Source organism: Schistocerca gregaria, chromosome 3 (genome assembly GCF_023897955.1).
Source record: "Schistocerca gregaria isolate iqSchGreg1 chromosome 3, iqSchGreg1.2, whole genome shotgun sequence".
In the NCBI taxonomy this organism is placed as follows: domain Eukaryota; kingdom Metazoa; phylum Arthropoda; class Insecta; order Orthoptera; family Acrididae; genus Schistocerca; species Schistocerca gregaria.
The window spans coordinates 31,244,899-31,316,987 of record NC_064922.1 but is presented as its reverse complement, the minus strand read 5'-3'; positions in this window follow the sequence as shown (position 1 = coordinate 31,316,987).

The following is a 72,089-nucleotide window of genomic DNA, read 5'->3' as shown; positions in this document are numbered from 1 at the left end:
TTGATCGTTCCAGGAAGACCAGTAGTAGTTTCCGATGCACATCTGGAGACAATCTGCAAATCTGTGGACTATCAGAGTGTTGATGAAACAAAGAAATTGCATTGGGATTGCATACAACTGTACACATGCACACTTTCCTCAGTGGCAGTAATATCTCAAACAGTCTACGCTTTGATCGTTCCCAGAACCCAGTAGTAGTTTCCGATGCACATCTGGAGGCATTCTGTAATCTGTGGACTATCAGAGTGTTGATGAAACACAGAAATTGCATCGGGATTGAATACAACAGTCACCATGCGCACTTTCCTCCATTGGAGTAATGTCTGAAACAGTCTACGGTTTGATCGTTCCCTGGAAGACCAGTAGTAGTTTCCGATGCACATCTGGAGGCAATCTGTAATCTGTGGACCTTCAAAGTGTTGATGAAACACAGAAATTGCATCAGGAGTGAATACAACAGTCACCATCCGCACTTTCTTCCATGGGAGTAATGTCTGAAACAGTCTACGGTTTGATCGTTCCCAGAAAGACCTGTAGTAGTTTCCGATGCACATCTGGAGACAATCTGTAATCAGTGGACTATCAGAGTGTTGATGAAATACAGAAATTGCATCGGGATTGAATACAACAGTCACCATCCACATGTTCCTCCATGGGAGTAACGTCTGAAACAGTCTACGCTTTGTTCGTTCCCTGGAAGACCAGTAGTAGTTTCCGATGCACATCTGGAGACAATCTGTAATCTGTGGACTATCGGAGTGTTGATGAACCACAGATATTGCATTGGGATTGAATACAACAGTCACCATCCGCACTTTCCTCCATAGGAGTAATGTCTCAAACAGTCTACGCTTTGATCGTTCCCTGGAAGACCAGTAGTAGCTTCCAATACACATCTGGGGGCAATCTGTAATCTGTGGACTATCAGAGTGTTGATGAAACACAGAAATTGCATCGGGATTGAATACAACATTCAGCATCCGCACTTTTCTCCATGAGAGTAATCTCTGAAACTGTCTACGCTTTGATCGTTCCCTGGAAGACCAGTAGTAGTTTCCGATGCACATCTGGAGGCATTCTGTAATCTGTGGACTATCAGAGTGTTGATGAAACACAGAAATTGCATCGGGATTCAATATAACAGTCACCATGCGCACTTTCCTCCATGGGAGTAATGTCTCAAACAGTATACGCTTTGATCGTTCCCTGGAAGACCAGTAGTAGTTTCCGATGCACATCTGGAGACAATCTGTAATCTGTGGACTATCAGAGTGTTGATGAAACACAGAAATTGCATCGGGATTGAATACAACAGTCAGCATCTGCACTTTCCTACATGGGAATAATGTCTGAAACAGTCTACGGTTTGATCGTTCCAGGAAGACCAGTAGTAGTTTCCGATGCACATCTGGAGACAATCTGCAAATCTGTGGACTATCAGAGTGTTGATGAAACACAGAAGTTGCATCGGGATTGAATACAACAGTCACCATTAGCACTTTCCTCCATGGGAGTAATGTCTGAAACAGTCCACGCTTTGATCGTTCCCTGGAAGACCAGTAGTAGCTTCCGATGCACATCTGGAGGCCATCTGTAATGTGTGGACTGTCAGAGTGTAGATGAAACACAGAAATTGCATCGGGATTGAATACAACAGTCACCATGCGCACTTTCCTCCATAGGAGTAATGTCTGAAACCGTCTACGCTTTGATCGTTCCCTGGAAGACCAGTAGTAGTTTCCGATGCACATCAGGAGACAATCTGCAAATCTATGGACTATCAATGTGTTGATGAAACACAGAAATTGCATCGGGATTGAATACAACAGTCACCATGCGCAATTTCCTCCATGGGAGTAATGTCTCAAACAGCATACGCTTTGGTCGTTCCCTGGAAGAACAGTAGTAGTTTCTGATGCACATCTGGAAGCATTCTGTAATCTGTGGACTATCAGAGTGTTGATGAAACACAGAAATTGCATCGGGATTGAATACAACAGTCAGCATCCGCACTTTCCTCCATGAGAGTAATTTCTGAAACTGTCTACGCTTTGATCGTTCCCTGGAAGACCAGTAGTAGTTTCCGATGCACATCTGGAGGCAATCTGTAACCTGTGGACCTGCAAAGAGTTGATGAAACACAGAAATTGCTTCAGGAGGTAATAACACAGTCAGCATCCGCACTTCCTACATGGGAATAATGTCTGAAACAGTCTACGGTTTGATCGTTCCAATAAGACCAGTAGTATTTCCGATGCACATTTGGATACAATCTGCAAATCTGTGGACTATCAGAGTGTTGATGAAACACAGAAATTGCATCGGGATTGAATACAACAGTACACATGCACACATTCCTCAATGGCAGTAATATCTCAAACAGTCTACGCTTTGATCGTTTGAGGGAAGACCAGTAGTAGTTTCCGATGCACATCTGGAGGCATTCTGTAATCTTTGGACTATCAGAGTGTTGATGAAACACAGAAATTGCATCGGGATTCAATACAACAGTCACCATGCGCACTTTCCTCCATGGGAGTAATGTCTCAAATTGTCTACGCTTTGATCGTTCCCTGGAAGACAAGTAGTAGATTCCCATGCACATCTGGAGACAATCTGTAATCTGTGGACTATCAGAGCGTTGATGAAACACAGATATTGCATTGGGATTGAGTACAACAGTCACCATTCGCACTTTCCTCCATAGGAGTAATGTCTCAAACAGTCTACGCTTTGATTGTTCCCAGGAAGACCAGTAGTAGCTTCCGATGCACATCTGGAGGCAATCTGTAACCTGTGGACTATCAGAGTGTTGATGAAACACAGATATTGCATTGGGTTAGAATACAACAGTCACCATCCGCACTTTCCTCCATAGGAGTAATGTCTCAAATAGTCTACGCTTTGATCGTTCCTTGGAAGACCAGTAGTAGTTTCCGATGCACATCTGGAGACAATCTGCAAATCTGTGGACTATCAGATTGTTGATGAAACACAGACATTGCATCGGGATTGAATACAACAGTACACATGCACACATTCCTCAATGGCAGTAATATCTCAAACAGTCTACGCTTTGATCGTTCCAGGGAAGACCAGTAGTAGTTTCCGATGCACATCTGGAGGCATTCTGTAATCTGTGGACTATCAGAGCGTTGATGAAACACAGAAATTGCATCGGGAAACAATACAACAGTCACAATGCGCACTTTCCTCCATGGGAGTAATGTCTCAAAGAGTCTACGCTTTGATAGTTCCCTGGAAGACAAGTAGTAGTTTCCCATGCACATCTGGAGACAATCTGTAATCTGTGGACTATCAGAGTGTTGATGAAACACAGATATTGCACTGGGATTGTGTACAACAGTCACCATTCGCACTTTCTTCCATAGGAGTAATGTCTCAAACAGTCTACGCTTTGATCGTTCCCTGGAAGACCAGTAGTAGCTTCCGATGCACATCTGGAGGCAATCTGTAACCTGTGGACTATCAGAGTGTTGATGAAACACAGATATTGCATTGGGATTGAATACAACAGTCACCAACCGCACTTTCCTCCATAGGAGTAATGTCTCAAATAGTCTACGCTTTGATCGTTCCTTGGAAGACCAGTAGTAGTTTCCGATGCACATCTGGGGACAATCTGAAAATCTGTGGACTATCAGAGTGTTGACGAAACACAGAAATTGCATCGGGATTGAAAAAACAGTACACATGCACACATTCCTCAATGGCAGTAATATCTCAAACAGTCTACGCTTTGATCGTTCCAGGGAAGACCAGTAGTAGTTTCCGATGCACATCTGGAGGCATTCTGTAATCTGTGGACTGTCAGAGTGTTGATGTAACACAGAAATTGCATCGGGATTCAATACAACAGTCACCATGCGCACTTTCCTCCATGGGAGTAATGTCTCAAACAGTCTACGCTTTGATCGTTCCCTGGAAGACAAGTAGTAGTTTCCCATGCACATCTGGAGACAATCTGTAATCTGTGGACTATCAGAGTGCTGATGAAACACAGATATTGCATTGGGATTGTGTACAACAGTCACCATCCGCACTTTCCTCCATAGGAGTAATGTCTCAAACAGTCTACGCTTTGATCGTTCCCTGGAAGACCAGTAGTAGCTTCCGATGCACATCTGGAGGCAATCTGTAACCTGTGGACTATCAGAGTGTTGATGAAACACAGATATTGCATTGGGATTGAATACAACAGTCACCATCCGCTCTTTCCTCCATAGGAGTAATGTCTCAAATAGTCTACGCTTTGATCGTTCCCTGGAAGACCAGTAGTAGTTTCCGATGCACATCTGGAGACAATCTGCAAATCTGTGGACTATCAGAGTGTTGATGAAACACAGAAATTGCATCGGGATTGAATACAACAGTACAAATGCACACATTCCTCAATGGCCATAATATCTCAAACAGTCGACGCTTTGATCGTTCCAGGGAAGACCAGTAGTAGTTTCCGATGCACATCTGGAGGCATTCTGTAATCTGTGGACTATCAGAGTGTTGATGAAACACAGAAATTGCATCGGGATTGAATACAACAGTCACCATGCGCACTTTCCTCCATTGAAGTAGTGTCTGAAACAGTCTACGCTTTGATCGTTCCCTGGAAGACCAGTAGTAGTTTCCGATGCACATCTGGAGACAATCTGTAATCTGTGGACTATCAGAGTGTTGATGAAACACAGAAATTTCATCGGGATAGAATACAACAGTCACCATGCGCACTTTCCTCCATTGGAGTAATGTCTGAAACAGTCTACGCTTTGATCGTTCCCTGGAAGACCTGTAGTATTTTCCGATGCACTTCTGGAGACAATTTTAATTTGTGGACTATCAGAGTGTTGATGAATCACAGATATTGCATTGGGATTGAATACAACAGTCACCATCCGCACTTTCCTCCATAGGAGTAATGTCTCAAATAGTCTACGCTTTGATCGTTCCCTGGAGGACCAGTAGTAGTTTCCGATGCACATCTGGAGGCATTCTGTAATCTGTGGACTATCAGAGTGTTGATGAAACACAGAAATTGCATCGGGATTGAATACAACATTCACCATGTGCACTTTCCTCCATGGGAGTAACTCTCAAAGAGTCTACGCTTTGATCGTTCCAGGGAAGAACAGTAGTAGTTTCCGATGCACATCTGGAGGCAATCTGTAATCTGTGGACCTTCAAAGTGTTGATGAAACACAGAAATTGCAACAGGAGTGAATACAACTGTCACCATCCGCACTTTCCTCCATGGGAGTAATGTCTGAAACAGTCTACGGTTTGATCGTTCCCAGGAAGACCAGTAGTAGTTTCCGATACACATCTGGAGACAATCTGTAATCAGTGGACTATCAGAGTGTTGATGAAATACAGAAATTTCATCGGGATTGAATACATCAGTCACCATCCACATATACCTCCATGGGAGTAACGTCTGAAACAGTATACGCTTTGATAGTTCCCTATAAGACCATTAGTAGTTTTATATGCACATCTGGAGGCATTCTGTAATCTTTGGACCTTCAAATTGTTGATGAAATACAGAAATTGCATCGGGATTGATTACAACAGTCACCATGCTTACTTTCCTCCATGGGAGTAATGTCTAAATCAGTCTACGCTTTGATCGTTCCCTGGTACACCAGTAGTAGTTTCCCATGCACATCTGGAGGCATTCTGTAATCTGTGGACTATCAGACTGTTGATGAAACACAGAAATTGCATCGTGCTCGAATACAACAGTCAATATTCGCACTTTCCTCCATGGGAGTAATGTCTCAAACAGTCTACGCTTTGATCGTTCCCTGGGAGACCAGTAGTAGTTTCCGATGCACATCTGGAGGCAATCTGTAATCTGTAGGCCTTAAAAGGGTTGATGAAACACAGAAATTGCATCAGGAGTGAATACAACAGTCAGCATCCGCACTTTCCTTCATGGGAATAATGTCTGAAACAGTCTAGGGTTTGATCGTACCAGGAAGACCAGTAGTAGTTTCCGATGCACATCTGGAGACAATCTGCAAATCTGTGGACTATCAGAGTGTTGATGAAACACAGAAATTACATCGGGATTGAATACAACAGTAAACATGCGCACTTTCCTCAATGGCAGTAATATCTCAAACAGTCTACGCTTTGCTCGTTCCCAGGAAGACCAGTAGTAGTTTCCGATGCACATGTGGAGGATTTCTGTAATCTGTGGACTATCAGAGTGTTGATGAAACACAGAAATTGCATCGGGATTCATACAACAGTCACCATGCGCACTTTCCTCCATGGGAGTAATGTCTCAAACAGTCTACGCTTTGATCGTTCCCTGGAAGACCAGTAGTAGTTTCCCATGCACATTTGGAGGCATTCTGTAATCTGTGGACTATCAGATGTTGATGAAACACAGAAATTGCATTGGGATTGAATACAACAGTCAATTTTCGCTCTTTCCTCCATGGGAGTAATGTCTCAAACAGCATACGCTTTGATCGTTCCCTGGAAGAACAGTAGTAGTTTCTGATGCACATCTGGAAGCATTTTGTAATCTGTGGACTATCAGAGTGTTGATTAAACACAGAAATTGCATCGGGATTGAATACAACTGTCACCATGCGCACTTTCCTCCATGGGAGTAATTCTCAAAGAGTCTACGCTTTGATCGTTCCCTGGAAGACCAATAGTAGTTTCCGATGCACATCTGGTGGAATTCTGTAATCTGTGGACTATAAGAGTGTTGATGAAACACAGAAATGGCATGGGGATTGATAATAACAGACACCATGCGCACTTTAATCCACGGGAGTAATGTCTCAAACGGTCTACGCTTTGATTGTTCCCTGGAAGACCAGTAGTAGTTTCCGATGCACATCTGGAGGCATTCTGTAATCTGTGGACTACCAGAGTGTTGATGAAACACAGAAATTGCATCGGGATTGAATACAACAGTCACCATGCGCACTTTCCTCCATTGGAGTAATGTCTGAAACAGTCTACGCTTTGATCGTTCCCTGGAAGACCAGTAGTAGTTTCCGATGCACATCTGGAGACAATCTGTAATTTGTGGGATATCAGAGTGTTGATGAAACACAGATATTGCAATGGGATTGAATACAACAGTCACCATCCGCACTATCCTACATAGGAGTAATGTCTCAAACAGTCTACGCTTTGATCGTTCCCTGGAAGACCAGTAGTAGCTTCCGATGCACATCTGGAGGCAATCTGTAACCTGTGGACTATCAGAGTGTTGATGAAACACAGATATTGCATTGGGGTTGAATACAACACTCACCATCCGCACTTTCCTCCATAGGAGTAATGTCTCTAATAGTCTACGCTTTGATCGTTCCCTGGAAGACCAGTAGTAGATTCCGATGCACATCTGGAGACAATCTGCAAATCTGTGGACTATCAGAGTGTTGATGAAACACAGAAATTGCATCGGGATTGAATACAACAGTACACATGCACACATTCCTCAAGGGCAGTAATATCTCAAACAGTCGACGCTTTGATTGTTCCAGGGAAGACCAGTAGTAGTTTCCGATGCACATCTGGAGGCATTCTGTAATCTGTGGACTATCAGTGTGTTGATGAAACACAGAAATTGCATCGGGATTGAATACAACAGTCACCATGCGCACATTCCTCCATTGGAGTAATGTCTGAAACAGTCTACGCTTTGATCGTTCCCTGGAAGACCAGTACTAGTTTCCGATGCACATCTGGAGACAATCTGTAATTTGTGGACTATCAGACTGTTGATGAAACACAGATATTGCATTGGGATTGAATACATCAGTCACCATCCGCACTTTCCTACGTAGGAGTAATGTCTCAAACAGTCTACGCTTTGATCGTTCCCTGGAAGACCAGTAGTAGTTTCCGATGCACATCTGGAGGCAATCTGTAATCTGTGGACCTTAAAAGTGTTGATGAAACACGGAAATTGCTTCAGGAGTGAATAAAACAGCCAGCATCTGCACTTTCCTACATGGGAATAATGTCTGAAACAGTCTACGCTTTGATCGTTCCCAGGAAGACCAGTAGTAGTTTCCGATGCACATCTGGAGACAATCTGCAAATCTGTGGACTATCAGAGTGTTGATGAAACACAGACATTGCATCGGGATTGAATACAACAGTACACATGCCCACATTCCTCAATGGCAGTAATATCTCAAACAGTCTACGCTTTGATCGTTCCAGGGAAGACCAGTAGTAGTTTCCGACGCACATCTGGAGGCATTTTGTAATCTTTGGACTATCAGAGTGTTGATGAAATACAGAAATTTCATCGGGATTGAATACAACAGTCACCATCCACATATTCCTCCATGGGAGTAACGTCTGAAACAGTCTACGCTTTGATAGTTCCCTATAAGACCTGTAGTAGTTTTATATGCACATCTGGAGGCATTGTGTAATCTGTTAACCTTCAAAGTGTTGATGAAATACAGAAATTGCATCGGGATTGAATACAACAGTCATCATGCGTACTTTCCTCCATGGGAGTAATGTCTAAATCAGTCTACGCTTTGATCGTTCCCTGGAACACCAGTAGTAGTTTCCCATGCACATCTGGAGGCATTCTGTAATCTGTGGACTATCAGACTGTTGATGAAACACAGAAATTGCATCGTGCTCGAATTCAACAGTCAATATTCGCACTTTCCTCCATGGGAGTAATGTCTCAAACAGTCTACGCTTTGATCGTTCCCTGGGAGACCAGTAGTAGTTACCGATGCACATCTGGAGGCAATCTGTAATCTGTAGACCTTAAAAGGGTTGATGAAACACAGAAATTGCATCAGGAGTGAATACAACAGTCAGCATCCGCACTTTCCTACATGGGAATAATGTCTGAAACAGTCTACGGTTTGATCGTTCCAGGAAGACCAGTAGTAGTTTCTGATGCACATCTGGAGACAATCTGCAAATCTGTGGACTATCAGAGTGTTGATGAAACACAGAAATTAAATCGGGATTGAGTACAACAGTAAACATGCGCACTTTCCTCAATGGCAGTAATATCTCAAACAGCATACGCTTTGATCGTTCCCTGGAAGAACAGTAGTAGTTTCTGACGCACATCTGGAATCATTTTGTAATCTGTGGACTATCAGAGTGTTGATTAAACACAGAAATTGCATCGGGATTGAATACAACAGTCACCATGCGCACTTTCCTCCATGGAAGTAATTCTCAAAGAGTCTACGCTTTGATCGTTCCCTGGAAGACCAGTAGTAGTGTCCGATGCACATCTGGAGGCATTCTGTAATCTGTGGACCATCAGAGTGTTGATGAAACACAGAAATTGCATCGGGATTGAATACAACAGTCACCATGCGCACTTTCCTCCATTGGAGTAATGTCTGAAACAGTCTACGCTTTGATCGTTCCCTGGAAGACTAGTAGTAGTTTCCGATGCACATCTGGAGACAATCTGTAATTTGTGGGATATCAGAGTGTTGATGAAACACAGATATTGCATTGGGATTGAATACAACAGTCACCATCCGCACTTTCCTACATAGGAGTAATGTCTCAAACAGTCTACGCTTTGATCGTTCCCTGGAAGACCAGTAGTAGCTTCCGATGCACATCTGGAGGCAATCTGTAACGTGTGGAGAATCAGAGTGTTGATGAAACACAGATATTGCATTGGGAGTGAATAAAACAGTCAGCATCTGCACTTTCCTACATGGGAATAATGTCTGAAACAGTCTACGCTTTGATCGTTCCCAGGAAGACCAGTAGTAGTTTCTGATGCACATCTGGAGACAATCTGCAAATCTGTGGACTATCAGAGTGTTGATGAAACACAGACATTGCATCGGGATTGAAAACAACAGTACACATGCCCACATTCCTCAATGGCAGTAATATCTCAAACAGTCTACGTTTTGATCGTTCCAGGGAAGACCAGTTGTAGTTTCCGACGCACATCTGGAGGCATTCTGTAATCTTTGGACTATCAGAGTGTTGATGAAACACAGAAATTGCATCGGTATTCAATACAACAGTCACCATGCGCACTTTCCTCCATTGGAGTAATGTCTCAAACAGTCTACGCTTTGATCGTTCCCTGGGAGACCAGTAGTAGTTTCCCATGCACATCTGGAGGCATTCTGTAATCTGTTGACTATCAGACTGTTGATGAAACACAGAAATTGCATCGTGCTCGAATACAACAGTCAATATTCGCACTTTCCTCCATGGGAGTAATGTCTCAAACAGTCTACGCTTTGATCGTTCCCTGGGAGACCAGTAGTAGTTTCCGATACACATCTGGAGGCAATCTGTAATCTGTAGACCTTAAAAGGGTTGATGAAACACAGAAATTGCATCAGGAGTGAATACAACAGTCAGCATCCGCACTTTCCTACATGGGAATAATGTCTGAAACACTCTACGGTTTGATCGTTCCAGGAAGACCAGTAGTAGTTTCCGATGCACATCTGGAGACAATCTGCAAATCTGTGGACTATCAGAGTGTTGATGAAACACAGAAATTAAATCGGGATTGAGTACAACAGTAAACATGCGCACTTTCCTCAATGGCAGTAATATCTCAAACAGTCTACGCTTTGCTCGTTCCCAGGAAGACCAGTAGTAGTTTCCGATGCACATGTGGAGGCATTCTGTAATCTGTGGACTATCAGAGTGTTGATGAAACACAGAAATTGCATCGGCATTCATACAACAGTCACCATGCGCACATTCCTCCATGGGAGTAATGTCTCAAACAGTCTACGCTTTGATCGTTCCCTGGAAGACCAGTAGTAGTTTCCCATGCACATTTGGAGGCATTCTGTAATCTGTGGACTATCAGATGTTGATGAAACACAAAAATTGCATCGGGATTGAATACAACAGTCAATTTTCGCTCTTTCCTCCATGGGAGTAATGTCTCAAACAGCATACGCTTTGATCGTTCCCTGGAAGAACAGTAGTAGTTTCTGATGCACATCTGGAATCATTTTGTAATCTGTGGACTATCAGAGTGTTGATTAAACACAGAAATTGCATCGGGATTGAATACAACAGTCACCATGCGCACTTTCCTCCATGGGAGTAATTCTCAAAGAGTGTACGCTTTGATCGTTCCCTGGAAGACCAATAGTAGTTTCCGATGCACATTTGGTGGAATTCTGTAATCTGTGGACTATCAGAGTGTTGATGAAACACAGAAATGGCATGGGGATTGATAATAACAGACACCATGCGCACTGTCCTCCACGGGAGTAATGTCTCAAACGGTCTACGCTTTGATCGTTCCCTGGAAGACCAGTAGTAGTGTCCGATGCACATCTGGAGGCATTCTGTAATCTGTGGACTATCAGAGTGTTGATGAAACACAGAAATTGCATCGGGATTGAATACAACAGTCACCATGCGCACTTTCCTCCATTGGAGTAATGTCTGAAACAGTCTACGCTTTGATCGTTCCCTGGAAGACCAGTAGTAGTTTCCGATGCACATCTGGAGACAATCTGTAATTTGTGGGATATCAGAGTGTTGATGAAACACAGTTATTGCATCGGGATTGAATACAACAGTCACCATCCGCACTTTCCTACATAGGAGTAATGTCTCAAACAGTCTACGCTTTGGTCGTTCCCTGGAAGACCAGTAGTAGCTTCCGATGCACATCTGGAGGCAATCTGTAACGTGTGGAGAATCAGAGTGTTGATAAAACACAGATATTGCATTGGGATTGAATACAACAGTCACCATCCGCACTTTCCTCCATGGGAGTAATGTCTCAAATGGTCTACGCTTTGATCGTTCCCTGGATGACCAGTAGTAGTTTCCGATGCACATCTGGAGACAATCTGCAAATCTGTGGACTATCAGAGTGTTGATGAAACACAGAAATTGCATCGGGATTGAATTCAACAGTACACATGCACACATTCCTCAATGGCAGTAATATCTCAAACAGTCGACGCTTTGATCGTTCCAGGGAAGACCAGTAGTAGTTTCCGATGCACATCTGGAGGCATTCTGTAATCTGTGGACTATCAGAGTGTTGATGAAACACAGAAATTGCATCGGGATTGAATACAACAGTCACCATGCGCACTTTCCTCCATTGGAGTAATGTCTGAAACAGTCTATGCTTTGATCGTTCCCTGGATGACCAGTAGTAGTTTCCGATGCACATCTGGAGGCAATCTGTAATCTGTGGACTATCAGAGTGTTGATGAAACACAGAAATTGCATCGGGATTGAATACAACTGTCAGCATCCGCACTTTCCTCCATGAGAGTAATCTCTGAAACTGTGTACGCTTTGATCGTTCCCTGGAAGACCAGTAGTAGATTCCGATGCACATCTGGAGGCAGTCTGTAATCTGTGGACCTTAAAAGTGTTGATGAAACACGGAAATTGCTTCAGGAGTGAATACAACAGTCAGCATCTGCACTTTCCTACATGGGAATAATGTCTGAAACAGTCTAGGGTTTGATCGTTCCAAGAAGACCAGTAGTAGTTTCCGATGCACATCTGGAGACAATCTGCAAATCTGTGGACTATCAGAGTGTTGATGAAACACAGAAATTGCATCGGGATTGAATACAACAGTACACATGCCCACATTCCTCAATGGCAGTAATATCTCAAACAGTCTACGCTTTGATCGTTCCAGGGAAGACCAGTAGTACTTTCCGACGCACACCTGGAGGCATTCTGTAATCTGTGGACTATCAGAGTGTTGATGAAACACAGAAATTGCATCGGGATTCAATACAACAGTCACCATGCGCATTTTCCTCCATGGGAGTAATTCTCAAACAGTCAACGCTTTGATCGTTCCCTGGAAGGCCAGTAGTCGTTTCCCATGCACATTTAGAGGCATTCTGTAATCTGTGGACTATCAGACTGTTGATGGAACACAGAAATTACATCGGGATTGAATACAACAGTCACCATCCGCACTTTCCTCCATGGGAGTAATGTCTCAAACAGTCTACGCTTTGATCGTTCCCTGGGAGACCAGTAGTAGTTTCCGATGCACATCTGGAGGCAATCTGTAATCTGTAGACCTTAAAAGGGTTGATGAAACACAGAAATTGCATCAGGAGTGAATACAACAGTCAGCATCCGCACTTTCCTACATGGGAATAATGTCTGAAACAGTCTACGGTTTGATCGTTCCAGGAAGACCAGTAGTAGTTTCTGATGCACATCTGGAGACAATCTGCAAATCTGTGGACTATCAGAGTGTTGATGAAACACAGAAATTAAATCGGGATTGAGTACAACAGTAAACATGCGCACTTTCCTCAATGGCAGTAATATCTCAAACAGTCTACGCTTTGCTCGTTCCCAGGAAGACCAGTAGTAGTTTCCGATGCACATGTGCAGGCATTCTGTAATCTGTGGACTATAAGAGTGTTGATGAAACACAGAAATTGCATCGGGATTCATACAACAGTCACCATGCGCACATTCCTCCATGGGAGTAATGTCTCAAACAGTCTACGTTTTGATCGTTCCCTGGAAGACCAGTAGTAGTTTCCCATGCACATTTGGAGGCATTCTGTAATCTGTGGACTATCAGATGTTGATGAAACACAGAAATTGCATCGGGATTGAATACAACAGTCAGCATCTGCACATTCCTACATGGGAATAATGTCTGAAACAGTCTAGGGTTTGATCGTTCCAGGAAGACCAGTAGTAGTTTCCGATGCACATCTGGAGACAATCTGCAAATCTGTGGACTATCAGAGTGTTGATGAAACACAGAAATTGCATCGGGATTGAATACAACAGTACACATGCCCACATTCCTCAATGGCAGTAATATCTCAAACAGTCTACGCTTTGATCGTTCCAGGGAAGACCAGTAGTACTTTCCGACGCACACCTGGAGGCATTCTGTAATCTGTGGACTATCAGAGTGTTGATGAAACACAGAAATTGCATCGGGATTCAATACAACAGTCACCATGCGCATTTTCCTCCATGGGAGTAATTCTCAAACAGTCAACGCTTTGATCGTTCCCTGGAAGGCCAGTAGTCGTTTCCCATGCACATTTAGAGGCATTCTGTAATCTGTGGACTATCAGACTGTTGATGAAACACAGAAATTGCATCGGGATTGAATACAACAGTCACCATCCGCACTTTCCTCCATGGGAGTAATGTCTGAAACAGTCTACGGTTTGATCGGTCCCAGGAAGACCAGTAGTAGTTTCCGATGCACATCTGGAGACAATCTGTAATCAGTGGACTATCAGAGTGTTGATGAAATACAGAAATTTCATCGGGATTGAATACAACAGTCACCATGCGTACTTTCCTCCATGGGAGTAATGTCTAAATCAGTCTATGCTTTGATCGTTCCCTGGAACACCAGTAGTAGTTTCCCATGCACATCTGGAGGCATTCTGTAATCTGTGGACTATCAGACTGTTGATGAAACACAGAAATTGCATCGTGCTCGTATACAACAGTCAATATTCGCACTTTCCTCCATGGGAGTAATGTCTCAAACAGTCTACGCTTTGATCGTTCCCTGGGAGACCAGTAGTAGTTTCCGATGCACATCTGGAGGCAATCTGTAATCTGTAGACCTTAAAAGGGTTGATGAAACACAGAAATTGCATCAGGAGTGAATACAACAGTCAGCATCCGCACTTTCCTACATGGGAATAATGTCTGAAACAGTCTACGGTTTGATCGTTCCAGGAAGACCAGTAGTAGTTTCTGATGCACATCTGGAGACAATCTGCAAATCTGTGGACTATCAGAGTGTTGATGAAACACAGAAATTAAATCGGGATTGAGTACAACAGTAAACATGCGCACTTTCCTCAATGGCAGTAATATCTCAAACAGTCTACGCTTTGCTCGTTCCCAGGAAGACCAGTAGTAGTTTCCGATGCACATGTGCAGGCATTCTGTAATCTGTGGACTATCAGAGTGTTGATGAAACACAGAAATTGCATCTTGATTCATACAACAGTCACCATGCGCACATTCCTCCATGGGAGTAATGTCTCAAACAGTCTACGTTTTGATCGTTCCCTGGAAGACCAGTAGTAGTTTCCCATGCACATTTGGAGGCATTCTGTAATCTGTGGACTATCAGATGTTGATGAAACACAGAAATTGCATCGGGATTGAATACAACAGTCAATTTTCGCTCTTTCCTCCACGGGAGTAATGTCTCAAACAGCATACGCTTTGATCGTTCCCTGGAAGAACAGTAGTAGTTTCTGATGCACATCTGGAATCATTTTGTAATCTGTGGACTATCAGAGTGTTGATTAAACACAGAAATTGCATCGGGATTGAATACAACAGTCACCATGCGCACTTTCCTCCATGGGAGTAATTCTCAAAGAGTCTACGCTTTGATCGTTCCCTGGAAGACCAATAGTAGTTTCCGATGCACATCTGGTGGAATTCTGTAATCTGTGGACTATCAGAGTGTTGATGAAACACAGAAATGGCATGGGGATTGATAATAACAGACACCATGCGCACTGTCCTCCACGGGAGTAATGTCTCAAACGGTCTACGCTTTGATCGTTCCCTGGAAGACCAGTAGTAGTGTCCGATGCACATCTGGAGGCATTCTGTAATCTGTGGACTATCAGAGTGTTGATGAAACACAGAAATTGCATCGGGATTGAATACAACAGTCACCATGCGCACTTTCCTCCATTGGAGTAATGTCTGAAACAGTCTACGCTTTGATCGTTCCCTGGAAGACCAGTAGTAGTTTCCGATGCACATCTGGAGACAATCTGTAATTTGTGGGATATCAGAGTGTTGATGAAACACAGATATTGCATTGGGATTGAATACAACAGTCACCATCCGCACTTTCCTACATAGGAGTAATGTCTCAAACAGTCTACGCTTTGATCGTTCCCTGGAAGACCAGTAGTAGCTTCCGATGCACATCTGGAGGCAATCTGTAACGTGTGGAGAATCAGAGTGTTGATGAAACACAGATATTGCATTGGGAGTGAATAAAACAGTCAGCATCTGCACTTTCCTACATGGGAATAATGTCTGAAACAGTCTACGCTTTGATCGTTCCCAGGAAGACCAGTAGTAGTTTCCGATGCACATCTGGAGACAATCTGCAAATCTGTGGACTATCAGAGTGTTGATGAAACACAGACATTGCATCGGGATTGAAAACAACAGTACACATCCCCACATTCCTCAATGGCAGTAATATCTCAAACAGTCTACGCTTTGATCGTTCCAGGGAAGACCAGTAGTAGTTTCCGACGCACATCTGGAGGCATTCTGTAATCTTTGGACTATCAGAGTGTTGATGAAACACAGAAATTGCATCGGGATTCAATACAACAGTCACCATGCGCACTTTCCTCCATTGGAGTAATGTCTCAAACTGTCTACGCTTTGATCGTTCCCTGGAAGACCAGTAGTAGTTTCCGATGCACATCTGGAGACAATCTGCAAATCTGTGGACTATCAGAGTGTTGATGAAACACAGATATTGCATCAGGAGTGAATACAACAATCACCATCCGCACTTTCCTCCATGGGAGTAATGTCTGAAACAGTCTACGGTTTGATCGCTCCCAGGAAGACCAGTAGTAGTTTCCGATGCACATCTGGAGACAATCTGTAATCAGTGGACTATCAGAGTGTTGATGAAATACAGAAATTTCATCGGGAGTGAATACAACAGTCACCATCCACATATTCCTCCATGGGAGTAACGTCTGAAACAGTCTACGCTTTGATAGTTCCCTATAAGACCAGTAGTAGTTTTATATGCACATCTGGAGGCATTCTGTAACCTGTTAACCTTCAAAGTGTTGATGAAATACAGAAATTGCATCGGGATTGAATACAACAGTCACCATGCGTACTTTCCTCCATGGGAGTAATGTCTAAATCAGTCTACGCTTTGATCGTTCAATGGAACACCAGTAGTAGTTTCCCATGCACATCTGGAGGCATTCTGTAATCTGTGGACTATCAGACTGTTGATGAAACACAGAAATTGCATCGTGCTCGAATACAACAGTCAATATTCGCACTTTCCTCCATGGGAGTAATGTCTCAAACAGTCTACGCTTTGATCGTTCCCTGGGAGACCAGTAGTAGTTTCCGATGCACATCTGGAGGCAATCTGTAATCTGTAGACCTTAAAAGGTTTGATGAAACACAGAAATTGCATCGGAATTCATACAACAGTCACCATGCGCACATTCCTCCATGGGAGTAATGTCTCAAACAGTCTACGCTTTGATCGTTCCCTGGAAGACCAGTAGTAGTTTCCAATGCACATTTGGAGGCATTCTGTAATCTGTGGACTATCAGATGTTGATGAAACACAGAAATTGCATCGGGATTGAATACAACAGTCAATTTTCGCTCTTTCCTCCACGGGAGTAATGTCTCAAACAGCATACGCTTTGATCGTTCCCTGGAAGAACAGTAGTAGTTTCTGATGCACATCTGGAATCATTTTGTAATCTGTGGACTATCAGAGTGTTGATTAAACACAGAAATTGCATCAGGATTGAATACAACAGTCACCATGCGCACTCTCCTCCATGGGAGTAATTCTCAAAGAGTCTACGCTTTGATCGTTCCCTGGAAGACCAATAGTAGTTTCCGATGCACATCTGGTGGAATTCTGTAATCTGTGGACTATCAGAGTGTTGATGAAACACAGAAATGGCATGGGGATTGATAATAACAGACACCATGCGCACTGTCCTCCACGGGAGTAATGTCTCAAACGGTCTACGCTTTGATCGTTCCCTGGAAGACCAGTAGTAGTGTCCGATGCAAATCTGGATTCCTTCTGTAATCTGTGGACTATCAGAGTGTTGATGAAACACAGTAATTGCATCGGGATTGAATACAACAGTCACCATGCGCACTTTCCTCCATTGGAGTAATGTCTGAAACAGTCTACGCTTTGATCGTTCCCTGGAAGACCAGTAGTAGTCTCCGATGCACATCTGGAGACAATCTGTAATTTGTGGGATATCAGAGTGTTGATGAAACACAGATTTTGCATTGGGATTGAATACAACAGTCACCATCCGCACTTTCCTACATAGGAGTAATGTCTCAAACAGTCTACGCTTTGTTCGTTCCCTGGAAGACCAGTAGTAGCTTCCGATGCACATCTGGAGGCAATCTGTAACGTGTGGAGAATCAGAGTGTTGATGAAACACAGATATTGCATTGGGAGTGAATAAAACAGTCAGCATCTGCACTTTCCTACATGGGAATAATGTCTGAAACAGTCTACGCTTTGATCGTTCCCAGGAAGACCAGTAGTAGTTTCCGATGCACATCTGGAGACAATCTGCAAATCTGTGGACTATCAGAGTGTTGATGAAACACAGAAATTGCATCAGGAGTGAATACAACAATCACCATCCGCACTTTCCTCCATGGGAGTAATGGCTGAAACAGTCTACGGTTTGATCGGTCCCAGGAAGACCAGTAGTAGTTTCCGATGCACATCTGGAGACAATCTGTAATCAGTGGACTATCAGAGTGTTGATGAAATACAGAAATTTCATCGGGATTGAATACAACAGTCACCATCCACATATTCCTCCATGGGAGTAACGTCTGAAACAGTCTACGCTTTGATAGTTCCCTATAAGACCAGTAGTAGTTTTATATGCACATCTGGAGGCATTCTGTAATCTGTTAACCTTCAAAGTGTTGATGAAATACAGAAATTGCATCGGGATTGAATACAACAGTCACCATGCGTACTTTCCTCCATGGGAGTAATGTCTAAATCAGTCTACGCTTTGATCGTTCAATGGAACACCAGTAGTAGTTTCCCATGCACATCTGGAGGCATTCTGTAATCTGTGGACTATCAGACTGTTGATGAAACACAGAAATTGCATCGTGCTCGAATACAACAGTCAATATTCGCACTTTCCTCCATGGGAGTAATGTCTCAAACAGTCTACGCTTTGATCGTTCCCTGGGAGACCAGTAGTAGTTTCCGATGCACATCTGGAAGCAATCTGTAATCTGTAGACCTTAAAAGGGTTGATGAAACACAGAAATTGTATCAGGAGTGAATACAACAGTCAGCATCCGCACTTTCCTACATGGGAATAATGTCTGAAACAGTCTACGGTTTGATCGTTCCAGGAAGACCAGTAGTAGTTTCCGATGCACATCTGGAGACAATCTGCAAATCTGTGGACTATCAGAGTGTTGATGAAACACAGAAATTAAATCGGGATTGAGTACAACAGTAAACATGCGCACTTTCCTCAATGGCAGTAATATCTCAAACAGTCTACGCTTTGCTCGTTCCCAGGAAGACCAGTAGTAGTTTCCGATGCACATGTGGAGGCATTCTGTAATCTGTGGACTATCAGATTGTTGATGAAACACAGATATTGCATCGGAATTCATACAACAGTCACCATGCGCACATTCCTCCATGGGAGTAATGTCTCAAACAGTCTACGCTTTGATCGTTCCCTGGAAGACCAGTAGTAGTTTCCCATGCACATTTGGAGGCATTCTGTAATCTGTGGACTATCAGATGTTGATGAAACACAGAAATTGCATCGGGATTGAATACAACAGTCAATTTTCGCTCTTTCCTCCACGGGAGTAATGTCTCAAACAGCATACGCTTTGATCGTTCCCTGGAAGAACAGTAGTAGTTTCTGATGCACATCTGGAATCATTTTGTAATCTGTGGACTATCAGAGTGTTGATTAAACACAGAAATTGCATCGGGATTGAATACAACAGTCACCATGCGCACTTTCCTCCATGGGAGTAATGTCTAAATCAGTCTACGCTTTGATCGTTCCCTGGAACACCAGTAGTAGTTTCCCATGCACATCTGGAGGCATTCTGTAATCTGTGGACTATCAGACTGTTGATGAAACACAGAAATTGCATCGTGCTCGAATACAACAGTCAATATTCGCACTTTCCTCCATGGGAGTAATGTCTCAAACAGTCTACGCTTTGATCGTTCCCTGGGAGACCAGTAGTAGTTTCCGATGCACATCTGGAGGCAATCTGTAATCTGTAGACCTTAAAAGGGTTGATGAAACACAGAAATTGCATCAGGAGTGAATACAACAGTCAGCATCCGCACTTTCCTACATGGGAATAATGTCTGAAACAGTCTACGGTTTGAACGTTCCAGGAAGACCAGTAGTAGTTTCTGATGCACATCTGGAGACAATCTGCAAATCTGTGGACTATCAGAGTGTTGATGAAACACAGAAATTAAATCGGGATTGAGTACAACAGTAAACATGCGCACTTTCCTCAATGGCAGTAATATCTCAAACAGTCTACGCTTTGCTCGTTCCCAGGAAGACCAGTAGTAGTTTCCGATGCACATGTGCAGGCATTCTGTAATCTGTGGACTATCAGAGTGTTGATGAAACACAGAAATTGCATCTTGATTCATACAACAGTCACCATGCGCACATTCCTCCATGGGAGTAATGTCTCAAACAGTCTACGTTTTGATCGTTCCCTGGAAGACCAGTAGTAGTTTCCCATGCACATTTGGAGGCATTCTGTAATCTGTGGACTATCAGATGTTGATGAAACACAGAAATTGCATCGGGATTGAATACAACAGTCAATTTTCGCTCTTTCCTCCACGGGAGTAATGTCTCAAACAGCATACGCTTTGATCGTTCCCTGGAAGAACAGTAGTAGTTTCTGATGCACATCTGGAATCATTTTGTAATCTGTGGACTATCAGAGTGTTGATTAAACACAGAAATTGCATCGGGATTGAATACAACAGTCACCATGCGCACTTTCCTCCATGGGAGTAATTCTCAAAGAGTCTACGCTTTGATCGTTCCCTGGAAGACCAATAGTAGTTTCCGATGCACATCTGGTGGAATTCTGTAATCTGTGGACTATCAGAGTGTTGATGAAACACAGAAATGGCATGGGGATTGATAATAACAGACACCATGCGCACTGTCCTCCACGGGAGTAATGTCTCAAACGGTCTACGCTTTGATCGTTCCCTGGAAGACCAGTAGTAGTGTCCGATGCACATCTGGAGGCATTCTGTAATCTGTGGACTATCAGAGTGTTGATGAAACACAGAAATTGCATCGGGATTGAATACAACAGTCACCATGCGCACTTTCCTCCATTGGAGTAATGTCTGAAACAGTCTACGCTTTGATCGTTCCCTGGAAGACCAGTAGTAGTTTCCGATGCACATCTGGAGACAATCTGTAATTTGTGGGATATCAGAGTGTTGATGAAACACAGATATTGCATTGGGATTGAATACAACAGTCACCATCCGCACTTTCCTACATAGGAGTAATGTCTCAAACAGTCTACGCTTTGATCGTTCCCTGGAAGACCAGTAGTAGCTTCCGATGCACATCTGGAGGCAATCTGTAACGTGTGGAGAATCAGAGTGTTGATGAAACACAGATATTGCATTGGGAGTGAATAAAACAGTCAGCATCTGCACTTTCCTACATGGGAATAATGTCTGAAACAGTCTACGCTTTGATCGTTCCCAGGAAGACCAGTAGTAGTTTCCGATGCACATCTGGAGACAATCTGCAAATCTGTGGACTATCAGAGTGTTGATGAAACACAGATATTGCATCAGGAGTGAATACAACAATCACCATCCGCACTTTCCTCCATGGGAGTAATGTCTGAAACAGTCTACGGTTTGATCGCTCCCAGGAAGACCAGTAGTAGTTTCCGATGCACATCTGGAGACAATCTGTAATCAGTGGACTATCAGAGTGTTGATGAAATACAGAAATTTCATCGGGAGTGAATACAACAGTCACCATCCACATATTCCTCCATGGGAGTAACGTCTGAAACAGTCTACGCTTTGATAGTTCCCTATAAGACCAGTAGTAGTTTTATATGCACATCTGGAGGCATTCTGTAACCTGTTAACCTTCAAAGTGTTGATGAAATACAGAAATTGCATCGGGATTGAATACAACAGTCACCATGCGTACTTTCCTCCATGGGAGTAATGTCTAAATCAGTCTACGCTTTGATCGTTCAATGGAACACCAGTAGTAGTTTCCCATGCACATCTGGAGGCATTCTGTAATCTGTGGACTATCAGACTGTTGATGAAACACAGAAATTGCATCGTGCTCGAATACAACAGTCAATATTCGCACTTTCCTCCATGGGAGTAATGTCTCAAACAGTCTACGCTTTGATCGTTCCCTGGGAGACCAGTAGTAGTTTCCGATGCACATCTGGAGGCAATCTGTAATCTGTAGACCTTAAAAGGTTTGATGAAACACAGAAATTGCATCGGAATTCATACAACAGTCACCATGCGCACATTCCTCCATGGGAGTAATGTCTCAAACAGTCTACGCTTTGATCGTTCCCTGGAAGACCAGTAGTAGTTTCCAATGCACATTTGGAGGCATTCTGTAATCTGTGGACTATCAGATGTTGATGAAACACAGAAATTGCATCGGGATTGAATACAACAGTCAATTTTCGCTCTTTCCTCCACGGGAGTAATGTCTCAAACAGCATACGCTTTGATCGTTCCCTGGAAGAACAGTAGTAGTTTCTGATGCACATCTGGAATCATTTTGTAATCTGTGGACTATCAGAGTGTTGATTAAACACAGAAATTGCATCAGGATTGAATACAACAGTCACCATGCGCACTCTCCTCCATGGGAGTAATTCTCAAAGAGTCTACGCTTTGATCGTTCCCTGGAAGACCAATAGTAGTTTCCGATGCACATCTGGTGGAATTCTGTAATCTGTGGACTATCAGAGTGTTGATGAAACACAGAAATGGCATGGGGATTGATAATAACAGACACCATGCGCACTGTCCTCCACGGGAGTAATGTCTCAAACGGTCTACGCTTTGATCGTTCCCTGGAAGACCAGTAGTAGTGTCCGATGCAAATCTGGATTCATTCTGTAATCTGTGGACTATCAGAGTGTTGATGAAACACAGTAATTGCATCGGGATTGAATACAACAGTCACCATGCGCACTTTCCTCCATTGGAGTAATGTCTGAAACAGTCTACGCTTTGATCGTTCCCTGGAAGACCAGTAGTAGTCTCCGATGCACATCTGGAGACAATCTGTAATTTGTGGGATATCAGAGTGTTGATGAAACACAGATATTGCATTGGGATTGAATACAACAGTCACCATCCGCACTTTCCTACATAGGAGTAATGTCTCAAACAGTCTACGCTTTGTTCGTTCCCTGGAAGACCAGTAGTAGCTTCCGATGCACATCTGGAGGCAATCTGTAACGTGTGGAGAATCAGAGTGTTGATGAAACACAGATATTGCATTGGGAGTGAATAAAACAGTCAGCATCTGCACTTTCCTACATGGGAATAATGTCTGAAACAGTCTACGCTTTGATCGTTCCCAGGAAGACCAGTAGTAGTTTCCGATGCACATCTGGAGACAATCTGCAAATCTGTGGACTATCAGAGTGTTGATGAAACACAGAAATTGCATCAGGAGTGAATACAACAATCACCATCCGCACTTTCCTCCATGGGAGTAATGGCTGAAACAGTCTACGGTTTGATCGGTCCCAGGAAGACCAGTAGTAGTTTCCGATGCACATCTGGAGACAATCTGTAATCAGTGGACTATCAGAGTGTTGATGAAATACAGAAATTTCATCGGGATTGAATACAACAGTCACCATCCACATATTCCTCCATGGGAGTAACGTCTGAAACAGTCTACGCTTTGATAGTTCCCTATAAGACCAGTAGTAGTTTTATATGCACATCTGGAGGCATTCTGTAATCTGTTAACCTTCAAAGTGTTGATGAAATACAGAAATTGCATCGGGATTGAATACAACAGTCACCATGCGTACTTTCCTCCATGGGAGTAATGTCTAAATCAGTCTACGCTTTGATCGTTCAATGGAACACCAGTAGTAGTTTCCCATGCACATCTGGAGGCATTCTGTAATCTGTGGACTATCAGACTGTTGATGAAACACAGAAATTGCATCGTGCTCGAATACAACAGTCAATATTCGCACTTTCCTCCATGGGAGTAATGTCTCAAACAGTCTACGCTTTGATCGTTCCCTGGGAGACCAGTAGTAGTTTCCGATGCACATCTGGAAGCAATCTGTAATCTTTAGACCTTAAAAGGGTTGATGAAACACAGAAATTGCATCAGGAGTGAATACAACAGTCAGCATCCGCACTTTCCTACATGGGAATAATGTCTGAAACAGTCTACGGTTTGATCGTTCCAGGAAGACCAGTAGTAGTTTCCGATGCACATCTGGAGACAATCTGCAAATCTGTGGACTATCAGAGTGTTGATGAAACACAGAAATTAAATCGGGATTGAGTACAACAGTAAACATGCGCACTTTCCTCAATGGCAGTAATATCTCAAACAGTCTACGCTTTGCTCGTTCCCAGGAAGACCAGTAGTAGTTTCCGATGCACATGTGGAGGCATTCTGTAATCTGTGGACTATCAGATTGTTGATGAAACACAGAAATTGCATCGGAATTCATACAACAGTCACCATGCGCACATTCCTCCATGGGAGTAATGTCTCAAACAGTCTACGCTTTGATCGTTCCCTGGAAGACCAGTAGTAGTTTCCCATGCACATTTGGAGGCATTCTGTAATCTGTGGACTATCAGATGTTGATGAAACACAGAAATTGCATCGGGATTGAATACAACAGTCAATTTTCGCTCTTTCCTCCACGGGAGTAATGTCTCAAACAGCATACGCTTTGATCGTTCCCTGGAAGAACAGTAGTAGTTTCTGATGCACATCTGGAATCATTTTGTAATCTGTGGACTATCAGAGTGTTGATTAAACACAGAAATTGCATCGGGATTGAATACAACAGTCACCATGCGCACTTTCCTCCATGGGAGTAATGTCTAAATCAGTCTACGCTTTGATCGTTCCCTGGAACACCAGTAGTAGTTTCCCATGCACATCTGGAGGCATTCTGTAATCTGTGGACTATCAGACTGTTGATGAAACACAGAAATTGCATCGTGCTCGAATACAACAGTCAATATTCGCACTTTCCTCCATGGGAGTAATGTCTCAAACAGTCTACGCTTTGATCGTTCCCTGGGAGACCAGTAGTAGTTTCCGATGCACATCTGGAGGCAATCTGTAATCTGTAGACCTTAAAAGGGTTGATGAAACACAGAAATTGCATCAGGAGTGAATACAACAGTCAGCATCCGCACTTTCCTACATGGGAATAATGTCTGAAACAGTCTACGGTTTGAACGTTCCAGGAAGACCAGTAGTAGTTTCTGATGCACATCTGGAGACAATCTGCAAATCTGTGGACTATCAGAGTGTTGATGAAACACAGAAATTAAATCGGGATTGAGTACAACAGTAAACATGCGCACTTTCCTCAATGGCAGTAATATCTCAAACAGTCTACGCTTTGCTCGTTCCCAGGAAGACCAGTAGTAGTTTCCGATGCACATGTGCAGGCATTCTGTAATCTGTGGACTATCAGAGTGTTGATGAAACACAGAAATTGCATCGGGATTCATACAACAGTCACCATGCGCACATTCCTCCATGGGAGTAATGTCTCAAACAGTCTACGTTTTGATCGTTCCCTGGAAGACCAGTAGTAGTTTCCCATGCACATTTGGAGGCATTCTGTAATCTGTGGACTATCAGATGTTGATGAAACACAGAAATTGCATCGGGATTGAATACAACAGTCAATTTTCGCTCTTTCCTCCACGGGAGTAATGTCTCAAACAGCATACGCTTTGATCGTTCCCTGGAAGAACAGTAGTAGTTTCTGATGCACATCTGGAATCATTTTGTAATATGTGGACTATCAGAGTGTTGATTAAATACAGAAATTGCATCGGGATTGAATACAACAGTCACCATGCGCACTTTCCTCCATGGGAGTAATTCTCAAAGAGTCTACGCTTTGATCGTTCCCTGGAAGACCAATAGTAGTTTCCGATGCACATCTGGTGAAATTCTGTAATCTGTGGACTATCAGAGTGTTGATGAAACACAGAAATGGCATGGGGATTGATAATAACAGACACCATGCGCACTGTCCTCCACGGGAGTAATGTCTCAAACGGTCTACGCTTTGATCGTTCCCTGGAAGACCAGTAGTAGTGTCCGATGCAAATCTGGATTCATTCTGTAATCTGTGGACTATCAGAGTGTTGATGAAACACAGAAATTGCATCGGGATTGAATACAACAGTCACCATGCGCACTTTCCTCCATTGGAGTAATGTCTGAAACAGTCTACGCTTTGATCGTTCCCTGGAAGACCAGTAGTAGTTTCCGATGCACATCTGGAGACAATCTGTAATTTGTGGGATATCAGAGTGTTGATGAAACACAGATATTGCATTGGGATTGAATACAACAGTCACCATCCGCACTTTCCTACATAGGAGTAATGTCTCAAACAGTCTACGCTTTGTTCGTTCCCTGGAAGACCAGTAGTAGCTTCCGATGCACATCTGGAGGCAATCTGTAACGTGTGGAGAATCAGAGTGTTGATGAAACACAGATATTGCATTGGGAGTGAATAAAACAGTCAGCATCTGCACTTTCCTACATGGGAATAATGTCTGAAACAGTCTACGCTTTGATCGTTCCCAGGAAGACCAGTAGTAGTTTCCGATGCACATCTGGAGACAATCTGCAAATCTGTGGACTATCAGAGTGTTGATGAAACACAGACATTGCATCGGGATTGAAAACAACAGTACAGATGCTCACATTCCTCAATGGCAGTAATATCTCAAACAGTCTACGCTTTGATCGTTCCAGGGAAGACCAGTAGTAGTTTCCGACGCACATCTGGAGGCATTCTGTAATCTTTGGACTATCAGAGTGTTGATGAAACACAGAAATTGCATCGGGATTCAATACAACAGTCACCATGCGCACTTTCCTCCATTGGAGTAATGTCTCAAACTGTCTACGCTTTGATCGTTCCCTGGAAGACCAGTAGTAGTTTCCGATGCACATCTGGAGACAATCTGCAAATCTGTGGACTATCAGAGTGTTGATGAAACACAGAAATTGCATCAGGAGTGAATACAACAATCACCATCCGCACTTTCCTCCATGGGAGTAATGTCTGAAACAGTCTACGGTTTGATCGGTCCCAGGAAGACCAGTAGTAGTTTCCGATGCACATCTGGAGACAATCTGTAATCAGTGGACTATCAGAGTGTTGATGAAATACAGAAATTTCATCGGGATTGAATACAACAGTCACCATCCACATATTCCTCCATGGGAGTAACGTCTGAAACAGTCTACGCTTTGATAGTTCCCTATAAGACCAGTAGTAGTTTTATATGCACATCTGGAGGCATTCTGTAATCTGTTAACCTTCAAAGTGTTGATGAAATACAGAAATTGCATCGGGATTGAATACAACAGTCACCATGCGTACTTTCCTCCATGGGAGTAATGTCTAAATCAGTCTACGCTTTGATCGTTCAATGGAACACCAGTAGTAGTTTCCCATGCACATCTGGAGGCATTCTGTAATCTGTGGACTATCAGACTGTTGATGAAACACAGAAATTGCATCGTGCTCGAATACAACAGTCAATATTCGCACTTTCCTCCATGGGAGTAATGTCTCAAACAGTCTACGCTTTGATCGTTCCCTGGGAGACCAGTAGTAGTTTCCGATGCACATCTGGAAGCAATCTGTAATCTGTAGACCTTAAAAGGGTTGATGAAACACAGAAATTGCATCAGGAGTGAATACAACAGTCAGCATCCGCACTTTCCTACATGGGAATAATGTCTGAAACAGTCTACGGTTTGATCGTTCCAGGAAGACCAGTAGTAGTTTCCGATGCACATCTGGAGACAATCTGCAAATCTGTGGACTATCAGAGTGTTGATGAAACACAGAAATTAAATCGGGATTGAGTACAACAGTAAACATGCGCACTTTCCTCAATCGCAGTAATATCTCAAACAGTCTACGCTTTGCTAGTTCCCAGGAAGACCAGTAGTAGTTTCCGATGCACATGTGGAGGCATTCTATAATCTGTGGACTATCAGATTGTTGATGAAACACAGAAATTGCATCGGAATTCATACAACAGTCACCATGCGCACATTCCTCCATGGGAGTAATGTCTCAAACAGTCTACGCTTTGATCGTTCCCTGGAAGACCAGTAGTAGTTTCCCATGCACATTTGGAGGCATTCTGTAATCTGTGGACTATCAGATGTTGATGAAACACAGAAATTGCATCGGGATTGAATACAACAGTCAATTTTCGCTCTTTCCTCCACGGGAGTAATGTCTCAAACAGCATACGCTTTGATCGTTCCCTGGAAGAACAGTAGTAGTTTCTGATGCACATCTGGAATCATTTTGTAATCTGTGGACTATCAGAGTGTTGATTAAACACAGAAATTGCATCGGGATTGAATACAACAGTCACCATGCGCACTTTCCTCCATGGGAGTAATGTCTAAATCAGTCTACGCTTTGATCGTTCCCTGGAACACCAGTAGTAGTTTCCCATGCACATCTGGAGGCATTCTGTAATCTGTGGACTATCAGACTGTTGATGAAACACAGAAATTGCATCGTGCTCGAATACAACAGTCAATATTCGCACTTTCCTCCATGGGAGTAATGTCTCAAACAGTCTACGCTTTGATCGTTCCCTGGGAGACCAGTAGTAGTTTCCGATGCACATCTGGAGGCAATCTGTAATCTGTAGACCTTAAAAGGGTTGATGAAACACAGAAATTGCATCAGGAGTGAATACAACAGTCAGCATCCGCACTTTCCTACATGGGAATAATGTCTGAAACAGTCTACGGTTTGAACGTTCCAGGAAGACCAGTAGTAGTTTCTGATGCACATCTGGAGACAATCTGCAAATCTGTGGACTATCAGAGTGTTGATGAAACACAGAAATTAAATCGGGATTGAGTACAACAGTAAACATGCGCACTTTCCTCAATGGCAGTAATATCTCAAACAGTCTACGCTTTGCTCGTTCCCAGGAAGACCAGTAGTAGTTTCCGATGCACATGTGCAGGCATTCTGTAATCTGTGGACTATCAGAGTGTTGATGAAACACAGAAATTGCATCGGGATTCATACAACAGTCACCATGCGCACATTCCTCCATGGGAGTAATGTCTCAAACAGTCTACGTTTTGATCGTTCCCTGGAAGACCAGTAGTAGTTTCCCATGCACATTTGGAGGCATTCTGTAATCTGTGGACTATCAGATGTTGATGAAACACAGAAATTGCATCGGGATTGAATACAACAGTCAATTTTCGCTCTTTCCTCCACGGGAGTAATGTCTCAAACAGCATACGCTTTGATCGTTCCCTGGAAGAACAGTAGTAGTTTCTGATGCACATCTGGAATCATTTTGTAATCTGTGGACTATCAGAGTGTTGATTAAATACAGAAATTGCATCGGGATTGAATACAACAGTCACCATGCGCACTTTCCTCCATGGGAGTAATTCTCAAAGAGTCTACGCTTTGATCGTTCCCTGGAAGACCAATAGTAGTTTCCGATGCACATCTGGTGGAATTCTGTAATCTGTGGACTATCAGAGTGTTGATGAAACACAGAAATGGCATGGGGATTGATAATAACAGACACCATGCGCACTGTCCTCCACGGGAGTAATGTCTCAAACGGTCTACGCTTTGATCGTTCCCTGGAAGACCAGAAGTAGTTTCCGATGCACATCTGGAGGCATTCTGTAATCTGTGGACTATCAGAGTGTTGATGAAACACAGAAATTGCATCGGGATTGAATACAACAGTCACCATGCGCACTTTCCTCCATTGGAGTAATGTCTGAAACAGTCTACGCTTTGATCGTTCCCTGGAAGACCAGTAGTAGTTTCCGATGCACATCTGGAGAAAATCTGTAATTTGTGGGATATCAGAGTGTTGATGAAACACAGATATTGCATTGGGAATGAATACAACAGTCACCATCCGCACTTTCCTACATAGGAGTAATGTCTCAAACAGTCTACGCTTTGATCGTTCCCTGGAAGACCAGTAGTAGCTTCCGATGCACATCTGGAGGCAATCTGTAACGTGTGGAGAATCAGAGTGTTGATGAAACACAGATATTGCATTGGGAGTGAATAAAACAGTCAGCATCTGCACTTTCCCACATGGGAATAATGTCTGAAACAGTCTACGCTTTGATCGTTCCCTGGAAGACCAGTAGTAGTTTCCGATGCACATCTGGAGACAATCTGCAAATCTGTGGACTATCAGAGTGTTGATGAAACACAGAAATTGCATCAGGAGTGAATACAACAATCACCATCCGCACTTTCCTCCATGGGAGTAATGTCTGAAACAGTCTACGCTTTGATAGTTCCCTATAAGACCAGTAGTAGTTTTATATGCACATCTGGAGGCATTCTGTAATCTGTTAACCTTTAAAGTGTTGATGAAATACAGAAATTGCATCGGGATTGAATACAACAGTCACCATGCGTACTTTCCTCCATGGGAGTAATGTCTAAATCAGTCTACGCTTTGATCGTTCAATGGAACACCAGTAGTAGTTTCCCATGCACATCTGGAGGCATTCTGTAATCTGTGGACTATCAGACTGTTGATGAAACACAGAAATTGCATCGTGCTCGAATACAACAGTCAATATTCGCACTTTCCTCCATGGGAGTAATGTCTCAAACAGTCTACGCTTTGATCGTTCCCTGGGAGACCAGTAGTAGTTTCCGATGCACATCTGGAGGCAATCTGTAATCTGTAGACCTTAAAAGGGTTGATGAAACACAGAAATTGCATCGGAATTCATACAACAGTCACCATGCGCACATTCCTCCATGGGAGTAATGTCTCAAACAGTCTACGCTTTGATCGTTCCCTGGAAGACCAGTAGTAGTTTCCCATGCACATTTGGAGGCATTCTGTAATCTGTGGACTATCAGATGTGATGAAACACAGAAATTGCATCGGGATTGAATACAACACTCAATTTTCGCTCTTTCCTCCATGGGAGTAATGTCTCAAACAGCATACGCTTTGATCGTTCCCTGGAAGAACAGTAGTAGTTTCTGATGCACATCTGGAATCATTTTGTAATCTGTGGACTATCAGAGTGTTGATTAAACACAGAAATTGCATCGGGATTGAATACAACAGTCACCATGCGCACTTTCCTCCATGGGAGTAATTCTCAAAGAGTCTACGCTTTGATCGTTCCCTGGAAGACCAATAGTAGTTTCCGATGCACATCTGGTGGAATTCTGTAATCTGTGGACTATCAGAGTGTTGATGAAACACAGAAATGGCATGGGGATTGGTAATAACAGACACCATGCGCACTGTCCTCCACGGGAGTAATGTCTCAAACGGTCTACGCTTTGATCGTTCCCTGGAAGACCAGTAGTAGTGTCCGATGCAAATCTGGAGGCATTCTGTAATCTGTGGACTATCAGAGTGTTGATGAAACACAGATATTGCATTGGGATTGAATACAACAGTCACCATCCGCACTTTCCTACATAGGAGTAATGTCTCAAACAGTCTACGCTTTGATCGTTCCCTGGATGACCAGTAGTAGTTTCCGATGCACATCTGGAGACAATCTGCAAATCTGTGGACTATCAGAGTGTTGATGAAACACAGAAATTGCATCGGGATTGAATTCAACAGTACACATGCACACATTCCTCAATGGCAGTAATATCTCAAACAGTCGACGCTTTGATCGTTCCAGGGAAGACCAGTAGTAGTTTCCGATGCACATCTGGAGGCATTCTGTAATCTGTGGACTATCAGAGTGTTGATGAAACACAGAAATTGCATCGGGATTGAATACAACAGTCACCATGCGCACTTTCCTCCATTGGAGTAATGTCTGAAACAGTCTACGCTTCGATCGTTCCCTGGATGACCAGTAGTAGTTTCCGATGCACATCTGGAGGCAATCTGTAATCTGTGGACTATCAGAGTGTTGATGAAACACAGAAATTGCATCGGGATTGAATACAACAGTCAGCATCCACACTTTCCTCCATGAGAGTAATCTCTGAAACTGTGTACGCTTTGATCGATCCCTGGAAGACCAGTAGTAGATTCCGATGCACATCTGGAGGCAGTCTGTAATCTGTGGACCTTAAAAGTGTTGATGAAACACGGAAATTGCTTCAGGAGTGAATACAACAGTCAGCATCTGCACTTTCCTACATGGGAATAATGTCTGAAACAGTCTAGGTTTTGATCGTTCCAGGAAGACCAGTAGTAGTTTCCGATGCACATCTGGAGACAATCTGCAAATCTGTGGACTATCAGAGTGTTGATGAAACACAGAAATTGCATCGGGATTAAATACAACAGTACACATGCCCACATTCCTCAATGGCAGTAATATCTCAAACAGTCTACGCTTTGATCGTTCCAGGGAAGACCAGTAGAAGATTCCGACGCACATATGGAGGCATTCTGTAATCTGTGGACTATCAGAGTGTTGATGAAACACAGAAATTGCATCGGGATTCAATACAACAGTCACCATGCGCACTTTCCTCCATGGGAGTAATTCTCAAACAGTCAACGCTTTGATCGTTCCCTGGAAGGCCAGTAGTCGTTTCCCATGCACATTTAGAGGCATTCTGTAATCTGTGGACTATCAGACTGTTGATGAAACACAGAAATTGCATCGGGATTGAATACAACAGTCACCATGCGCACTTTCCTCCATAGGAGTAATGTCTGAAACAGTCTACGCTTTGATCGTTCCCTGAAAGACCAGTAGTAGTTTCCGAAGCACATGTGGAGGCATTCTGTAATCTGTGGACTATCAGAGTGTTGATGAAACACAGAAATTGCATCGGGATTGAATACAACATTCACCATGCGCACTTTCCTCCATGGGAGAAATTCTCAAAGAGTCTACGCTTTGATCGTTCCAGGGAAGACCAGTAGTAGTTTCCGATGCACATCTGGAGGCAATCTGTAATCTGTGGACCTTCAAAGTGTTGATGAAACACAGAAATTGCATCAGGCGTGAATACAACAGTCACCATCCGAACTTTCCTCCATGGGAGTAATGTCTGAAACAGTCTACGGTTTGATCGGTCCCAGGAAGACCAGTAGTAGTTTCCGATGCACTTCTGGAGACAATCTGTAATCAGTGGACTATCAGAGTGTTGATGAAATACAGAAATTTCATCGGGATTGAATACAACAGTCACCATCCGCATATTCCTCCATGGGAGTAACGTCTGAAACAGTCTACGCTTTGATAGTTCCCTATAAGACCAGTAGTAGTTTTATATGCACATCTGGTGGCATTCTGTAATCTGTGGACCTTCAAAGTGTTGATGAAATACAGAAATAGCATCGGGATTGAATACAACAGTCACCATGCGTACTTTCCTCCATGGGAGTAATGTCTAAATCAGTCTACGCTTTGATCGTTCCCTGGAACACCAGTAGTAGTTTCCCATGCACATCTGGAGGCATTCTGTAATCTGTGGACTATCAGACTGTTGATGAAACTCAGAAATTGCATCGTGCTCGAATACAACAGGCAATATTCGCACTTTCCTCCATGGGAGTAATGTCTCAAACAGTCTACGCTTTGATCGTTCCCTGGGAGACCAGTAGTAGTTTCCGATGCACATCTGGAGGCAATCTGTAATCTGTAGACCATAAAGGGTTGATGAATCACACAAATTGCATCAGGAGTGAATACAAAATCAGCATCCGCACTTTCCTACATGGGAATAATGTCTGAAACAGTCTACGGTTTGATCGTTCCAGGAAGACAAGTAGTAGTTTCCGCTGCACATCTGGAGACAATCTGCAAATCTGTGGACTATCAGAGTGTTGATGAAATACAGAAATTGCATCGAGATTCATACAACAGTCACCATGCGCACTTTCCTCCATGGGAGTAATGTCTCAAACAGTCTACGCTTTGATCGTTCCCTGGAAGACCAGTAGTAGTTTCCCATGCACATTTGGAGGCATTCTGTAATCTGTGGACTATCAGATGTTGATGAAACACAGAAATTGCATCGGGATTAAATACAACAGTCAATTTTCGCTCTTTCCTCCATGGGAGTAATGTCTCAAACAGCATACGCTTTGATCGTTCCCTGGAAGAACAGTAGTAGTTTCTGATGCACATCTGGAAGCATATTGTAATCTGTGGACTATCAGAGTATTGATTAAACACAGAAATTGCATCGGGATTGAATACAACAGTCACCATGCGCACTTTCCTCCATGGGAGTAATTCTCAAAGAGTCTACGCTTGACCGTTCCCTGGAAGACCAGTAGTAGTTTCCGATGCACATCTGGTGGAATTCTGTAATCTGTGGACTATCAGAGTGTTGATGAAACACAGAAATGGCATGGGGATTGATAATAACAGACACCATGCGCACTTTCCTCCACGGGAGTAATGTCTCAAACGGTCTACGCTTTGATCGTTCCCTGGAAGACCAGTAGTAGTGTCCGATGCACATCTGGAGGCAATCTGTAATCTGTGGACAATCAGAGTGTTGATGAAACACAGTAATTGCATCGGGATTGAATACAACAGTCAACATCCGCGCTTTCCTCCATGGGAGTAAAGTCTGAAACAGTCTACGATTTGATCGTTCCCTGGAACACCAGTAGTAGTTTCCGATGCACATCTGGAGGCAATCTGCAATCTGTGGACCTTCAAAGTGTTGATGAAACACAGAAATAGCATCAGGAGTGAATACAACAGTCAACATCCGCACTTTCCTCCATGGGAGTAATGTCTCAAATAGTCTACGCTTTGATCGTTCCCTGGAAGACCAGTAGTAGTTTCCGATGCACATCTGGATGCATTCTGTAATCTGTGGACTATCAGAGTGTTGATGAAACACAGAAATTGCATCGGGATTGAATACAACAGTCACCATGCGCACTTTCCTCCATTGGAGTAATGTCTGAAACAGTCTACGCTTTGATCGTTCCTTGGAAGACCAGTAGTAGTTTCCGATGCACATCTGGATACAATCTGTAATTTGTGGGGTATCAGAGTGTTGATGAAACACAGATATTGCATTGGGATTGAATACAACAGTCACCATCCGCACTTTCCTACATTGGAGTAATGTCTCAAACAGTCTACGCTTTGATCGTTCCCTGGAAGACCAGTAGTAGCTTCCAATGCACATCTGGAGGCAATCTGTAATCTGTGGGCTATCAGAGTGTTGATGAAACACAGAAATTGCATCGGGATTGAATACAACAGTCAGCATCCGCACTTTCCTCCATGAGAAAAATCTCTGAAATTGTTTACGCTTTGATCGTTCCCTGGAGGACCAGTAGTAATTTCCGATGCACATCTGGAGGCAGTCTGTAATCTGTGGACCTTAAAAATGTTGATGAAACACGGAAATTGCTTCAGGAGTGAATACAAAAGTCTGCATCTGCACTTTCCTACTTGGGAATAATGTCTGAAACAGTCTACGGTTTGATCGTTCCAGGAAGACCAGTAGTAGTTTCCGATGCACATATGGAGACAATCTGCAAATCTGTGGACTATCAGAGTGTTGATGAAACACAGAAATTGCATCGGGATTGAATACAACAGTACACATGCCCACATTCCTCAATGGCAGTAATATCTCAAACAGTCTACGCTTTGATCGTTCCAGGGAAGACCAGTAGAAGCTTCCGACGCACATATGGAGGCATTCTGTAATCTGTGGACTATCAGAGTGTTGATGAAACACAGAAATTGCATCGGGATTCAATACAACAGTCACCATGCGCACTTTCCTCCATGGGAGTAATGTCTCAAACAGTCTACGTTCTGATCGTTCCCTGGAAGATCAGTAGTAGTTTTCGATGCACATCTGGAGACAATCTGTAATCTGTGGACTATCAAAGTGTTGATGAAACACTGAAATTGCATCGGGATTGAATATAACAGTCACCATGCGCACTTTCCTCCATGGGAGTAATTCTCAAACATTCTACGCTTTGATCGTTCCCTGGAAGGCCAGTAGTAGTTTCCCATGCACATTTGGAGGCATTCTGTAATCTGTGGAATATCAGACTGTTGATGAAACACAGAAATTGCATCGGGATTGAATACAACAGTCACCATGCGCACTTTCCTCCATTGGAGTAATGTCTGAAACAGTCTACGGTTTGATCGTTCCCTGAAAGACCAGTAGTAGTCTCCGAAGCACATCTGGAGGCATTTTGTAATCTGTGGACTATCAGAGTGTTGATGAAACACAGAAATTGCATCGGGATTGAATACAACAGTCACCATGCGCACTTTCCTCCATGGGAGTAATTCTCAAAGAGTCTACGCTTTGATCGTTCCAGGGAAGACCAGTAGTAGTTTCCGATGCACATCTGGAGGCAATCTGTAATCTGTGGACCTTCAAAGTGTTGATGAAACACAGAAATTGCATCCGGAGTGAATACAACAGTCACCATCCGCACTTTCCTCCATGGGAGTAATGTCTAAATCAGTCTACGCTTTGATCGTTCCCTGGAACACCAGTAGTAGTTTCCCATGCACATCTGGAGGCATTCTGTAATCTGTGGACTATCAGACTGTTGATGAAACACAGAAATTGCATCGTGCTCGAATACAACAGTGAATATTCGCACTTTTTTCCATTGGAGTAATGTCTCAAACAGTCTACGCTTTGATCGTTCCCTGGGAGACCAGTAGTAGCTTCCGATGCATATCTGGAGGCAATCTGTAATCTGTAGACCTTAAAAGGGTTGATGAAACAGAAATTGCATCAGGAGTGAATACAACAGTCAGCATCCGCACTTTCTTACATGGGAATAATGTCTGAAACAGTCTACGGTTTGATCGTTCCAGAAAGTCCTGTAGTAGTTTCCGATGCACATCTAGAGACAATCTACAATTCTGTGGACTATCAGAGTGTTGATGAAACACAGAAATTGCATCGGGATTGAATACAACAGTAAACATGCGCACTTTCCTCAATGGCAGTAATATCTCAAACAGTCTACGCTTAGATCGTTCACAGGAAGACCAGTAGTAGTTTCCGATGCACATGTGGACTCATTCTGTAATCTGTGGACTATCAGAGTGTTGATGAAACACAGAAATTGCATCGGGATTCATACAACAGTCAATTTTCGCTCTTTCCTCCATGGGAGTAATGGCTCAAACAGCATACGCTTTGATCGTTCCCTGGAAGAACAGTGGTAGTTTCTGATGCACATCTGGAAGCATTCTGTAATCTTTGGACTATCAGAGTGTTGATTAAACACAGAAATTGCATCGGTATTGAATACAACAGTCACCATGCGCACTTCCCTCCATGGGAGTAATTCTCAAAAAGTCTACGCTTTGATCGTACCCTGGAAGACCAATAGTAGTTTCCGATGCACATCTGGTGGAATTCTGTAATCTGTGGACTATCAGAGTGTTGATGAAACACAGTAATGGCATGGGGATAGATAATAACAGACACCATGGGCACTTTCCTCCACGGGAGTAATGTCTCAAACGATCTCCGCTTTGATCGTTCCCTGGAAGACCAGTAGTAGTGTCCGATGCACATCTGAAGGAAATCTGTAATCTGTGGACTATCAGAGTGTTGATGAAACACTGTAATTGCATCGGGATTGAATACAACAGTCAACATCCGCGCTTTCCTCCATATGAGTAAAGTCTGAAACAGTCTACGATTTGATCGTTCCCTGGAAAACCAGTAGTAGTTTCCGATGCACAACTGGAGGCAATCTGCAATCTGTGGACCTTCAAAGTGTTGATGAAACACAGAAATAGCATCAGGAGTGAATACAACAGTCAACATCTGCACTCTCCTCCATGGGAGTAAAGTCTGAAACAGACTACGGTTTGATCGATCCCTGGAAGACCAGTAGTAGTTTCCGATGTACATCTGGAGACAATCTGTAATCTGTGGACTATCAGAGTGTTGATGAAATACAGAAATTGCATCGGGATTGAATACAACAGTCTCCATCCACACATTCCTCCATGGGAGTAACGTCTGAAACAGTCTACGGTATGATCGTTCCCAGGAAGACCAGTAGTAGTTTCCGATGCACATCTGGAGACAATCTGTAATCTGTGGACTATCAGAGTGTTGATGAAATACAGAAATTGCATCGGGATTGAATACAACAGTCACCATCCACACATTCCTCCATGGGAGTAACGTCTGAAACAGTCTACGCTTTGATCGTTCCCTAGAAGACCAGTAGTAGTTTCCTATGCACATCTGAATTCATTCTGTAATCTGTGGACCTTCAAAGTGTTGATGAAACACAGAAATTTCATCGGGATTGAATACAACAGTACCATGCACGCTTTCCTCCATGGGAGTAATATCTCAAACAGTCTACGCTTTTATCTTTCCCAGGAAGACCAGTAGAAGTTTCCCATGCACATCGGGAGGCATTCTGTAATCTGTGGACTATCAGACTGTTGATGAAACACAGAAATTGCATCGTGATCGAATACAACAGTTAATATTCGCACTTTCCTCCATGGGAGTAATGTCTCAAACAGCATACGCTTTGATCGTTTCCTGGAAGACCAGTAGTAGTTTCCGATGCACATCTGGAGGCATTCTGTAATCTGTGGACTATCAGAGTGTTGATGAAACACAGAAATTGCCTCGGGATTGAATACAACAGTCACCATGCGCACTTTCCTCCACGGGAGTAATGTCTCAAACAGTCTACGCTTTGATCGTTCCCTGGAAGACCAGTAGTAGTTTCTGATGCACATCTGGAGACAATCTGTAATCTGTGGACTATCAGAGTGTTGATGAAACACAGAAATTGATTCGGGATTGAATACAACAGTAACCATTAGCACTTTCCTCCATAGGAGTAATGTCTCAAACAGTCTACTCTTTGATCGTTACCTGGAAGACAAGTAGTAGCTTCCAATGAACATCTGGATCAATCTGTAATCTGTGGACTATCAGAGTGTTGATGAAACACAGAAATTGCATCGGGAATGAATACAACAGTCACCATGCGCACTTTCCTCCATGGGAGTAATTCTCAAAGAGTCTACGCTTTGATCGTTCCCTGGAAGACCAATAGTAGTTTCCGATACACATCTGGTGGAATTCTGTAATCTGTGGACTATCAGAGTGTTGATGAAACATAGAAATGGCATGGGGATTGATAATAACAGACACCATGCGCACTTTCCTCAACGGGAGTAATGTCTCAAACAGTCTACGCTTTGATCGTTCCCTGGAAGACCAGTAGTAGTGTCCGATGCACATCTGGAGGCAATCTGAAATCTGTGGACTATCAGAGTGTTGATGAAATACAGAAATTGCATCGGGAGTGAATACAACAGTCACCATCCAAACTTTCCTCCATAGGAGTAATGTCTGAAACAGTCTACGGTATGATCGTTCCCAGGAAGACCAGTAGTAGTTTCCGATGCACATCTGGAGACAATCTGTAATCTGTGGACTATCAGAGTGTTGATGAATTACAGAAATTGCATCGGGATTGAATACAACAGTCACCATCCACACATTCCTCCATGGGAGTAACGTCTGAAACAGTCTACGCTTTGATCGTTCCCTAGAAGACCAGTAGTAGTTTCCTATGCACATCTGAATTCATTCTGTAATCTGTGGACCTTCAAAGTGTTGATGAAACACAGAAATTTCATCGGGATTGAATACAACAGTACCATGCACGCTTTCCTCCATGGGAGTAATATCTCAAACAGTGTACGCTTTGATCATTCCCAGGAAGACCAGTAGAAGTTTCCGATGCACATCTGGAGGCATTCTGTAGTCTGTGGACTATCAGAGTGTTGATGAAACACAGAAATTGCATCGGGATTCAATACAACAGTCACCATGCGCACTTTCCTCCATGGGTGTAATGTCTGAAACAGTCTGCGCTTTGATCGTTCCCTGGAAGACCAGTAGTAGTTTCCCATGCACATCGGGAGGCATTCTGTAATCTGTGGACCATCAGACTGTTGATGAAACACAGAAATTGCATCGTGATCGAATACAACAGTCAATATTCGCACTTTCCTCCATGGGAGTAATGTCTCAAACAGCATACGCTTTGATCGTTCCCTGGAAGAACAGTAGTAGTTTCCGATGCACATCTGGAGGCATTCTGTAATCTGTGGACTATCAGAGTGCTGATGAAACACAGAAATTGCCTCGGGATTGAATACAACAGTCACCATGCGCACTTTCCTCCATAGGAGTAATGTCTGAAACAGTCTACGCATTGATCGTTCCCTGGAAGACCAGTAGTAGTTTCCGATGCTCATCTGGAGGCATTCTGTAATCTGTGGACTATCAGAGTGTTGATGAAACACAGAAATTGAATCGGGATTGAATACAACAGTAACCATTAGCACTTTCCTCCATAGGAGTAATGTCTCAAACAGTCTACTCTTTGATCATTCCCTGGAAGACAAGTAGTAGCTTCCGATGCACATCTGGAAGCAATCTGTAATCTGTGGACTATCAGAGTGTTGATGAAACACAGAAATTGCATCGGGATTGAATACAACAGTTAGCATCTCCATGGTAGTAATGGCTGGAACAGTCAACGCTTTGATCGTTCCCTGGAAGACCAGTAGTAGTTTCCGATGCACATCTGGAGGCAATCTGTAATCTGTGGACCTTAAAAGTGTTGATGAAACTGAGAAATTGCATCGGGATTGAATACAACAGTACCATGCACGCTTTCCTCCATGGGAGTAATATCTCAAACAGTCTACGCTTTGATCTTTCCCAGGAAGACTAGTAGAAGTTTCCGATGCACATCTGGAGGCATTCTGTAGTCTGTGGACTATCAGAGTGTTGATGAAACACATAAATTGCATCGGGATTCAATACAACAGTCACCATGCGCACTTTCCTCTATGGGTGTAATGTCTGAAACAGTCTACGCTTTGATCGTTCCCTGGAAGACCAGTAGTAGTTTCCCATGCACATCGGGAGGCATTCTGTAATCTGTGGACTATCAGACTGTTGATGAAACACAGAAATTGCATCGTAATCGAATACAACAGTCAATGTTCGCACTTTCCTCCATGGGAGTAATGTCTCAAACAGCATACGCTTTGATCGTTCCCTGGAAGACCAGTAGTAGTTTCCGATGAACATCTGGAGGCATTCTGTAATCTGTGGTCTATCAGAGTGTTGATGAAACACAGAAATTGCCTCGGGATTGAATACAACAGTCACCATGCGCACTTTCCTCCATAGGAGTAATGTCTGAAACAGTCTACGCATTAATCGTTCCCTGGAAGACCAGTAGTAGTTTCCGATGCTTATCTGGAGGCATTCTGTAATCTGTGGACTATCAGAGTGTTGATGAAACACAGAAATTCCATCGTGATTGAATACAACAGTAACCATGCGCACTTTCCTCCACGGGAGTAATGTCTCAAACAGTCTACGCTTTGATCGTTCCCTGGAAGACCAGTAGTAGTTTCTGATGCACATCTGGAGACAATCTGTAATCTGTGGACTATCAGAGTGTTGATGAAACACAGAAATTGAGTCGGGATTGAATAGAACAGTAACCATTAGCACTTTCCTCCATAGGAGTAATCTCTCAAACAGTCTACTTTTTGATCGTTCCCTGGAAGACAAGTAGTAGCTTCCGATGCACATCTGGAAGCATTCTGTAATCTGTGTACTATCAGAGTGTTGATGAAACACAGAAATTGCATCGAGATTGAATACAACAGTCACCATGCGCACTTTCCTCAATGGGAGTAATTCTCAAAGAGTCTACGCTTTGATCGTTCCCTGGAAGACCAATAGTAGTTTCCGATGCACATCTGGTGGAATTCTGTAATCTGTGGACTATCAGAGTGTTGATGAAATACAGAAATGGCATGGGGTTTGGTAATAACAGACACCATGCGCACTTTCCTCCACGGGAGTAATGTCTCAAACAGTCTACGCTTTGATCGTTCCCTGGAAGACCAGTAGTAGTGTCCGATGCACATCTGGAGGCAATCTGTAATCTGTGGACTATCAGAGTGTTGATGAAACACAGTAATTGCATCGGGATTGAATACAACAGTCAACATCCGCACTTTCCTCCATGGGAGTAATGTCTGAAACAGTCTAAGTTTGATCGTTCCCTAGAAGACCAGTAGTAGGTTCCTATGCACATCTGGAGGCAATCTGTAATCTGTGGACCTTCAAAGTGTTGATGAAACACAGAAATTGCATCGGGATTGAATACAACTGTAACCATGCACGCTTTCCTCCATGGGAGTAATATCTCAAGCAGTCTACGCTTTGATCTTTCCCAGGAAGGCCAGTAGTAGTTTGCGATGCACATCTGGAAGCATTCTGTAAACTGTGGACTCTCAGAGTGTTGATGAAACACAGAAATTGCATCGGGATCCAATACAACAGTCACCATGCGCACTTTCCTCCATGGGAGTAATGTCTAAATAAGTCTATGCTTTGATCGTTCCCTGGAACACCAGTAGTAGTTTCCCATGCACATCGGGAGGCATTATGTAACATGTGGACTATCAGACTGTTGATGAAACACAGAAATTGCATCGTGATCGAATACAACAGTCACCATGCGCACTTTCCTCCATAGGAGTAATGTCTGAATCAGTCTACGCTTTGATCGTTCCCTGGAAGACCAGTAGTAGTTTCCAATGCACATCTGGAGGCATTCTGTAATCTGTGGACTATCAGAGTGTTGATGAAACACAGAAATTCCATCGGGATTGAATACAACAGTCACCATGCGCACTTTATACCACAGGAGTAATGTCTCAAACTGTCTACGCTTTGATCGTTCCCTGGAAGACCAGTAGTAGTTTCCGATGCAAATCTGGAGACAATCTGTAATCTGTGGACTATCAGAGTGTTGATGAAACACAAAAATTGCATCAGGAGTGAATACAACAGTCACCATCCAAACTTTCCTCCATGGGAGTAATGTCTGAAACAGTCTACGGTTTGATCGTTCCCAGGAAGACCAGTAGTAGTTTCCGATGCACATCTGGAGACAATCTGTAATCTGTGGACTATCACAGTGTTGATGAAATACAGAAATGGCATAGGGATTGAATACAACAGTCACCATCCACACATTCCTCCATGGGAGTAACGTCTGAAACAGTCTACGCTTTGATCGTTCCCTAGAAGACCAGTAGTAGTTTCCTATGCACATCTGGATTCATTCTGTAATCTGTGGACCTTCAAAGTGTTGATGAAACACAGAAATTGCATCGGGATTGAATACAACAGTACCATGCACGCTTTCCTCCATGGGAGTAATAACTCAAACAGTCTACGCTTTGATCTTTCCCAGGAAGACCAGTAGAAGTTTCCCATGCACATCGGGAGGAATTCTGTAATCTGTGGACTATCACACTGTTCATGAAACACAGAAATTGCATCGTGATCGAATACAACAGTCAATAATCGCACTATCCTCCATGGGAGTAATGTCTCAGACAGCATACGCTTTGATCGTTCCCTGGAAGAACAGTAGTAGTCTCCGATGCACATCTGGAGGCATTCTGTAATTTGTGGACTATCAGAGTGTTGATGAAACACAGAAATTGCCTCGGGATTGAATACAACAGTCACCATGCGCACTTTCCTAAATAGGAGTAATGTCTGAAACAAATGTCGCATTGATCGTTCCCTGGAAGACCAGTAGTAGTTTCCGAAGCGCATCTGGAGTCATTCTGCAATCTGTGGACTATCAGAGTGTTGATGAAACACAGAAATTGCATCGGGATTGAATACAACAGTGAGCATCTCCATGGGAGTAATGTCTGGAACAGTCAACGCTTTGATCGTTCCCTGGAAGACCAGTAGTAGTTTCCGATGCACATCTGGAGGCAATCTGTAATCTGTGGACCTTAATGGTGTTGATGAAACTCAGAAATTCATCGGGATTGAATACAACAGTACCATGCACGCTTTCCTCCATGGGAGTAATATCTCAAACAGTCTATGCTTTGATCTTTCCCAGGAAGACTAGTAGAAGTTTCCGATGCATATCTGGAGGCATTCTGTAGTCTGTGGACTATCAGAGTGTTGATGAAACACAGATATTGCATCGGGATTCAATACAACAGTCACCATGCGCACTTTCCTCCATGGGTGTAATGTCTGAAACAGTCTACGCTTTGATCGTTCCCTGGAAGACCAGTAGTAGTTTCCCATGCACATCGGGAGGCATTCTGTAAACGGTGGACTATCAGACTGTTGATGAAACACAGAAATTGCATCGTGATCGAATACAACAGTCAATATTCGCACTTTCCTCCATGGGAGTAATGTCTCAAACAGCATACGCTTTGATCGTTCCCTGGAAGACCAATAATAGTTTCCGATGCACATCTGGAGGCAATCTGTAATCTGTGGACTATCAGAGTGTTGATGAAACACAGAAATTGCATCGGGATTGAATACAACAGTACCATGCACGCTTTCCTCCATGGGAGTAATATCTCAAACAGTCTACGCTTTGATCTTTCCCAGGAAGACCAGTAGAAGTTTCCCATGCTCATCGGGAGGCATTCTGTAATCTATGGACTATCAGACTGTTGATGAAACACAGAAATTGCATCGTGATCGAATACAACAGTCACCATGCGCACTTTCCTCCATAGGAGTAATGTCTGAAACAGTCTACGCTTTGATCGTTCCCTGGAAGACCAGTAGTAGTTTCCGTTGCACATCTGGAGGCATTCTGTAATCTGTGGACTATCAGAGTGTTGATGAAACACAGAAATTCCATTGGGATTGAATACAACAGTCACCATGCGCACTTTCTACCACAGGAGTAATGTCTCAAACAGTCTACGCTTTGATCGTTCCCTGGAAGACCAGTAGTAGTTTCCGATGCACATCTGGAGACAATCTGTAATCTGTGGACTATCAGAGTGTTGATGAAACACAGAAATTGCATCAGGAGTGAATACAACAGTCACCATCCAAACTTTCCTCCATGGGAGAAATATCTGAAACAGTCTACGGTGTGATCGTTCCCAGGAAGACCAGTAGTAGTTTCCGATGCACATCTGGAGACAATCTGTAATCTGTGGACTATCACAGTGTTGATGAAATACAGAAATGGCATCGGGATTGAATACAACAGTCACCATCCACACATTCCTCCATGGGAGTAACGTCTGAAACAGTCTACGCTTTGATCGTTCCCAGGAAGACCAGTAGTAGTTTCCCATGCACATCGGGAGGCATTCTGTAATCTGTGGACTATCAGAGTGTTGATGAAACACAGAAATTGCATCGTGATCGAATACAACAGTCAATATTCGCACTTTCCTCCATGGGGGTAAAGTCTCAAACAGCATACGCTTTGATCGTTCCCTGGAAGAACAGTAGTAGTCTCCGATGCACATCTGGAGGCATTCTGTAATCTGTGGACTATCAGAGTGTTGATGAAATACAGAAATTGCATCGGGATTGTATACAACAGTCACCATCCGCACTTTCCTCTGTGGGAGTAATATCTCAAACAGTCTACGCTTTGATCGTTTGCTGGTAGACCAGTAGTAGTTTCCGATGCACATCTGGATGCATTCTGTAATCTGTGGACTATCAGGGTGTTGATGAAACACAGAAATAGCATGGGGATTGATAACAACAGTCAACAATCGCACTTTCCTCCACGGGAGTAATGTCTCAAACAGTCTACGCTTTAATCGTTCCCTGGAAGACAAGTAGTAGTTTCCGATGCACATCTGGAGGCAATCTGTAATCTGTGGACTATCAGAGTGTTGATGAAACACAGAAATTGCTTCGGGATTCAATACAACAGTCACCATGCGCACTTTCCTCCATGGGAGTAATGTCTCAAACAGTCTACTCTTTGATCGTTCCCTGGAAGACAAGTAGTTGCTTCCGATGCACATCTGGAAACAATCTGTAATCTGTGGACTATCAGAGTGTTGATGAAACACAGAAATTGCATCGGGATTGAATACAACAGTTAGCATCCGCACTTTACTCCATGGGAGTAATGTCTGGCACAATCTACGCTTTGATCGTTCCCTGGAAGACCAATAGTAGTTTCCGATGCACATCTGGAGGCAATCTGTAATCTGTGGACCTTATAAGTGTTGATGAAACACAGAAATTTCATCAGTAGTGAATATAACATTGAGCATCCGCACTTTCCTACATGGGAGTAATGTCTGAAACAGTCTACGGTTTGATCGTTCAGGAAGACCAGTAGTAGTTTCTGATGCACATCTGGAGACAATCTGCAAATCTGTGGACAATCAGAGTGTTGATGAAACACAGAAATCGCATCGGGATTGAATACAGGAGTCACCATGCGCACTTTCCTCTTTGGTAATAATTCTCAAACAGTCTACGCTTTGATCGTTCCCTGGAAGACCAGTAGTAGTTTCCGATGCACATCTGGATGCATTCTGTAATCTGTGGACTATCAGAGTGTTGATGAAACACAGATATAGCATGGGGATTGATAACAACAGTCACCATGCGCACTTTCCTCCATAGGAGTAATGTCTGAAACAGTCTACTTATTGATCGTCCTCTGGAAGACCAGTAGTAGTTTCTGATGCACATCTGGAGACAATCTGTAATCTGTGGACTATCAGAGTGTTGATGAAACACAGAAATTGTCTTGGGATTGAATACAACAGTCACCATGCGCACTTTCCTCCATAGGAGTAATGTCTGAAACAGTCTACGTATTGATCGTTCCCTGGAAGACCAGTAGTAGTTTCCGATGCGCATCTGGAATCATTCTGTAATCTGTGGACTATCAGAGTGTTGATGAAACACAGAAATTCCATCGTGATTGAATACAACAGTAACCATGCGCACTTTCCTCCACGGGAGTAATGTCTCAAAGAGTCTACGCTTTGATCGTTCCCTGGAAGACCAGTAGTAGTTTCCCATGCACGTCTGGAGGCATTTTGTAATCTGTGGTGTATCAGACTGTTGATGAAAAACAGAAATAGCATCGGGATTGAATACAACAGTCAATATTCGCACTTTCCTAGATGACAGTAATGTCTGAATAAGCATACGCTTTGATCGTTCCCTGGAAGAGTAGTTGTAGTTTCCGATGCACATCTGGAGGCATTCTGTAATCTGTGGACTATCAGAGAGTTGATGAAGCACAGAAATTGCATCGGGATTGAATACAACAGTCACCATGCGCACTTTCCTCCATAGGAGTATCGTCTGAAACAGTCGACGCTTTGATCGTTCCCTGGAAGACCAGTAGCAGTTTCCGATGCACATCTGGAGGCATTCTGTAATCTGTGGACCTTCAAAGTGTTGATGAAACACAGAACCTGAATCTTGAGTGAAAACAAGAGTCACCATCCGCACTTTCCTCCATGGGAGTAATGTCTGAAACAGTCTACTATTTAATCGTTCCCTGGAAGACCAGTAGTAGTTTCGATTCACATCTATAGCCATTCTGTAATCTGTGGATCTTCAAAGTGTTGATGAAACACAAAAATTGCATCGGGATTGAATACAACAGTCACAATCCGCATTTCCCTCCATGGGAGTAATGTCCCAAACAGTCAACGCTTTGATCGTTCCCTGGAAGACCAGTAGTAGTTTCCGATGGACATCTGGAGGCATTCTGTAATCTGTTTACTATCATAGTGTTGTTGAAACACAGAAAAGGCATCGGGATTGAATACAACAGTCACCATGCGGACTTTCCTCCATGGGAGTAATGTCTCAAACAGTCTACGCTTTGATCGTTCCCTGGAAGACCAGTAGTAGTTTCCGATGCACATGTGGTGGCATTCTGTAATCTGTGGACTATCAGAGTGTTGATGAAATACAGAAATTGCATCGGGATTGAATACAACAGTCACCATCCTCACTTTCCTCCCTGGGAGTAATGTCTGAATCAGTCTACGCTTTGATCGTTCCCAGGAAGACCAGTAGTAGTCTCCGATGCACATCTGGAGGAATTCTGTAACCAGTGGACTATCAGAGTGTTGATGAAAAACAGAAATTGCATCGGGATTGAATACAACAGTCACCATGCGCACTTTCCCCCATAGGAGTAAAGTCTGAAACAGTCTACGCTTTGATCGTTCCCTGGAAGACCAGTAGTAGTTTCCGATGCTTTCAGTAATCTGTAGACTATCAGAGTGTTGATGAAACACAGAAATAGCATGGGGATTGATAACAACAGACAATATGCGCACTTTCCCCCATAGGAGTAATGTCTGAAACAGTCTACGCTTTGATCGTTCCCTGGAAGACCAGTAGTAGTTTCCCATGCACATCTGGAGGCATTTTGTAATCTGTGGTGTATCAGACTGTTGATGAAACACAGATATAGCATCGGGTTTGAATACAACAGTCAATATTCGCACTTTCCTAGATGGCAGTAATGTCTGAAACAGCATGCGCTTTGATCGTTCCCTGGAAGAGCAGTTGTAGTTTCCGATGCACATCTGGAGGCATTCTGTAATCTGTGGACTATCAGAGAGTTGATGAAGCACAGAAATTGCATCGGGATTGAATACAACAGTCACCATGCGCACTTTCCTCCATAGGAGTAATGTCTGAAACATTCGACGCTTTGATCGTTCCCTGGAAGACCAGTAGCAGTTTCCGATGCACATCTGGAGGCATTCCGTAATCTGTGGACCTTCAAAGTGTTGATGAAACACAGAACCTGAATCTTGAGTGAAAACAAGAGTCACCATCCGCACTTTCCTCCATGGGAGTAATGTCTGAAACAGTCTACTATTTAATCGTTCCCTGGAAAACCAGTAGTAGTTTCGATTCACATCTGGAGCCATTCTGTAATCTGTGGACTTTCAAAGTGTTGATGAAACACAGAAATTGCATCAGGATTGAATACAACAGTCACCATGCGCACTTTCCTCCATGGGAGTAATGTCTCAAACAGTCTACGCATTGATCGTTCCCAGGAAGACCAGTAGTAGTTTCCGATGCACATCTGGGGGCATTCTGTAATCGGTTTACTATAATAGTGTTGTTGAAACACAGAAATTGAATCCGGATTGAATACAACAGTCACCATGCGGACTTTCCTCCATGGGAGTAATGTCTCAAACAGTCTACGCTTTGATCGTTTCCTGGAAGACCAGTAGTAGTTTCCGATGCACATTTGGGGGCATTCTGTAATCTGTGCACTATCAGAGTGTTGATGAAACACAGAAATTGCATCAGGATTGAATACAACAGTCAACATGCGCACTTTCCTCCATAGGAGTAATGTCTGAAACAGTCTACGCTTTGATCGTTCCCTGGAAGACCAGTAGTAGTTTCCGATGCACATTTGGGGGCATTCTGTAATCTGTGGACTATCAGAGTGTTGATGAAACACAGAAATTGCATCAGGATTGAATACAACAGTCAACATGCGTACTTTCCTCCATAGGAGTAATGTCTGAAACAGTCTACGCTTTGATCGTTCCCTGGAAGACCAGTAGTAGTTTCCGATGCTTTCTGTTATCTGTAGACTATCAGAGTGTTGATGAAACACAGAAATAGCATGGGGATTGATAACAACAGACAATATGCGCACTTTCCCCCATAGGAGTAATGTCTGAAACAGTCTACGCTTTGATCGTTCCCTGGAAGACCAGTAGTAGTTTCCGATGCACATCTTTAGGCATTCTATAATCTGTGGACTATCAGAGTGTTGACGAACCACAGAAATTGCATCGGGATTGAATACAGGAGTCACCATGCGCACTTTCCTCCATGGGAGTAATTCTCAAACAGTCTACGCTTTGATCGTTCCCTGGAAGACCAGTAGTAGTTTCCGATGCACATCAGGAGGTATTCTGTAATCTGTGGACCTTAAAAGTGTTGATGAAACACAGTAATTGCATCAGGAGTGAATACAACAGTCAGAATCCGCACTTTCCTACATGGGAGTAATGTCTGAAACAGTCTACGGTTTGATCGTTCCAGGAAGACCTGTAGTAGTTTCTGATGCACATCTGGAGACAATCTGCAAATCTGTGGACTATCAGAGTGTTGATGAAATACAGAAATTGCATCGGGATTGAATACAACAGTCACCATTCGCACTTTCCTCCGAGGGAGTAATATCTCAAACAGTCTACGCTTTGATCGTTCCCTGGAAGACCAGTAGTAGTTTCCGATGTATTCTGTAATCTGTAGACTATCAGAGTGTTGATGAAACACAGAAATTCCATTGGGATTGAATACAACAGTCACCATGCGCACTTTCCTCCATGGGAGTAATTCTCAAACGGTCTACGCCTTGATCGTTCCCTGGAAGACCAATAGTAGTTTCCGATGGACATCTGGTGGCATTCTGTAATCTGTGGACTATCAGAGTGTTGATGAAACACAGAAATTGCAAGGGGATTGATAACAACAGTCACCATGCGCACTTTCCTCCACGGGAGTAATGTCTCAAACAGTCTACGCTTTGATCGTTCCCTGGAAGACCAGTAGTAGTTTCCCATGCACATCTGGAGGCAGTTTGTAATCTGTGGACTATCAGAGTGTTGATGAAAAACAGAAATTGCATCGGGATTGAATAGAAGAGTCAAAATTCGCACTTTCCTAGATGGGAGTAATGTCTCAAACAGCATACGCTTTGATCGTTCCCTGGAAGACCAGTAGTAGTTTCCGATGCACATATAGAGGCATTCTGTAATCTGTGGCCCTTCAAAGTATTGATGAAACACAGAAATTGCATCGGGATTGAATACAACAGTCACCATGCGCACTTTCCTCCATGGGAGTAATGTCTCAAACACTCTACGATTTGATTGTTCCCTGGAAGACCAATAGTAGTTTCCGATGCACATCTGGAGGCATTCTGTAATCTGTGGACTATCAGAGTGTTGATGAAACACAGAAAATGCATCGGGATTGAATACAACAGTCACCATGCGCACTTTCCTCCATGGGAGTAATGTTTCAAACAGTTTACGCTTTGATCGTTCCCTGGAAGACCATTAGAAGTTTACGATGCACAGCTGAAGGCATTCTGTAATGTATGGACTATCAGAGTGTTGATGAAACAAAGAAATTGCCTCGGGATTGAATACAACAGTCACCATGCGCACTTTCCTCCATGGGAGTAATGTCTCAAACAGTCTACGCTTTGATCGTTCCCTGGAAGACCAGTAGTAGTTTCCGATGCACATCTGGAAGCATTCTATAATCTGTGGACTATCAGAGTGTTGATGAAACACAGAATTTGCATCGGGATTGAATACAACAGCCAACATGCGCACTTTCCTCCATGGGTGTAATGGTTCAAACAATCTACGTTTTGATCGTTCCCTGCAAGACCAGTAGTAGTTTACGATTCACATCTGGAGACATTCTGTAATCTGTGGACATTCAAAGTGTTGATGAAACACAGAAATTACATCGGGATTGAATACAACAGTCACCATGCGCACTTTCCTCCATGGGAGTAATGTCTCAAACAGTCTACGCTTTGATCGTTTCCTGGAAGACAAGTAGTAGTTTCCGATGCACATCTGGTGTCATTCCGTAATCTGTGGACTATCAGAGTGATGATGAAACACAGAAATTGCATCGGGATAGAATAAAACAGACACCATGCGCACTTTCCTCCATGGGAGTAATGACTCAAACAGCCTACGTTTTGTTCGTTACCTGAAAGACCAGTAGTAGTTTTCGATGCACATCTGGAGGCACTCTGTAATCTGTGGACCTTGAAAGTGTTGATGAAACACAGAAATTGCCTCGGGATTGAATACAACAATAACCATGCACACTTTCCTCCATGGGAACATTTTCTTAAACAGTCTACGGTTTGATCGTTCCCTGGAAGACCAGTAGTAGTTTCCGATGCACATCTGGTGTCATTCTGTAATCTGTATACTATCAGAGTGTTGATGAAACACAGAAATGGCATCGGGATTGAATACAACACTCACCATGCGTACTTTCCTCCATGGGAATAAAGTTTCAAACAGCCAACGCTCTGATCGTTCCCTGGAAGACCAGTAGTAGTTTCCGATGCACATCTGGTGGCATTCTGTAATGTGTGAACTATCAGAGTAATGATGAAACACAGAAATTGCCTCGGGATTGAATACAACAGATACGATTCGCACTTTCCTCCATGGGAGTAATGTCTCAAACGGTCTACGCTTTGATCGTTACCTACAGGACCAGTAGTAGTTTCCGATGCACATCTGGAGGCATTCTGTAATCTTTGGACCTTCAAAGAGTTGATGAAACTCAGAAATTGCCTCGGGATTGAATACAACAGTCATCATGCGCAGTTTCCTCCATGGGAGCAATGTCTCAAACAGTCCACGGTTTGATCGTTTCCTGGAAGACCAGTAGTAGTTTCCGATGCATATCTGGAGGCACTCTGTAATCTGTGGACTTTCAAAGTGTTGATGAAACGCTGAAATTGCATCGGGATTGAATACAACAGTCACCACGCGCACTTTCCTCCATGGGAGTAATGTCTCAACAGTCTACGCTTTGATCGTTCCCTGGAAGACCAGTAGTAGTTTCCGATGCACATCTGGAAGCATTCTGTAATCTGTAGACTATCAGAGTGTTGATGAAACACAGAATTTGCATCGGGATTTAATACAACAGGCAACATGCGCACTTTCCTCCATGGGTGTAATGGTTCAAACAGTCTACGTTTTGATCGTTCCCTGCAAGACCAGTAGTAGTTTCCGATTCACATCTGGAGACATTCTGTAATCTGTGGACCTTCAAAGTGTTGATGAAACACAGAAATTGCATCGGGATTGAATACAACAGTCACCATGCGCACTTTCCTCCATGGGAGTAATGTCTCAAACAGTCTACGCTTTGATCGTTTCCTGGAAGACAAGTAGTAGTTTCCGATGCACATCTGGTGTCATTCCGTAATCTGTGGACTATCAGAGTGTTGATGAAACACAGAAATTGCAGCGGGATAGAATAAAACAGTCATTATGCGCACTTTCCTCCATGGGAGTAATGACTCAAACATTCTACGTTTTGTTCGTTACCTGAAAGACCAGTAGTAGTTTTCGATGCACATCTGGAGGCACTCTGTAATCTGTGGACCTTGAAAGTGTTGATGAAACACAGAAATTGCCTCGGGATTGAATACAACAATAACCATGCACACTTTCCTCCATGGGAACATTTTCTTAAACAGTCTACGGTTTGATCGTTCCCTGGAAGACCAGTAGTAGTTTCCGATGCACATCTGTTGTCATTCTGTAATCTGTATACTATCAGAGTGTTGATGAAACACAGAAATTGCATCGGGATTGAATACAACAGTCACCATGCGCACTTTCCTCCATGGGAGTAATGTCTCAAACACTCTACGCTTTGATTGTTCCCTGGAAGACCAATAGTAGTTTCCGATGCACATCTGGAGGCATTCTGTAATCTGTGGACTATCAGAGTGTTGATGAAACACAGAAAATGCATCGGGATTGAATACAACAGTCAACATGCGCACTTTCCTCCATGGGAGTAATGTTTCAAACAGTTTACGCTTTGATCGTTCCCTGGAAGACCATTAGGAGTTTACGATGCACAGCTGGAGGCATTCTGTAATGTATGGACTATCAGAGTGTTGATGAAACAAAGAAATTGCCTCGGGATTGAATACAACAGTCACCATGCGCACTTTCCTCCATGGGAGTAATGTCTCAAACAGTCTACGCTTTGATCGTTCCCTGGAAGACCAGTAGTAGTTTCCGATGCACATCTGGAAGCATTCTGTAATCTGTGGACTATCAGAGTGATGATGAAACACAGAACTTGCATCGGGATTGAATACAACAGCCAACATGCGCACTTTCCTCCATGGGTGTAATGGTTCAAACAGTCTACGTTTTGATCGTTCCCTGCAAGACCAGTAGTAGTTTACGATTCACATCTGGAGACATTCTGTAATCTGTGGACATTCAAAGTGTTGATGAAACACAGAAATTACATCGGGATTGAATACAACAGTCACCATGCGCACTTTCCTCCATGGGAGTAATGTCTCAAACAGTCTACGCTTTGATCGTTTCCTGGAAGACAAGTAGTAGTTTCCGATGCACATCTGGTGTCATTCCGTAATCTGTGGACTATCAGAGTGATGATGAAACACAGAAATTGCATCGGGATAGAATAAAACAGACACCATGCGCACTTTCCTCCATGGGAGTAATGACTCAAACAGTCAACGTTTTGTTCGTTACCTGAAAGACCAGTAGTAGTTTTCGATGCACATCTGGAGGCACTCTGTAATCTGTGGACCTTGAAAGTGTTGATGAAACACAGAAATTGCCTCGGGATTGAATACAACAATAACCATGCACACTTTCCTCCATGGGAACATTTTCTTAAACAGTCTACGGTTTGATCGTTCCCTGGAAGACCAGTAGTAGTTTCCGATGCACATCTGGTGTCATTCTGTAATCTGTATACTATCAGAGTGTTGATGAAACACAGAAATTGCATCGGGATTGAATACAACACTCACCATGCGTACTTTCCTCCATGGGAATAAAGTTTCAAACAGCCAACGCTCTGATCGTTCCCTGGAACACCAGTAGTAGTTTCCAATGCACATCTGGTGGCATTCTGTGATGTGTGAACTATCAGAGTAATGATGAAACACAGAAATTGCCTCGGGATTGAATACAACAGACACGATTCGCACTTTCCTCCATGGGAGTAATGTCTCAAACGGTCTACGGTTTGATCGTTACCTACAGGACCAGTAGTAGTTTCCGATGCACATCTGGAGGCATTCTGTAATCTTTGGACCTTCAAAGAGTTGATGAAACTCAGAAATTGCCTCGGGATTGAATACAACAGTCATCATGCGCAGTTTCCTCCATGCGAGCAATGTCTCAAACAGTCCACGGGTTGATCGTTTCCTGGAAGACCAGTAGTAGTTTCCGATGCATATCTGGAGGCACTCTGTAATCTGTGGACTTTCAAAGTGTTGATGAAACGCTGAAATTGCATCGGCATTGAATACAACAGTCACCACGCGCACTTTCCTCCATGGGAGTAATGTCTCAACAGTCTACGCTTTGATCGTTCCCTGGAAGACCAGTAGTAGTTTCCGATGCACATCTGGAAGCATTCTGTAATCTGTGGACTATCGGAGTGTTGATGAAACACAGAAATTGCATCGGGATTGAATACAACAATAACCATGCACACTTTTCTCCATGGGAACATTTTCTCAAACAATCTACGGTTTGATCGTTCCCTGGAAGACCAGTAGTAGTTTCCGATGCAGATGTGGTGTCATTCTGTAATCTGTATACTATCAGAGTGTTGATGATACACAGAAATTGCATCGGGATTTAATACAACACTCACCATGCGCACTTTCCTCCATGGGAATAATGTCTCAAACAGCCTACGCTCAGATCGTTCCCTGGAAGACCAGTAGTAGTTTCCGATGCACATCTGGTGGCATTCTGTAATGTGTGGACTATCAGAGTGTTGATGAAACACAGAAATTGCCTCGGGATTGAATACAACAGACACGATTCGCACTTTCCTCCATGGGAGCAATGTCTCAAACAATCCACGGTTTGATCGTTTCCTGGAAGACCAGTAGTAGTTTCCGATGCATAACTGGAGGCACTCTGTAATCTGTGAACCTTCAAAGTGTTGATGAAACGCTGAAATTGCATCGGGATTGAATACAACAGTCACCATGCGCACTTTCCTCCATGGGAGTAATGTCTCAAAGAGTCTACGCTTTGATCGTTCCCTGGAAGACCAGTAGTAGTTTCCGATGCATATCGGAGGCATTCTGAAATCTGTGGACTATCAGAGTGTTGATGAAGCAAAGAAATTGCATCTGGATTGAATACAACACTCACCATGCGCACTTTCCTCCATGGGAGTAATGTCTCAAACATTTACGCTTTGATCGTTCCCTGGAAGACCAGTAGTAGTTTCCGATGCACATCTTGGGGCACTCTGTAATGTGTGGACTATCAGAGTGTTGATGGAACACAGAAATTGCATCGGGATTGAACACAACAGTCACCATGCGCACTTTTCTCCATGGGAGTAACGTCTCAAACACTGTACGCTTTGATTGTTCCCTGGAAGACCAATAGTAGTTTCCGATGCACATCTGGAGGCATTTTGTAATCTGTGGACTATCAGAGTGTTGATGAAACACAGAAATTGCATCGGGATTGAATACAACAGTCACCATGCGCACTTTCCTTCATGGGAGTAATTTCTTAAACAGTCTACGTTTTGATCGTTTCCTGGAGGACCAGTAGTAGTTTCCGATGCACATCTGGAGGCATTCTGTAATCTGTGGACCTTCAAAGTGTTGATGAAACACAGAAATTGCATCGGGATTGAATACAACAGTCACCATGCGCACTTTCCTCCATGGGAGTAATGTCTCAAACAGTCTAAGCTTTGATCGTTCCCTGGAAGACCAGTAGTAGTTTCCGATGCACATCTGGAAGCATTCTGTAATCTGTGGACTATCAGAGTGTTGATGAAACACAGAATTTGCATCGGGATTTAATACAACAGGCAACATGCGCACTTTCCTCCATGGGTGTAATGGTTCAAACAGTCTACGTTTTGATCGTTCCCTGCAAGACCAGTAGTAGTTTCCGATTCACATCTGGAGACATTTTGTAATCTGTGGACCTTCAAAGTGTTGATGAAACTCAGAAATTGCCTCGGGATTGAATACAACAGTCACCATGCGCACTTTCCTCCATGGGAGTAATGTCTCAAACAGTCTACGCTTTGATCGTTTCCTGGAAGACAAGTAGTAGTTTCCGATGCACATCTGGTGTCATTCCGTAATCTGTGGACTATCAGAGTGTTGATGAAACACAGAAATTGCAGCGGGATAGAATAAAACAGTCACCATTCGCACTTTCCTCCATGGGAGTAATGACTCAAACAGTCTACGTTTTGTTCGTTACCTGAAAGACCAGTAGTAGTTTTCGATGCACATCTGGAGGCATTCTGAAATCTGTGGACCTTGAAAGTGTTGATGAAACACAGAAATTGCCTCGGGATTGAATACAACAATAACCATGCACACTTTCCTCCATGGGAACATTTTCTTAAACAGTCTACGGTTTGAACGTTCCCTGGAAGACCAGTAGTAGTTTCCGATGCACATCTGTTGTCATTCTGTAATCTGTATACTATCAGAGTGTTGATGAAACACAGAAATTGCATCGGGATTGAATACAACAGTCACCATGCGCACTTTCCTCCATGGGAGTAATGTCTCAAACACTCTACGCTTTGATTGTTCCCTGGAAGACAAATAGTAGTTTCCGATGCACATCTGGAGGCATTCTGTTATCTGTGGACTATCAGAGTGTTGATGAAACACAGAAAATGCATCGGGATTGAATACAACAGTCACCATGCGCACTTTCCTCCATGGGAGTAATGTTTCAAACAGTTTACGCTTTGATCGTTCCCTGGAAGACCATTAGAAACTTACGATGCACAGCTGGAGGCATTCTGTAATGTATGGACAATCAGAGTGTTGATGAAACAAAGAAATTGCCTCGGGATTGAATACAACAGTCACCATGCGCACTTTCCTCCATGGGAGTAATGTCTCAAACAGTCTACGCTTTGATCGTTCCCTGGAAGACCAGTAGTAGTTTCCGATGCACATCTGGAAGCATTCTGTAATCTGTGGACTATCAGAGTGTTGATGAAACACAGAATTTGCATCGGGATTGAATACAACAGCCAACATGCGCACTTTCCTCCATGGGTGTAATGGTTCAAACAGTCTACGTTTTGATCGTTCCCTGCAAGACCAGTAGTAGTTTCCGATGCACATCTGGTGTCATTCCGTAATCTGTGGACTATCAGAGTGATGATGAAACACAGAAATTGCATCGGGATAGAATAAAACAGACACCATGCGCACTTTCCTCCATGGGAGTAATGACTCAAACAGTCTACGTTTTGTTCGTTACCTGAAAGACCAGTAGTAGTTTTCGATGCACATCTGGAGGCACTCTGTAATCTGTGGACCTTGAAAGTGTTGATGAAACACAGAAATTGCCTCGGGATTGAATACAACAATAACCATGCACACTTTCCTCCATGGGAACATTTTCTTAAACAGTCTACGGTTTGATCGTTCCCTGGAAGACCAGTAGTAGTTTCCGATGCACATCTGGTGTCATTCTGTAATCTGTATACTATCAGAGTGTTGATGAAACACAGAAATTGCATCGGGATTGAATACAACACTCACCATGCGTACTTTCCTCCATGGGAATAAAGTTTCAAACACCCAACGCTCTGATCGTTCCCTGGAAGACCAGTAGTAGTTTCCGATGCACATCTGGTGGCATTCTGTAATGTGTGAACTATCAGAGTAATGATGAAACACAGAAATTGCCTCGGGATTGAATACAACAGACACGATTCGCACTTTCCTCCATGGGAGTAATGTCTCAAACGGTCTACGCTTTGATCGTTACCTACAGGACCAGTAGTAGTTTCCGATGCACATCTGGAGGCATTCTGTAATCTTTGGACCTTCAAAGAGTTGATGAAACTCAGAAATTGCCTCGGGATTGAATACAACAGTCATCATGCGCAGTTTCCTCCATGGGAGCAATGTCTCAAACAGTCCACGGTTTGATCGTTTCCTGGAAGACCAGTAGTAGTTTCCGATGCATATCTGGAGGCACTCTGTAATCTGTGGACTTTCAAAGTGTTGATGAAACGCTGAAATTGCATCGGGATTGAATACAACAGTCACCACGCGCACTTTCCTCCATGGGAGTAATGTCTCAACAGTCTACGCTTTGATCGTTCCCTGGAAGACCAGTAGTAGTTTCCGATGCACATCTGGAAGCATTCTGTAATCTGTGGACTATCAGAGTGTTGATGAAACACAGAAATTGCATCGGGATTGAATACAACACTCACCATGCGTACTTTCCACCACGGGAGTAATGTCTCAAACAGTCTACGCTTTGATCGTTTCCTGGAAGACAAGTAGTAGTTTCCGATGCACATCCGGTGTCATTCCGTAATCTGTGGACTATCAGAGTGTTGATGAAACACAGAAATTGCATCGGGATAGAATAAAGCAGTCACCATGCCCACTTTCCTCCATGGGAGTAATGTCTCAGACAGTCTACGTTTTGTTCGTTACCTGAAAGACCAGTAGCAGTTTTCGATGCACATCTGGAGGCTCTATGTAATCTGTGGACCTTGAAATTGTTGATGAAACACAGAAATTGCCTCGGGATTGAATACAACAATAACCATGCACACTTTTCTCCATGGGAACATTTTCTCAAACAATCTACGGTTTGATCGTTCCCTGGAAGACCAGTAGTAGTTTCCGATGCAGATGTGGTGTCATTCTGTAATCTGTATACTATCAGAGTGTTGATGATACACAGAAATTGCATCGGGATTTAATACAACACTCACCATGCGCACTTTCCTCCATGGGAATAATGTCTCAAACAGCCTACGCTCAGATCGTTCCCTGGAAGACCAGTAGTAGTTTCCGATGCACATCTGGTGGCATTCTGTAATGTGTGGACTATCAGAGTGTTGATGAAACACAGAAATTGCCTCGGGATTGAATACAACAGACACGATTCGCACTTTCCTCCATGGGAGTAATGTCTCAAACGGTCTACGCTTTGATCGTTAACTACAGGACCAGTAGTAGTTTCCGATGCACATCTGGAGGCATTCTGTAATCTTTGGACCTTCAAAGAGTTGATGAAACTCAGAAATTACCTCGGGATTAAATACAACAGTCATCACGCGCACTTTCCTCCATGGGAGCAATGTCTCAAACAATCCACGGTTTCATCGTTTCCTGGAAGACCAGTAGTAGTTTCCGATGCATACCTGGAGGCACTCTGTAATCTGTGAACCTTCAAAGTGTTGATCAAACGCTGAAATTGCATCGGGATTGAATACAACAGTCACCATGCGCACTTTCCTCCATGGGAGTAATGTCTCAAAGAGTCTACGCTTTGATCGTTCCCTGGAAGACCAGTAGTAGTTTCCGATGCACATCGAAGGCATTCTGAAATCTGTGGACTATCAGAGTGTTGATGAAGCAAAGAAATTGCATCTGGATTGAATACAACACTCACCATGCGCACTTTCCTCCATGGGAGTAATGTCTCAAACATTTACGCTTTGATCGTTCCCTGGAAGACCAGTAGTAGTTTCCGATGCACATCTTGGGGCACTCTGTAATGTGTGGACAATCAGAGTGTTGATGAAACACAGAAATTGCATCGGGATTGAACACAACAGTCACCATGCGCACTTTTCTCCATGGGAGTAATGTCTCAAACACTCTACGCTTTGATTGTTCCCTGGAAGACCAATAGTAGTTTCCGATGCACATCTGGAGGCATTTTGTAATCTGTGGACTATCAGAGTGTTGATGAAACACAGAAATTGCATCGGGATTGAATACAACAGTCACCATGCGCACTTTCCTTCATGGGAGTAATTTCTTAAACAGTCTACGTTTTGATCGTTTCCTGGAGGACCAGTAGTAGTTTCCGATGCACATCTGGAGGCATTCTGTAATCTGTGGACCTTCAAAGTGTTGATGAAACACAGAAATTGCATCGGGATTGAATACAACAGTCACCATGCGCACTTTCCTCCATGGGAGTAATGTCTCAAACAGTCTACGCTTTGATCGTTCCCTGGAAGACCAGTAGTAGTTTCCGATGCACATCTGGGGGCACTCTGTAATGTGTGGACTATCAGAGTGTTGATGAAACACAGAATTTGCATCGGGATTTAATACAACAGGCAACATGCGCACTTTCCTCCATGGGTGTAATGGTTCAAACAGTCTACGTTTTGATCGTTCCCTGCAAGACCAGTAGTAGTTTCCGATTCACATCTGGAGACATTCTGTAATCTGTGGACCTTCTAAGTGTTGATGAAACACAGAAATTGCATCGGGATTGAATACAACAGTCACCATGCGCACTTTCCTCCATGGGAGTAATGTCTCAAACAGTCTACGCTTTGATCGTTTCCTGGAAGACAAGTAGTAGTTTCCGATGCACATCTGGAAGCATTCTGTAATCTGTGGACTATCAGAGTGTTGATGAAACACAGAATTTGCATCGGGATTGAATACAACAGCCAACATGCGCACTTTCCTCCATGGGAGTAATGTCTCAAACAGTCTACGCTTTGATCGTTCCCTGGAAGACCAGTAGTAGTTTCCGATGCACATCTGGGGGCACTCTGTAATGTGTGGACTATCAGAGTGTTGATGAAACACAGAATTTGCATCGGGATTTAATACAACAGGCAACATGCGCACTTTCCTCCATGGGTGTAATGGTTCAAACAGTCTACGTGTTGATCGTTCCCTGCAAGACCAGTAGTAGTTTCCGATTCACATCTGGAGACATTCTGTAATCTGTGGACCTTCTAAGTGTTGATGAAACACAGAAATTGCATCGGGATTGAATACAACAGTCACCATGCGCACTTTCCTCCATGGGAGTAATGTCTCAAACAGTCTACGCTTTGATCGTTCCCTGGAAGACCAGTAGTAGTTTCCGATGCACATCTGGAAGCATTCTGTAATCTGTGGACTATCAGAGTGTTGATGAAACACAGAATTTGCATCGGGATTGAATACAACAGCCAACATGCGCACTTTCCTCCATGGGTGTAATGGTTCAAACAGTCTACGTTTTGATCGTTCCCTGCAAGACCAGTAGTAGTTTACGATTCACATCTGGAGACATTCTGTAATCTGTGGACATTCAAAGTGTTGATGAAACACAGAAATTACATCGGGATTGAATACAACTGTCACCATGCGCACTTTCCTCCATGGGAGTAATGTCTCAAACAGTCTACGCTTTGATCGTTTCCTGGAAGACAAGTAATAGTTTCCGATGCACATCTGGTGTCATTCCGTAATCTGTGGACTATCAGAGTGATGATGAAACACAGAAATTGCATCGGGATAGAATAAAACAGACACCATGCGCACTTTCCTCCATGGGAGTAATGACTCAAACAGTCTACGTTTTGTTCGTTACCTGAAAGACCAGTAGTAGTTTTCGATGCACATCTGGAGGCACTCTGTAATCTGTGGACCTTGAAAGTGTTGATGAAACACAGAAATTGCCTCGGGATTGAATACAACAATAACCATGCACACTTTCCTCCATGGGAACATTTTCTTAAACAGTCTACGGTTTGATCGTTCCCTGGAAGACCAGTAGTAGTTTCCGATGCACATCTGGTGTCATTCTGTAATCTGTATACTATCAGAGTGTTGATGAAACACAGAAATTGCATCGGGATTGAATACAACACTCACCATGCGTACTTTCCTCCATGGGAATAAAGTTTCAAACACCCAACGCTCTGATCGTTCCCTGGAAGACCAGTAGTAGTTTCCGATGCACATCTGGTGGCATTCTGTAATGTGTGAACTATCAGAGTAATGATGAAACACAGAAATTGCCTCGGGATTGAATACAACAGACACGATTCGCACTTTCCTCCATGGGAGTAATGTCTCAAACGGTCTACGCTTTGATCGTTACCTACAGGACCAGTAGTAGTTTCCGATGCACATCTGGAGGCATTCTGTAATCTTTGGACCTTCAAAGAGTTGATGAAACTCAGAAATTGCCTCGGGATTGAATACAACAGTCATCATGCGCAGTTTCCTCCATGGGAGCAATGTCTCAAACAGTCCACGGTTTGATCGTTTCCTGGAAGACCAGTAGTAGTTTCCGATGCATATCTGGAGGCACTCTGTAATCTGTGGACTTTCAAAGTGTTGATGAAACGCTGAAATTGCATCGGGATTGAATACAACAGTCACCACGCGCACTTTCCTCCATGGGAGTAATGTCTCAACAGTCTACGTTTTGATCGTTCCCTGGAAGACCAGTAGTAGTTTCCGATGCACATCTGGAAGCATTCTGTAATCTGTGGACTATCAGAGTGTTGATGAAACACAGAAATTGCATCGGGATTGAATACAACACTCACCATGCGTACTTTCCTCCACGGGAGTAATGTCTCAAACAGTCTACGCTTTGATCGTTTCCTGGAAGACAAGTAGTAGTTCCCGATGCACATCCGGTGTCATTCCGTAATCTGTGGACTATCAGAGTGTTGATGAAACACAGAAATTGCATCGGGATAGAATAAAACAGTCACCATGCCCACTTTCCTCCATGGGAGTAATGTCTCAAACAGTCTACGTTTTGTTCGTTACCTGAAAGACCAGTAGCAGTTTTCGATGCACATCTGGAGGCTCTATGTAATCTGTGGACCTTGAAATTGTTGATGAAACACAGAAATTGCCTCGGGATTGAATACAACAATAACCATGCACACTTTTCTCCATGGGAACATTTTCTCAAACAATCTACGGTTTGATCGTTCCCTGGAAGACCAGTAGTAGTTTCCGATGCACATCTGGTGGCATTCTGTAATGTGTGGACTATCAGAGTGTTGATGAAACACAGAAATTGCCTCGGGATTGAATACAACAATAACCATGCACACTTTCCTCCATGGGAACATTTTCTTAAACAGTCTACGGTTTGATCGTTCCCTGGAAGACCAGTAGTAGTTTCCGATGCACATCTGGTGTCATTCTGTAATCTGTATACTATCAGAGTGTTGATGAAACACAGAAATTGCATCGGGATTGAATACAACACTCACCATGCGTACTTTCCTCCATGGGAATAAAGTTTCAAACACCCAACGCTCTGATCGTTCCCTGGAAGACCAGTAGTAGTTTCCGATGCACATCTGGTGGCATTCTGTAATGTGTGAACTATCAGAGTAATGATGAAACACAGAAATTGCCTCGGGATTGAATACAACAGACACGATTCGCACTTTCCTCCATGGGAGTAATGTCTCAAACGGTCTACGCTTTGATCGTTACCTACAGGACCAGTAGTAGTTTCCGATGCACATCTGGAGGCATTCTGTAATCTTTGGACCTTCAAAGAGTTGATGAAACTCAGAAATTGCCTCGGGATTGAATACAACAGTCATCATGCGCAGTTTCCTCCATGGGAGCAATGTCTCAAACAGTCCACGGTTTGATCGTTTCCTGGAAGACCAGTAGTAGTTTCCGATGCATATCTGGAGGCACTCTGTAATCTGTGGACTTTCAAAGTGTTGATGAAACGCTGAAATTGCATCGGGATTGAATACAACAGTCACCACGCGCACTTTCCTCCATGGGAGTAATGTCTCAACAGTCTACGTTTTGATCGTTCCCTGGAAGACCAGTAGTAGTTTCCGATGCACATCTGGAAGCATTCTGTAATCTGTGGACTATCAGAGTGTTGATGAAACACAGAAATTGCATCGGGATTGAATACAACACTCACCATGCGTACTTTCCTCCACGGGAGTAATGTCTCAAACAGTCTACGCTTTGATCGTTTCCTGGAAGACAAGTAGTAGTTCCCGATGCACATCCGGTGTCATTCCGTAATCTGTGGACTATCAGAGTGTTGATGAAACACAGAAATTGCATCGGGATAGAATAAAACAGTCACCATGCCCACTTTCCTCCATGGGAGTAATGTCTCAAACAGTCTACGTTTTGTTCGTTACCTGAAAGACCAGTAGCAGTTTTCGATGCACATCTGGAGGCTCTATGTAATCTGTGGACCTTGAAATTGTTGATGAAACACAGAAATTGCCTCGGGATTGAATACAACAATAACCATGCACACTTTTCTCCATGGGAACATTTTCTCAAACAATCTACGGTTTGATCGTTCCCTGGAAGACCAGTAGTAGTTTCCGATGCACATCTGGTGGCATTCTGTAATGTGTGGACTATCAGAGTGTTGATGAAACACAGAAATTGCCTCGGGATTGAATACAACAGACACGATTCGCACTTTCCTCCATGGGAGTAATGTCTCAAACGGTCTACGCTTTGATCGTTAACTACAGGACCAGTAGTAGTTTCCGATGCACATCTGGAGGCATTCTGTAATCTTTGGACCTTCAAAGAGTTGATGAAACTCAGAAATTACCTCGGGATTGAATACAACAGTCATCACGCGCACTTTCCTCCATGGGAGCAATGTCTCAAACAATCCACGGTTTCATCGTTTCCTGGAAGACCAGTAGTAGTTTCCGATGCATACCTGGAGGCACTCTGTAATCTGTGAACCTTCAAAGTGTTGATGAAACGCTGAAATTGCATCGGGATTGAATACAACAGTCACCATGCGCACTTTCCTCCATGGGAGTAATGTCTCAAAGAGTCTACGCTTTGATCGTTCCCTGGAAGACCAGTAGTAGTTTCCGATGCACATCGAAGGCATTCTGAAATCTGTGGACTATCAGAGTGTTGATGAAGCAAAGAAATTGCATCTGGATTGAATACAACACTCACCATGCGCACTTTCCTCCATGGGAGTAATGTCTCAAACATTTACGCTCTGATCGTTCCCTGGAAGACCAGTAGTAGTTTTCGATGCACATCTTGGGGCACTCTGTAATGTGTGGACAATCAGAGTGTTGATGAAACACAGAAATTGCATCGGGATTGAACACAACAGTCACCATGCGCACTTTTCTCCATGGGAGTAATGTCTCAAACACTCTACGCTTTGATTGTTCCCTGGAAGACCAATAGTAGTTTCCGATGCACATCTGGAGGCATTTTGTAATCTGTGGACTATCAGAGTGTTGATGAAACACAGAAATTGCATCGGGATTGAATACAACAGTCACCATGCGCACTTTCCTTCATGGGAGTAATTTCTTAAACAGTCTACGTTTTGATCGTTTCCTGGAGGACCAGTAGTAGTTTCCGATGCACATCTGGAGGCATTCTGTAATCTGTGGACCTTCAAAGTGTTGATGAAACACAGAAATTGCATCGGGATTGAATACAACAGTCACCATGCGCACTTTCCTCCATGGGAGTAATGTCTCAAACAGTCTACGCTTTGATCGTTCCCTGGAAGACCAGTAGTAGTTTCCGATGCACATCTGGGGGCACTCTGTAATGTGTGGACTATCAGAGTGTTGATGAAACACAGAATTTGCATCGGGATTTAATACAACAGGCAACATGCGCACTTTCCTCCATGGGTGTAATGGTTCAAACAGTCTACGTTTTGATCGTTCCCTGCAAGACCAGTAGTAGTTTCCGATTCACATCTGGAGACATTCTGTAATCTGTGGACCTTCTAAGTGTTGATGAAACACAGAAATTGCATCGGGATTGAATACAACAGTCACCATGCGCACTTTCCTCCATGGGAGTAATGTCTCAAACAGTCTACGCTTTGATCGTTTCCTGGAAGACAAGTAGTAGTTTCCGATGCACATCTGGTGTCATTCCGTAATCTGTGGACTATCAGAGTGTTGATGAAACACAGAAATTGCAGCGGGATAGAATAAAACAGTCACCATGCGCACTTTCCTCCATGGGAGTAATGACTCAAACAGTCTACGTTTTGTTCGTTACCTGAAAGACCAGTAGTAGTTTTCGATGCACATCTGGAGGCACTCTGTAATCTGTGGACCTTGAAAGTGTTGATGAAACACAGATATTGCCTCGGGATTGAATACAACAATAACCATGCACACTTTCCTCCATGGGAACATTTTCTTAAACAGTCTACGGTTTGATCGTTCCCTGGAAGACCAGTAGTAGTTTCCGATGCACATCTGGTGTCATTCTGTAATCTGTATGCTATCAGAGTGTTGATGAAACACAGAAATTGCATCGGGATTGAATACAACACTCACCATGCGTACTTTCCTCCATGGGAATAATGTCTCAAACAGCCTACGCTCTGATCGTTCCCTGGAAGACCAGTAGTAGTTTCCGATGCACATCTGGTGGCATTCTGTAATGTGTGGACTATCAGAGTATTGATGAAACACAGAAATTGCCTCGGGATTGAATACAACAGACACGATTCGCACTTTCCTCCATGGGAGTAATGTCTCAAACGGTCTACGCTTTGATCGTTACCTACAGGACCAGTAGTAGTTTCCGATGCACATCTGGAGGCATTCTGTAATCTTTCTACCTTCAAAGAGTTGATGAAACTCAGAAATTGCCTCGGGATTGAATACAACAGTCATCATGCGCAGTTTCCTCCATGGGAGCAATGTCTCAAACAGTCCACGGTTTGATCGTTTCCTGGAAGACCAGTAGTAGTTTCCGATGCATATCTGGAGGCACTCTGTAATCTGTGGACTTTCAAAGTGTTGATGAAACGCTGAAATTGCATCGGGATTGAATTCAACAGTCACCATGCGCACTTTCCTCCATGGGAGTAAAGTCTCAAACAGTCTACGCTTTGATCGTTCCCTGGAAGACCAGTAGTAGTTTCCGATGCACATCGGAGGCATTCTGAAATCTGTGGACTATCAGAGTGTTGATGAAGCAAAGAAATTGCATCGGGATTGAATACAACACTCACCATGCGCACTTACCTCCATGGGAGTAATGTCTCAGACATTTACGCTTTGATCGTTCCCTGGAAGACCAGTAGTAGTTTCCGATGCACATCTGGGGGCACTCTGTAATGTGTGGACTATCAGAGTGTTGATGAAACACAGACATTGCATCGGGATTGAATACATCAGTCACAATGCGCACTTTCTTCCATGGGAGTAATGTCTCAAACTGTTTACGCTTTCATCGTTCCCTGGAAGACCAGTAGTAGTTTCCGATGTAAATCTGGGGGCATTCTCTCATGTGTGGACTATCAGAGTGTTGATGAAACACAGAAATTGCATCGGGATTGAATGCAACAATCACCATGCGCACTTTCCTCCATGGGAGTAATGTCTCAAACAGTCTACGATTTTAATCGATTCCTGTAGGAACAGTAGTAGTTTCCGATGCATATCTGGAGGGTTTCTGTTATCTGTGGACCTTCAAAGTTTTGATGAAACACAGAAATTAAATCGGGATTGAATACAACAGTCACCATGCGCACTTTCCTCCATGGGAGTAATGTCTCAAACAGTCTACGCTTTAATCGATTCCAGTAGGACCAGTAGTATTTTCAGATGCACATCTGGAGGAATTCTGTAATCTGTGGACTTTCAAAGTGTTGATGAAACACAGCAATTGCATCGGCATTGAATACAACAGACACGATTCGCACTTTCCTCCACGGGAGTAATGTCTCAAACGGTCTACGCTTTGATCGTTACCTACAGGACCAGTAGTAGTTTCCGATGCACATCTGGTTGCATTCTCTAATCTGTGGACTATCAGAGTGTTGATGAAACACAGAAATTGCATCGGGATTGAATACAAAAGCCAACATGTGCACTTTCCTCCATGGGAGTAATGTCTCATACAGTCTACGCTTTGATCGTTCCCTGGAAGACCAGTAGTGGTTTCCGATGCACATCTGGAGGCATTCTGTGATCTGTGGACTATCAGAGTGTTGATGAAACACAGAAATAGCATCGGGATTGAATACAACAGTCACCATGCGCACTTTCCTCCATGGGAGTAGTGTTTCAAACAGTTTACGCTTTGATCGTTCCCTGGAAGACCAGTAGTAGTTTCCGATGCACATCTGGTGGCATTCTGTAATGTTTGGACTATCAGAGTGTTGATGAAATACAGAAATTGCATCGGGATTGAATACAACAGACGCGATGCGCACTTTCCTCCATGGGAGTAATGTCTCAAACAGTCTACGCTTTGAACGTTACCTACAGACCAGTAGTAGTTTCCGATGCACATCTGGAGGCATTCTGTAATCTGTGGACTTTCAAAGAGTTGATGAAACTCAGAAATTGCCTCGGGATTGAATACAACTTTCATCATGCGCACTTTTCTCCATGGGAGCAATGTCTCAAACAGTCCACGGTTTGATCGTTTCCTGGAAGACCAGTAGTAGTTTCCGATGCATATCTGGAGGCACTCTGTAATCTGTGGACTTTCAAAGTGTTGATGAAACGCTGAAATTGCATCGGGATTGAATTCAACAGTCACCATGCGCACTTTCCTCCATGGGAGTAAAGTCTCAAACAGTCTACGCTTTGATCGTTCCCTGGAAGACCAGTAGTAGTTTCCGATGCACATCGGAGGCATTCTGAAATCTGTGGACTAGCAGAGTGTTGATGAAGCAAAGAAATTGCATCGGGATTGAATACAACACTCACCATGCGCACTTACCTCCATGGGAGTAATGTCTCAGACATTTACGCTTTGATCGTTCCCTGGAAGACCAGTAGTAGTTTCCGATGCACATCTGGGGGCACTCTGTAATGTGTGGACTATCAGAGTGTTGATGAAACACAGAATTTGCATCGGGATTTAATACAACAGGCAACATGCGCACTTTCCTCCATGGGTGTAATGGTTCAAACAGTCTACGTTTTGATCGTTTCCTGCAAGACCAGTAGTAGTTTCCGATTCACATCTGGAGACATTCTGTAATCTGTGGACCTTCTAAGTGTTGATGAAACACAGAAATTGCATCGGGATTGAATACAACAGTCACCATGCGCACTTTCCTCCATGGGAGTAATGTCTCAAACAGTCTACGCTTTGATCGTTTCCTGGAAGACAAGTAGTAGTTTCCGATGCACATCTGGTGTCATTCCGTAATCTGTGGACTATCAGAGTGTTGATGAAACACAGAAATTGCAGCGGGATAGAATAAAACAGTCACCATGCGCACTTTCCTCCATGGGAGTAATGACTCAAACAGTCTACGTTTTGTTCGTTACCTGAAAGACCAGTAGTAGTTTTCGATGCACATCTGGAGGCACTCTGTAATCTGTGGACCTTGAAAGTGTTGATGAAACACAGATATTGCCTCGGGATTGAATACAACAATAACCATGCACACTTTCCTCCATGGGAACATTTTCTTAAACAGTCTACGGTTTGATCGTTCCCTGGAAGACCAGTAGTAGTTTCCGATGCACATCTGGTGTCATTCAGTAATCTGTATACTATCAGAGTGTTGATGAAACACAGAAATTGCATCGGGATTGAATACAACACTCACCATGCGTACTTTCCTCCATGGGAATAATGTCTCAAACAGCCTACGCTCTGATCGTTCCCTGGAAGACCAGTAGTAGTTTCCGATGCACATCTGGTGGCATTCTGTAATGTGTGGACTATCAGAGTACTGATGAAACACAGAAATTGCCTCGGGATTGAATACAACAGACACGATTCGCACTTTCCTCCATGGGAGTAATGTCTCAAACGGTCTACGCTTTGATCGTTACCTACAGGACCAGTAGTAGTTTCCGATGCACATCTGGAGGCATTCTGTAACCTTTCTACCTTCAAAGAGTAGATGAAACTCAGAAATTGCCTCGGGATTGAATACAACAGTCATCATGCGCACTTTTCTCCATGGGAGCAATGTCTCAAACAGTCCACGGTTTGATCGTTTCCTGGAAGACCAGTAGTAGTTTCCGATGCATATCTGGAGGCACTCTGTAATCTGTGGACTTTCAAAGTGTTGATGAAACACAGCAATTGCATCGGCATTGAATACAACAGTCACGATTCGCACTTTCCTCCATGGGAGTAATGTCTCAAACGGTCTACGCTTTGATCGATACCTACAGGACCAGTAGTAGTTTCCGATGCACATCTGGTTGCATTCTCTAATCTGTGGACTATCAGAGTGTTGATGAAACACAGAAATTGCATCGGGATTGAATACAAAAGCCAACATGCGCACTTTCCTCCATGGGAGTAATGTCTCATACAGTCTACGCTTTGATCGTTCCCTGGAAGACCAGTAGTGGTTTCCGATGCACATCTGGAGGCATTCTGTAATGTTTGGACTATCAGAGTGTTGATGAAACACAGAAATTGCATCGGGATTGAATACAACAGACGCGATGCGCACTTTCCTCCATGGGAGTAATGTCTCAAACAGTCTACGCTTTGAACGTTACCTACATACCAGTAGTAGTTTCCGATGCACATCTGGAGGCATTCTGTAATCTGTGGACTTTCAAAGAGTTGATGAAACTCAGAAATTGCCTCGGGATTGAATACAACTTTCATCATGCGCACTTTTCTCCATGGGAGCAATGTCTCAAACAGTCCACGGTTTGATCGTTTCCTGGAAGACCAGTAGTAGTTTCCGATGCATATCTGGAGGCACTCTGTAATCTGTGGACTTTCAAAGTGTTGATGAAACGCTGAAATTGCATCGGGATTGAATTCAACAGTCACCATGCGCACTTTCCTCCATGGGAGTAAAGTCTCAAACAGTCTACGCTTTGATCGTTCCCTGGAAGGCCAGTAGTAGTTTCCGATGCACATCGGAGGCATTCTGAAATCTGTGGACTAGCAGAGTGTTGATGAAGCAAAGAAATTGCATCGGGATTGAATACAACACTCACCATGCGCACTTACCTCCATGGGAGTAATGTCTCAGACATTTACGCTTTGATCGTTCCCTGGAAGACCAGTAGTAGTTTCCGATGCACATCTGGGGGCACTCTGTAATGTGTGGACTATCAGAGTGTTGATGAAACACAGACATTGCATCGGGATTGAATACATCAGTCACAATGCGCACTTTCTTCCATGGGAGTAATGTCTCAAACTGTTTACGCTTTCATCGTTCCCTGGAAGACCAGTAGTAGTTTCCGATGTAAATCTGGGGGCATTCTCTCTGGTGTGGACTATCAGAGTGTTGATGAAACACAGAAATTGCATCGGGATTGAATGCAACAATCACCATGCGCACTTTCCTCCATGGGAGTAATGTCTCAAACAGTCTACGATTTTAATCGATTCCTGTAGGAACAGTAGTAGTTTCCGATGCATAACTGGAGGGTTTCTGTTCTCTGTGGACCTTCAAAGTTTTGATGAAACTCAGAAATTGCTTCGGGATTGAATACAACAGTCATCATGCGCACTTTCCTCCATGGGAGCAATGTCTCAAACAGTCTACGGTTTGATCGTTTCCTGGAAGACCAGTAGTAGTTTCCGATGCACATCTGGAGACATTTTGTAA